General features: G+C 44.0%; 3 protein-coding genes across 10 annotated transcripts; 1 reads left to right on the top strand and 2 right to left on the bottom strand.

The window, feature by feature from the left end:
- Positions 1-422: 422 nt before the first annotated feature.
- MTRFR (mitochondrial translation release factor in rescue) lies at positions 423-3,111 on the top strand. The gene is made up of 2 exons (XM_062636760.1): positions 423-778; positions 1,309-3,111. Exons 1-2 carry the CDS (start codon positions 503-505, stop codon positions 1,519-1,521), a joined length of 489 nt encoding a protein of 162 aa, XP_062492744.1. The 5' UTR covers positions 423-502; the 3' UTR covers positions 1,522-3,111.
- Positions 2,650-17,634, bottom strand: CDK2AP1 (cyclin dependent kinase 2 associated protein 1). Of its 5 annotated transcripts, none has more exons than XM_062636756.1 (4): positions 17,247-17,634; positions 7,054-7,160; positions 6,099-6,225; positions 2,650-3,484 (listed from the first exon to the last, which is right to left on the bottom strand). In XM_062636756.1, the coding sequence occupies exons 1-4, from the start codon at positions 17,452-17,454 to the stop codon at positions 3,417-3,419; spliced, it is 510 nt and encodes a 169-aa protein (XP_062492740.1). In that variant the 5' UTR covers positions 17,455-17,634; the 3' UTR covers positions 2,650-3,416. The 5 variants fall into 5 exon arrangements, with proteins under 5 accessions (XP_062492740.1, XP_062492741.1, XP_062492743.1 ...); XM_062636757.1 differs by lacking the exon at positions 17,247-17,634 and adding an exon at positions 15,831-16,004; XM_062636759.1 differs by lacking the exon at positions 17,247-17,634 and adding an exon at positions 15,575-15,710.
- Positions 17,635-27,119: 9,485 nt separating this feature from the next.
- Positions 27,120-61,398, bottom strand: SBNO1 (strawberry notch homolog 1). 4 transcript variants are annotated; one of them, XM_062636752.1, is made up of 34 exons: positions 61,300-61,398; positions 60,288-60,564; positions 54,674-54,807; positions 53,909-54,013; positions 51,848-52,157; positions 50,593-50,637; positions 50,115-50,215; positions 49,101-49,197; positions 47,902-48,062; positions 46,757-46,890; positions 46,522-46,612; positions 45,451-45,612; positions 44,787-44,922; positions 44,604-44,709; positions 43,216-43,369; positions 41,847-42,029; positions 41,532-41,629; positions 40,742-40,893; positions 39,999-40,196; positions 39,539-39,709; positions 39,282-39,451; positions 38,294-38,425; positions 36,988-37,123; positions 36,469-36,581; positions 36,297-36,368; positions 35,726-35,825; positions 35,160-35,234; positions 34,782-34,928; positions 34,606-34,700; positions 34,307-34,399; positions 33,736-33,873; positions 33,179-33,255; positions 32,316-32,509; positions 27,120-30,853 (listed from the first exon to the last, which is right to left on the bottom strand). In XM_062636752.1, the coding sequence occupies exons 3-34, from the start codon at positions 54,803-54,805 to the stop codon at positions 30,711-30,713; spliced, it is 4,221 nt and encodes a 1,406-aa protein (XP_062492736.1). In that variant the 5' UTR covers positions 54,806-54,807; positions 60,288-60,564; positions 61,300-61,398; the 3' UTR covers positions 27,120-30,710. The 4 variants fall into 4 exon arrangements, with proteins under 4 accessions (XP_062492736.1, XP_062492735.1, XP_062492737.1 ...); XM_062636751.1 differs by lacking the exon at positions 60,288-60,564; XM_062636753.1 differs by lacking the exons at positions 50,593-50,637; positions 61,300-61,398 and having other exon boundaries at positions 60,288-60,434.

The following is a 61,398-nucleotide window of genomic DNA, read 5'->3' as shown; positions in this document are numbered from 1 at the left end:
CCCCTCACGGACTCCGCCCCCACCGCCCCCTCCCCTCAGGTCAAGCCCCGCCCCTACGCTCCCATTGGGCAGCTGTCCCTCGCGCTCCGGGATGTTGACAGCGCCGCCGCTTCCGATTGGATGGCTTTCCTGCCACTCATCAGAGAAAGGGGCGGGGTAATGGAGGTGGAGGTAAGGAGGCAGCGGCGGGGCTCGTAGGTGCGGGGAGGCGGCGGGGCTGGGGGGGCAGCGCCGCAGTGACAAGCCGTAGGTCCCGGCTCTGCTGACACCGTGCTGCTCGCGCTGTTACCGCGTGTGCGTGCGAGTAGCGTTAAAAGGCGGTTTAGTCAGGGGTATAAATGCATCGTCCTCCGTGGGCTTGCCTGTGGCACCGGTAACAAGCACCCGTGTATCCGCGTGGAAAAAGTGGGATCTAGATGTTAACACCGGATCCTCACGGTAAACTCTACTCCCCGCTTGTGTTCCAGGTTTTGTTCCAGAGAAGCCGCGTCCTCGTTTCTGCATGAATGTTCCAGGTTTATTTCATTTTGCATCCTTGCTGAGAGAAGTCCGAGCGCCAGGCTGGAGACCATGGATTCTGGGGCAGAAGCATTTCTCTCTACCCAGAGCACCCTTACTTCAGGCAGGAGGGAAGAAAAACTCTCTCAATCTCCTTGGACTAACTGAGGCAGAATTAGAAGAGCAGTTTGTGAGAGGTGATGGCCCAGGAGGCCAGGCCACAAATAAGACAAGCAACTGTGTTGTCTTGAAGCATGTTCCATCTGGGATTGTAGTGAAGGTAATTGGTTTATTCCATGAAGTCACAAATTGGCATCATGTCTTCCAAGTCTTCTTTAATATTAATGCATCATCACAGTGCAGATGTCAGGGAGGAAAAATTTTATGTAAAGAATCTCATCCAGAAGCAAGTTTTGGCTATCAGAGATACACTCTTTTGTTGTAGCTGCCTTTCAGTGGCAGCTCTCACATTCCTGTCCCTCTTGTGAGTTAGAATGTCTTCCTTAAGGTGATCAGATCCACTTTGCAGATTCTTTTTAAGCATTCCTCTTGCCTGGTTCTTGTGGATTAATACTTTGAAATTAATCTTTGCTTCCTTATCATAAGGAGGAGACATTAAGTTAAACTCAGAAACAGCTCTCCAGGGTAAAATAGGAACATTGAAGATTAATGCAAAAGCCAGTCTAACAAGTTACAGTAGCAAAAGAGGAGTTTCTTTACAGTAATGGCAGGAATGCATAGACTGAAAGGGAAAGCAGAAAGATAAAAGAGAGTAAGGTTCCAGTAAAAATATTTATTGTGTTTCTTCAGTGTCATCAAACAAGATCAGTGGAGAAGAATCGGAAGATAGCCAGAGGAATCCTGCAGGAAAAAGTTGACCTTTTCTATAAAGGTGAAGAAAGTGATGTTTTTAAAGAGAGGAGAGCATTGGAGAAGAAAAAGCAGGAGAAAAAAAGAAGAGCAAGGGAACATCTAGAAAGGAAAAAGCTTTTTAAAGAGATGCAACAACTGGATAAGAAATGAACTGTATGAAATACAGACTTGCCTCAGTAGGGTAAGGGGAACGTTTATCATTATACCTAAACCCGGGTTTCAAACTAACGGATGAAGTTAGTTTGATGTAGAGCTCCCTAAGCACTGTTGAAAGACCAAGTAGTGACCTTCCATTACTGTAAAACTGAGGTGATAAAAGCAGTTGTATTTCTGCTTCTGCCCGCCATCATCTCATTAATCACATTTAGCAATCAGTTTCCCTGCCAAGTTCAGAAGATGCTAAAGCAATCCTTGTTAAAAAGGAACTATAAACCTTCTACCATTGGTAATGGAGACCAAAAAGTGCAATAGATTTCTTTCTGCCTGGATGACACCTTATGATGCTTCATAGGAGTTCAAACACTTGGGAAGAACAAGCCTAAAACCAACACTCCCTCCTGCAAGTGAGTTGTGTTCTTCCAGTTCAAAGGTAAAATTGGATTACAGCTAAAGAACATGTCCTGGAAGCTGCCTCTCAAGGCAATGGAATCCAGTTCATCCAAGCAGTGAAGTAATTAACTTGGCCTCTTAATATACTGTATTTTCTGCAAGTATCCATAGCTCTATGTGTTAGATAGCCCAGACAGCCCAACGTCCTTAGGATTTAGATTGCATAATAAAGAATTACAGTCACTTATTACATTAAGCTCAGGCATCTGAGTATCTTCCCTCATTTCAGACAGTTTGCAATGTTCTGCAAATACAGCTGCATGCCCTTTGTTACTGTCACTGAAGGCACTAGTGAGGAATACTTTCCCATTTTAATCCCATTCACAACTCTAATTGCTTAACCGGAACTTCCCTTTCATTTCTGGACAGCACCTCCTCACTAGTTGCCACCAAGTTTTGGCCTTCAGCACTGAAACGAGAAAGCTTCAGGAAGCCAGGCCACAGTATGTGTTTTGAAAGGAGTGGAGACCACTGGCAACTGTAACCACCTTCCAACTGCATCCCACTGTGCCAGGGATGGAAACTCACCAGCAATTCAGGGCTGTTCCCTAATTCCCTCTGCTGTTCCTGAACCTCCTGCATGAAAGTTACATTTTTAGCTCTTGAGAGTTCTTGTTCATGGAGTATGAATCCAATTAAAGTGACTGTACAGAGTTTTAATACAAACTGTTAATGAAAATAAGCTTTATTACGTCAAGTAATAAATACATACAAAGATGCAAATAACAGTTTTAGTAATTTATCCAGAATTTTCTTTTTCTTCTTTTTTTTTTTTTTGGCAAACTTTAAACTGAAATCTCCAGCCTTAATGTAGAAATTAGCTTTCCAGGACCTTGTTATTATTTAATAGGTTTCCCTATTTTCCATATAACTCATGCACTTTAAATGGACTTCAAAGCACTAACAGTCATGCAAATGTTTATGCAAAACGAACAAAAAAGGGAAAGTAAGAGAAGGGGAAGGTTATTTCTAAGCAGGGTCTATGCTGTATGACAAAGTGTGACTTAGCAGACTACAGGGGACAGCATGCTATTCTGCATTCATTAAACAAAATCCTCAGAGCTTATGTCAGACTGTGGAAGACTGACAGTTTGGGGTTAAGTGAATACAGTCAAAGGAAAAAACCAAAAACCAGAATGAGACTGTGGCTGGATAAGAAGAGAACTGAAATAGAGCCTGGGAGAGAAAGAGCATTCCTCTGCATGCAGTTCAGTTTTCATGTTTTAGAAACATTTTGGAGGGAGTTTTAATGTCTTTACAAAATGCAAACCCTCAGGAAGTTGAAAAAATCCTTGTTTTGTCATTCTTAACTATACATTTTTGTAAGGGTGAAACAAGAAAGGCAGAACATTCAAAATAAAGGAATTTGTCTGAATGTTTCAAGAGTCAAAAGGAATAAATGTTATTTTTCTTCATTCAGAGATGGAATGAGTGGGCTAGGATCTTGCATTTCGTTCCGTCTCGGCCAGGCATTCCCGAACTAATCCTCTGGCATGGATAATGCCTGCAAAAGAATTGGACACGTTTTCAATCATCTCGTTCTGGTCACACTTGCAATGGCACTGCAGAGAAAGGTTGAGGTATTTCTGTCCTAAATTGCCAAGGCTGCTACTTCCCAAACATCAGCTGCTGCTTTCCCAGACTGACATTATAAATGGAAAAAGGGCTAAGCCAGGAATGAAAGCATGGCAAGATCTGCAGGTCTTCAGTGACAGGTATATCCTAATGTGCAGTGCAGGCCTGTTAAAAAGCAAAGACAGAAGGGAGGGAGGAACCACCTCGCCTACCTGTGAGTTGTTTTGCTACAGTGAAAAGTAAATACAAAGTTATCCTGGGAGTCATTTTAGCAAGCTCTGAGTCTTAATACCTTGGGACAGTTCTCTGAGAGGATGGACCTAATCCAAGCCCTCATAATACTGCTTAAACACAAGTTGTGTCTCTTGTAAGGAGGACTTTTTATGGTGTGTGCAAAAAGCTCCCTCCTAACACTGGCTCAGCTCCCAGTGTAAGTCATCACCACTTCACATGCTGCCACATCTACTCTCATCTGATAGACATAATGTGGAATTTTTCACTACAAGGCCTGTTGCCTTCAGTTCCAGCAATCTGGACCTCCATTCTTAATCCTGGAACTAAATCTAGATTCATGTTCACAGAGCTGCTGAAAGAACAGAGCCCGAGATGGATTTTAGAGATGAGAGACAAGACAGGTTTTTCTACTACAAATAAGGTTATCTTTTACTGACAGGACAAGATAGAAAGTGATTTCTCTGCTCAGTTATGTTCCTTAACAAGGTGGAGAAAGGACAATAACACAAGAGATGAAGCTTAAACTCTATTTAAAGATAATGGATTCTGTTTCTGGAAGGCTGCTATTCCATATCACAGCAACAGGCTTTACATGTAAGGAGTATTGACTTGGGACTTGACAGGCACAAGGCTTTGCAGAGGGTTAAACTGACACAGACAAGTAAAGCTGCATCCTGCAGCTGTGGGATGCAGAATTTGTGCATCAGACCTGGATCTGGTGGCAGGATGCCCAGTTTATGCAGCAGATCTATCCTGAATGATGAAGAACAGTGGGGAATTTGGCCAGTTTTAGAGGTCAGTAGTCTCTGTGCTTAGGAGCAGGTGGAGCTGGGGATGTGGCCAGGGAGGCTGCAGTCACATTGGGTTACCCTCAGTCACTTTCGCTCTCACACTTGCCCATGCTCCTTCAACCATCAGGCTCCCAAAATGGAAAGAGAGGTATGTCTGTGACCAAAAGATGGCAGCAAAAAGTATATATTTGGGATTCTTTGCAACACTGGCAAGTCACAGTGCCAGCACTGAACCTGAAACTCACCTCAGGCAGCAAACTGAATACTCACTATGAGCAGCAGCAAAACAACTTCTGACCAAACTGAGGATGTCTGCATCTCTCCCGGTCCCTCTCAGGTTGTCCCCATTAGCCTACTGCCATTCATGATCTATTAATACTGACTCAGGCAATGCAATAAAGAGACTCCAGCAACATTGATTTTAGCTGGGCCAGATTCCACTTACCACTCATCAGCAGACTTTATTGCATCCTTTCCCAGAACAGCTACTAGCCATTTTATTGCATGTCATGGCAGATATATTACTCTCCCATAATGGTTGAGCCTTAAATAAAGCTTCGTAGTCTTGGGTAAATGCAAGGGGGATTTGCAAGGTGGTGAAGTTAGTCTGCTACAGTAACATTCCCATTCTGGGTTGAAAGCATGAGCCAAACTCAGCACAAGGACCAAGGAAACAGTAATTACATTATGCTGGCAAAGGACAGGACTGCCAGCACAACTGTTGTCCATGGCCTTTCAGCGTAATTTCAGGAGCTGGGGCAGTGGAATGTCCCACTGCTCCTTCAGAAATATCCCTCTCACGTCCCCTGCAGAGGACAATGTCAAGCTGATGTCAGCAGAGGGGCATGCAGGGGTTTCTTTTACACTGCAAGGAAAGGGCATTTATTACCCCTTTCAGCTGACAAAGCAAACCTGGAAAGACCTATCAGCCAGCCCTAAAAGCTTCTATGTCCCTCCCTGGTGGGCTCTTAATGACATCCATTGACAACAGGTAACAGAGTGGAGGAACAAATGTGTATGTTTGACATCTCAGTCTGCACAGCCCTCCCTGGCAACCTTTTATTCCCTTTTTGTAGCTCTCTATCAGCCTTGGTGTGAAAATGCACTTTAGTAAAGGTTCCTGGGTCAAGTACATGGATGATGTGCATGAGGAGAAGTAAACAATGCTTGACCATGTATTCTAGAGACCAGAAAGGGAAAACTGAAGGGGCAAGTCAGTCACCAGCAACCTGAGAGCACGTATCCATTTGACACCCTATGGGTCTAAAAGATGGTTTGAAATACTAACTGAAACTCCCTTTGTGCACATGAAAGCTACTTTGTCACTGGTTTATCTATCAAATGCAGCACAACTGGAGTACCCCAAGGTTTCAGTTGCTCATTAATACACCCAGTTTAATGATGAGCTCAAAGCAGCTGTCTCCTTTCAAAAGGACCAGTTGTCAGGAAGCTGTACACAAGCCATCAGTGCTCCAAGTGTACGGGACATGATTCTTTTTGAAGAGATTTAAACATTACCTCTTTTTAGCCTTTCCATCGCGCTTTTACTCCCAGCGTATGTGGGTCTAATCTCTTTTCCTAGTTCTTCTATGATAGCTAGAAGTTCTGCATATTTGCTTTGTGGTACTTGGCTGCTGCTGGTCCCCTGTAATAGAAAATAGATTAATCTCAATCAAATACTGCTACAAACAGAACAATTACAATAAACAGCAACTGGGAACACAGGGAGAAATAGACCTTGAAGGCACTTTTTAAGACAGTAAAATTTCAGGTTTATTATAGAAACATCATTTGCTTTTTGTGGTTGCCACTACAGCTGGACACAGTGCTAAGTGCCCTTCAAAAATCAGGATCAAATGGGAGCATGCAGCTGCAAGAGAGGGACCTTGGGTGAAACCGGAGCTAAAACAGAACTAAACTGCAAGCTGGGAATTGCTTATTTAACTCTGGTTTTGCTTCTTCAGTGTTTAGGTGTACATTTTGTGGGGAAGGCAGGAGAGTGAGAAGCAGAAAAAGCAAAACTGCCTGCATCATAAGGGAAATCTTATGAAGACAAGAACATCTAATGGAAAGTTTACAGCTGGATTCCTGGAGCAGCCCACAGGACTGTGCGTGACACACACTTTATGGGACTAAGTTTTAGGGTATAAATTTACTGAAGAGAAACCTTACAGAAATAGTTATTTTTTAACAAATAAAATATGTTAGGAGCTCTTGTATCTCAACATAACTGAAGACATGTCTCACAGTGACTCAGATGGGATGGGACTAACAGTTAATTAGTAACCAATCTCACTCAGCACTCTGCTTAGTCTAATTTGATCCCAAGACATGTGTGATGAATCAGTGTGCCATTTGGGTTTGATTTCACATCTTGGTGGGAGGGAGGAACACCTCAGATTACAGGCCCCAATCCAGGCCAGTATGCAGGGTCAGTGATCCGATTAAAGAGAAACAACAAGCAGAGATGTACCTGCATCCCTTGTGTGTAGCCTAGAGATGGGGGCCCGTAGTCATTTATAAGCTGTCTGTATTGCGCAGATGTTGCCATACTTGTGGAGGGAGAGTGAATGCTCCCAGCTGGAGAGAGAAAAGAGGAAAAAACACCCTGTTATTATGTAAAGATTAATTAGTCTGTTACATTGGGACACATTTTAATCACTTTTTGCTAAAGCTGTGACCTCTCACCTCTGTCTGAGCTCACTAATGACATTTCACAGGCATGGTATTTGCTAGGAAGAGAATGGTTAAATTAATGCTTCTCTTATGTTTGCTGTACATTTGGAAACAGCACAGCCTGCAACATTATCAGTGCAAATTGTTTGCCTAAAAGTGAAACAGAGTGTAGCATGACAGGTTGTTCTGCCTAGACAAACTGTAAATATTAAGGAGCCCTATTTTGGCAGATATACATTCCACACAGATGAGTCTAATGTACTGTGCTATTTTTACTTTTTCACTGCAAGTTATCTGAAAGTAATTTTGCAACTCAAAGTGTCATCACATGGTCAATGCAAGTTACCCTCAGTACTATTTTCAGCCAACGCCAAAACTATTCATAGGGAACAGTCAGTTGAGGTAGATCAGATCTGCTGCTCATTGTATGACACTGGAGGCGAGGACTGCTACCTTTATTCCTCTTTGTGTGATATCAAACGTTTTTAGCCAGACAAATTGTGCTGTGTAAGAAAACCAAAGGGAAAATAACATCACCCTGGGTTATGGTTACTTTCTTTGAAGCTACAAAGGATTGTTTGGATCTACAGGGTTTTGAGTCAGCTGGGACTTCCAAAAACAGACTCTAGGGCAACCATTGATGAACTGCTCCAGAAATGAACCATCACAACACTTCTCCCCCTCACGCCACAACACTAAGTACTGGGGGCTGAAGAACAACCCTCAGATTTTTCTTAGGGGGCTTAATTACACTGCCCATTTCCCACCAGCGCTGGAGGACCTCCTGGCTATGTTCTAAGGGCATGTTACGCCATTCAACTTGTTTGCTCTTACAGCCAGAGTGCCCCTGCATCCACTGATGCTGCTGTCTTTGCCTGTAGGCACAGACACAGACTGCCTGCTGTCTGGAAAAATCTTCCCCCTTACAAACACTCCTTTGCTGAAAATTCCCAACTGTCTTTCCTATGAGGAACAGATCTCATTTACCAGCCTTCATTTAAATCTAAATTAAACCAATGCTAAAAGTCACTGGGGCTTAGAACGATGTAAATCTCTAGGCTTTGTTTTAAAGTTGCAAGTGATTTCATTCCTCTTCTCCCCTGCTGCAAAAACGGTGAGCCAGCAGTTACACTGCATAGAACAAGGCTGAACACAGTGGAAGTGTCTCTTGTCCTCGGTTGGGAAGTCTCTTTCCACTTCAGAACTGATCACTGGATATCATTGTGGTGGTGTCTCCATTACAAGAAGAGAGCATGTTCTTTATTTTTACTAGTTAACAGGATGTAAAATCCTAAGAAAGGCAAACTGAGCTGGTCACTAGGTCACCTCAAAAAGGCAAGATTTCTCTTTGTCTTTAGCTAAGCTGCTAAACCTTATGGCATTACAATCTGCATTTCTGGCCAGGTTTCCCATGGAGCCCACTGTCACATTTTGCTAAAGCACAGCAAAACACAGGAAAACTTAGCAACACACCCTTAGTTCTCCATTAGTTCTTCACATTGTTAGCTCAAACTGGTAAGATTTCTGTATGTAAACTCAGTATTTCAAGTCCAGATGACTGAGTTTCAACAGTTATCAAACATGACACAACAGCAAACCGCATCTTTCCTCCAAGGACTTCAAAATGCTTCAAAACCATTAATGAGCCCCTTGTGCTGCAAGGTAAGAAGCTTTAATTACCTCAATTAAGCAGAGAAAGACTAAAGTGATTTTTCCTCATGTACAATAAAACAAAAGGGCCATCCTGCAAAGACTTGTTCCTGAACTGTTGCTGCAAGCAGCCCCATAGGAGACCTGGGAGCTCCAAAGAGGTTCAGAATTTAGGCCAGGACTCTGACGACCAGGCTCAGGAATCCTGCCCTACCCACTGAGCAAACCTCAGCTGCAGCAAACCAACAACTTATCACCACTGTGTTGGTTAATGACAATATATTACAGACAGTTCAGTGATTGTTTCACATTATGTTGATTTAAGTGATTTCCCATGCTGGGTCTGTACAAAATAACACAGCAGGGTATGTCTAGGTAAGAAAAACCCTATTAGAAGGCAAAGCAATGCATCTAGGTGCTGACCAAGTAAGTTCCACAGGTGTGGAAGCCAACAACACACGCCTTTACAGTGGACAGTAGCTGGAAGCTTGGATCCAGCAGTGACTCAGTCAACACTGAATGACAAAAGCAAACAAGAACTTTCAGGAGGCAACCACGAGCAAGAACCTGCTGCTGCAGCACTGCTGCTGATGTGAATTAGCAGTAAGATGGGTAGAGTTCATCCCTTCAGCAGCCAGGGGTGCTGTATTGCCTGCTGTACCCGCCACATATGCAGAGCTGTGCTGCAGACACTAGAGGCCATCGCTGAGTACGGCATGCCCTGCCAAATGACAGATCGTGGTAACCATGGTGAGTTTACCCGTTTCTTTGCAGTCTGCATCAAAAATGTAATAAGACATAATGCCATGCGCCGACCACTTTATCAGCAGCAGCAGGCCCTGAGAACAAAGAAAAGGATTTGACTTGGCCATGGTACCAGCCTCCCTACACCCATGTCAGAAGTTGTGCCAGTCAAACTCAGCTGGGAGGGAGGGAAAAACAAAAAATCTTTGATTCCACCTCAATTTAAGATGATGCAATCATGAAAATGAAATTAATTGTGGGGGTATGAGTATCTCCGAGGGTAACGAACCTTGAGCTTTGTGACCTATCACTTTCTCTGTTAATACCACTGAGAAGCCCTGGCTGACTATTACTCAATTAACCCAAAATCCAGCTGCATGTCTGAGTATCCCGTATAGCTCAGATTCAAAAATCACAAAATAAAGATAGCCAGCTATTGCTATTATAGTGAGCAAGAAAAATTAGGCCAGGAAGTCTCACAGTCAATACCCAGTCAAAAAGCAGTGTGATGATTAGGTATTCACTAGAGAGAAAAAAAGAGGAGGGGGGGAGCTAAACTGAGGCTCTCTCACAGTGAAATGACAATGGAGACAAGACAGTTCAGAATTGACACAATTGAAAAGGGAGTGTGCTTGGTACTGAATTTAAGAGACATCCTGCATCACGTCCCAGATTGTCTTAGTGCTTGCTGCTGTTTAAAACCTCAATTAATAGACACACTTTCCTCCCTCCACTTCCCTAATTAAATGTACACAAACCCTTTTCTCTACCCATTTATTCTTGTGCCAACAATGCCTTTCATTTCTGCATTCAAACAGAAGACTGCCAGAAGCGTTTTCCCCCCACAAAAATATAGCTATTTTCTTGTTAATCAATATTAATCTGTATTAATTGGGTGGGAGGGTGTAACAATACAGAAAACAGAAATGAGATTTCTGTGTCAAAATCTCTTCCTTCCAGCAGTCTCTCTGAGCCCAAATTAACACCCTGGGAGACAAAGGATCTCACATCAATCTTTGTGTGCCTAAACTCCCACTGACCAGGAATCTTCTCATGAATTTCTGGTAGGTTTGTAGGGATCCCTTCAGGTCCTATGCTACTGTCTCCAAGCCTGAGCAATGATACCAGTTTGCTGATCTAAGTTTTAATTCTTAGTTCTCTTGCTGCTGCTTGCTGTAAAGGTACCTGAGAAGGCAGTTTGCCGCAGCAGGAGCAGAATAACAGGGCACACTCACCTGATCCACTCCCAGCAGATCCCATGGCTTCCACCCAGCTCAATTGCCCCATCTCTCTCACAAACAGCAAAGTAATAGTTACTTAACTCATCAAGTTACTCACATAGAACTGACTTAGACAAGCCAAGAGCCAACCTCAGTGGATACGTGTTTCTCTATACCCTGTACTTTCTAAAGTCCTGTAAAACTGTGTAAGTAAACTCCTGCCATTTTACAAACTCTTCCTACACATGAACATGACAGCATGTAAGAGACACCTATAGCCTGGAGTTCATCCAAGGTACATGGTGTAGTCTGTGGAATCCCACAGCTTCTTTCACAAAGTCTACCTTGTTTCACAGTCTCTTCACTCTGGGGTTGTCTGCAACATAAACCTTTTGCCATTTAGATGGCTAGTGGTCATCTCTTCTTTACATAGAGCCCAGTGCTGTTATTGCCTCTGCCACACAACTGGACGACACTCCTCATCTGCTTCAGATGATGGCACCTCGATTCTTGACAGCGTATGGTACAAGACAACCAGGCTGGAATATTTTAACTGAGAAGGATATAAATTTCTCTGTCCTAAACCAGACAACTCTGCAAAAGAACACCTGAGAAGCTGCTCTGCCAACACACATCATGAGGTATCTTCAAGCACAAGGGGAGAGGTAACATCTTCAACCAGCACAGCCATTTCAGCAGCGAGTACCTGAACACAGCCTGAATCACAGCTGCTGTGTTCTGGCTGACTACAAGAATATTGGATTCCTTAGCCCTCTATGCACTTCGGTTTAAGTTCAACAAGAACTCCCTGCCATGCATGGGATACCACATGCATGTCTACACAAGCAGATCTACTGCATAGCCACGCCACACATTACAGGAGCTGCCAACCCAGAGTGAAAACAGACAGCCCCCTTTTCCCCCAACCTTCCAATAAATGTTTTAATTTAAAATAACAGACGCTGTTCTCATTTGCACAAAACATTCCTTATAGCAGTGCCTGTGAAAGTTCTATTTTCACCCACTATTTCCCCCTTAAACAGCCCTTGTGCTAGAAACAGACCTTTCTTTGAATAAAACTATTTCCTTTTAAAAAAGTCCAGTGCATGCACACATAAATATGTTCTCAAGAACTAGGACATTCTTTATCTTAACAGCCAGAGGCCTTGCTGCTTTGATCTGTCACACTCTGGACTTTTCCTCTAGTATTCTCATTCTTTTTTATCTTTCCATGTGGATAACGGTCATTTCTTATGTCTCCTCTTCCTACCCCCCTGCCTTCCATATTAATCAGAAAACCAGAATACAGTCACATCCCCTTCTTTTCTAGCTTAAGACACAGGACCAGCAAGTTATTTGGCACAAGGAAAGGATACAAAGATAAAAGCATTTGGTACATGTACACCACACATAGCTGGGGTGCAAGGAGGTATGACCTCACATTAGTCTGGTCCCCCAGACCAAGCATCCATAGCATGGCTATGGTTCAAAACCATCCAACCTTTGATTTGGACCCTTGTGTTCTCATTAAAAGGGATGGAGCATCAACACTGCACAACCGGAACAGAGCTCCTAGTTTACTTTCATCCAAAAGGAACCAAGTTAGCATGAACCAAAACCACCCTGCACCTCAACCACCGTGTGATGGGTGGGAACAATGAGGAGACTTGCTGGCTGTGAAAACCAGCCCTTTGCTCTAAAGGCAAACACTCAGGTAGACAAAGCCAAGAATGCCAGTTTTCTAAACGTACAAACAAGTCCACCTGAAAATTGCTAATTCTGAAACACTCTCAATGTGGTTTTTTTTTTCCTAACTTCACATGGTCTTCAGGAGATCAGGGAAGCAACAAATTTCAGTTTGAACTGGAGGTGCTGGAGTCTATTTCCTAGAAATTATCTCCTCTGCTAAGGCACGAACACTTTGCTCTCTGTTCTGCCTACAAACAGTACTCTTTCCAGTACTCCCACTCCAAAAACAACCTCTCAATATGGACAACAACATCAAACACAAGCTGTCTCTGCAAAGGGCGACAAGCAAGCCTTTTGCTCATGCAAGTCTGCACTGCAGTCTTAATCACATAAGGAATGGCCTAGTGTGGTGGGTGTCATTTCTCAGGACTGACTGAAATGGGTCTCTCCAGTTGCAAGCTACAGCGCAGTCACAAAAACTATCTTCTTTTCACCTCTCCACTAGAATTTGCTCTTTTCATCAGAAAACTTGTGGTTGCTGGAGGTGTCTCAGGTGCACGCCAGCCCTGCTGGTCCTCACTAAGCAGCACCTGCTATACAGGTCACCAATTACTTACGCGATGCCGAGACACAGCTCCTTCCCCTGTCAGAGTCTGCTGGAATTTGTGTTTTCCAGATCCTACATACAACAGGTTCTAAGCTGGAACAGGATTTTGTCTTGAAACCTGACATTTCTGCAAGACTTAGAAGGAAACCAAAGGAAAATCCCAAGCTCTTTCTGATGGCTTCTGTATCTTAAAACAACTTTTCTCTCACCTGTGCATACTCTGACCAAAAGAGGAATACTGGTAAATATCCACAGAGCTAGAAACACATGGAAACAAGGAAACAAACTACAAACCAGTTCACAGCTGGTGTAAACCTCTCTGGTTCCACTTAAGTCAATGGAGATGATGCTCTACACCTCAGCGCAGCAGCTGGCCCTCTTACAGAGAAATAGTTAAACAGTATGAAACACAAGAAAGATGAGGAGGAAACAGTACTTGCAGGATTCAGTAAGATAAGCAAGAGAATACAAACAAATCAAAATGTGGCTGTTAGAAAGAGTAACAGAGGTTCCCCTGAGACGCTGCATGGTCAGGTGAGGCCGGGAAGCTAGAGCCACAGCATGACAGGTCATATCACAGAATCAAAGAAGGGTTTGGGTTGGAAAGGATCTTCAAGCTTATATAGTTCCAACCCCCAGTCACAGGCAGGGACACCTTCCACTCAACCAGGTTGCTCCAAGCCCTGTCCAGCCTGCCCTTGAACACTGCCAGGGATGGGGCAGCCACAGCTTCTCTGAGCACCCTGTGCCTCAGCACCCTCACAGGGAAGAACTTCTGCCTAAGACCTAAACCTGCTCTCTCCAGTTTAAAGCCGTCCCCCTAACAGAGGTAATGTCAGGTCCCCAACAGAGCACCTTTTTACTGACCAGACAAAGAAGGTGCTTGTGCAGGACATCAAACAGGGCTCCCCAAGCACACACAGTTTGGAACTGACACCATGGGATGCAATGCACAGGGACCCAATTCCCAGAGCACAGGCCCTCCATAAGGTGACTGATAATTTGGACAAAACTATAGACCAGGCTGCAGACACCCTAGGCCAAGTGCCACCCCCTCCCTGGGCAACGGGGAAGAGAAATAGGCACCAAATTCTGCTGTGACAACACGTTCTCCTTCCCTCACCCTGGTGTGAGGCAGAGGAGTCAGCACCCGGATGCTTCCAGCATCCTGAGTCACTTGCAGAGCAGCTTCATTTTCCTCACCCGCAGTCATCCCCAGAGCTGCCGACAACCCACAGAGGCTTCCTCCCTTACTTCCCTCCCCCCAAGACAGCTCCTCTCCCTCTGGACTTCAGTCCAGGCTTCTGAGCCCCCAAGACACGCTCCCATGTGAGAACAGAGGGCAGCCACCCATCAACCACAACTGCTACATCTCCCTGATCCACTTACTGACCACAGTTTAAACATGATTTTGCAGAGTGGCCACTCTCAGCCTAAACTTGAAAGGAGTTGGCTCTGCAGCAAGGACGCAGCTCCCGGAGCTGAGTCGACACTGCCTTTCCAAATTCTCCTGCACCACAAGCCCTGCACTGCAGGGAAGCAGCGTTACTTCCCAGAGGAAAATCCCTGTAAGATCCACAGCTGCCCAGAGCCCTCCTTTGGCCGAGACCAAAATATTCAGCATTCATACAGAGAGGTTTCTGCAGGGCTGATTTCAGGCCAAAAGGGACAGATTTCCTGTTTTTCCTCTCCTCTGCAGGATGGGGCGGGGGGGGAACCTTCACCCCAGGTTTGGAAGCAAACCTAGGATTTATCCTCATAGCTGGGAGAGCATTTAATTTAAGCACAATATAGAAGCAATCTCTTTCAATTCAGAATTAAGCTCCAGAAAGGAGGGGGCCATTTGCAGTCATATCACTCTGAATGCGATATGTGCAACTGCAAGGACTGCTTTGTCTAACTCCCTTGGCCTTAGGCCACGGTGCTGGCAATACCACTAGCTAGAGGAAGAGCTGGTGCGTGAGGATAATGGCAGAAGACAGGGAGGGAAGAGAGAGCCCATTTTGGATTCAGAGGAGGACGTTCTTTCATTGAAAAGATTCTGGGGGTGTTGAGGATGATCCGAACTCAGAAGAGAGGACAACTTAGACAGGAATAGTTCCAGCATGACAGCAAACTGCTGCTAACTTGCCATTACGGGGGGGGGGGGAAGGGAAGGAGGAAGGGGGGGGAGAGATAAAACTGCATGAAAGAATCTAAAGCGCTGATCGCAGCCGGAGCGTTAGAAAGCACACAGACACGGCAGCGAGAGGGCTCGAGACAGAAACTTCACTGCTCAGCTCGCATTGTGAGCGGCATGTCTGAGCCGGGATTCTGCAGCCCTCGCTCGAGGAGCAGCCAGACCCGGATTCCCCCCCCCCATAGCATGACCTAATCCCCACCCCTCACCCACCAGCGCAAAATACCACCTTTGTTTTCCCTGCGATTTTACGGCTGTTCCGGAGAGCAAGGCACAGGTTCTCGGGGGAGCCGGCAGGAGAACGCTTTGCCTTTGCTGGGCTTTGTTTTGTTTCTCTTTTTCCTCCGGTGACACTTCTGCTTTTTGTCAGGGATCCTTAGCACATCCCCTGCTTCCTGACCCCTTGCGCAGCGCAGCGCCCGGGCCCGCGGCACTCCCCACACGTAACCCAGGCACACCGAGCCTTCACACGCTCGCAGCCGCACCGAGCTCAGCGCCACGCAGGATCGCGGCGTCTGAGGCACAGGGACCTCGGTTCATCCACCAGCTGGCAACGGCTCCTTGCAGTAAAACAAGACCGCTGCTCCCCTGGTAGCTAAAGGTGCATCTTGTCGATCCCTTTCGCTCATCAATCTCCCTGGCTTACAACCACAAACGGCACCGTAAAAATCACCCGGGCACTCTTCCCTCCCTCCTCAGCCCGACTGCAAAACTTTCTCTTCTCAAAAGGGGGAAAAAAAAAAACAGAAAGGAAAGAAAAAAACCTGCCTGATTCCTGGCCGTGGATGCTCTGATGCCAAGCCTGCAGGCTGGGGCTGTGGGGAAGGGAGATGGAAGGGTTATTTTTGAAGTCGGAACCAACTTCTCCATTTTGGTTCTGGTTAATACCAGCCGACGCGCACGGATTTGCGAGATCCCTTCCAAATATCCCACAGCGAAGCCAATTGCTGCTGCGGCTTTGTTCAGGCTGCACCGATTCACACAGAGTCCCCGCCACGGAGACCCAATTGTACAGAAAACACCTCAGCACAAGGGAAAAAACACTCGCCTGCTGTTACCTTCGGGAATTAGGGAACGGAAAATAAAACGGGGGGGAATGTAGTAAAAAAAAAAGTTAATGCCATCAAGGAAACTTTTTAGTGAGAGAAGTTAGAAACATTCCTGTACAGATCCAAAGAAAATGAGTCGTTTTTAAAAGGGCTTTTGGAAGAAATAAAGACAAATTCCTGCTCCCCCCCTCCTCCCCCCCCAGCCTTCCAAAAATCACCAGGGAGCGCAGCGGGCTCGCCTGCCCCGACTGCTCCGCGGAGCCGGGAGACTCTGAGGGGGAAGCGGGGACCGAGGGTCCCCTTGAGGCGCTTGCGGGCCGCCCCATCGGCGGCGGCCGCGGGGCCGGGGTCCCTGGCGGCCGTTTCGCCTGAGGAGAGCGGCCCGGGGCGGCCCCTCCGCCTGAGGAGAGCGGCTGGGCGGCCGCACGCGTGAGGGGAAGCGAGGCGAGGCACGGCGCGGAGCGAGCGGCACTTGCGGCGTGCCGCCAGCAGCGGTCCTCGCTGAGGCGCCGGCGGAATATTCCTGATCCAGATCAATCAGCCGCCCCGGGGAGCCGAGCATGGAGGAAACCCGGCGGCCGGAGCCCCCGAGCGGCGGCGGTGGCGGCGGCAGCGAGCGGCCGGCTCCGCACCCCCGCGGACGAGCGGCGCGGTGCGGGGTAACGGCGCCGGGCGGGCGCTGGTTAATGGCGGCGCGGAGCCGGCGCGGAGCCGCTGCCCGGCCGTACCGGACTGGGCAAAAACTCGAGTCCGGGGCTTTTCCCCCTCCCTTTGCCCAGGTGCCGGTGCTGCACCGCGGGGCCCTGCCGCACGCCTCCCAAACTTACCACCCAGTTACCGGCGCGGACTTACCCGGGTTGAGGGGAGTCCCGGGGATGTGGGCGTTCAAGTTGGGCTTGTAAGACATTCCCAGAGACATGGCCAGCGGGAGGAGGAGAAGCGTCCTGAAATTCAGTGAAGCGTCTCCGTGTCTCCCAGACACTTTGGGTTGTTTACAGCAGTAGCAGCACCGGCAAATATGGCCGTCAGTTATATTGACACCCACAATGCAATATATCATCCATACATCATGAGGAGACGCCGATCCAAAAACTTTGGGGCAGACGAAGCAGCCACCCGCCGCGGCGGCCCGGCGCCCCGCGCACCTCGGCGCGGAGGGGGCGCGGAGGGGGCGCGGCGGCGGGGGGTGCCGCGGCCATCCCCTCACAGACAATGGAGCTCCCCTCAGGGACGCCGCCGTGAGAGGAGCCGGGCGGGGAGGGGAGAGGAGGGGAAGGGAAGAGAAGGGAAGGGAAGGGAAAGGAGGGCGGGCAGGCGGGGAGCCCGGCGGCGGAGGGGGCTGTTTTAATTGAACTTCGGAAAGTTTTGGCACAACTTCTCGTTTATAAACGGCTCTGCCCGCGGCACGGCACGGCCCGGGGCGGGGGGGGATCGCGGACGGCGGCCCCTGCCAGAGGGGAAGGGCTGGCGCGTCCCTCAGGGTGGCCCGAGTGTCGCCGCCTTCCCGCCTTCCCCCTCACCTCAGAGCCGCCGTTCACCTCCGGTTCGTTCCGCGTCTCCCCCCGCGTCGATTTCGATGTAAAATACCTGTTGATATTAGGGTAAAACGTGTTTTTTTTTATATCCTAGATGTCGCCAAGGAAAAAAAAAAACCTGGTGTTTTTATTTATTTATTTTTATTTCAAACCACCGTTTCTCTCCGCTTGGAGGGTGAAGGTTAATGTAGATCGCAGCTTCGGAGGGATTAAAAAACACCATACAAATCTCGTTGGTAATCAATTCATTTTCTGCTTGCAAGCATCAATAATCCCCCCTCTTCTTAACCCGAAAAAAATGCAAATTTACAGATTAAATTATGAATCTTTCCAGCCTGCATCTGCCACTTCAGAACTCGTCCTTTTCAATGCAAAGCACTCAGGCTCGCTCCTTCTGTCAGTTAATCCTCTATAATCGTTAAATTACCCGAGATTGATACCAGTGTAACTGCCTGGGACCTGCACAACCCCTTTCGGTGCACAGCTCAGCCCAAGACCCACAGGATGAGACCCACATGTGTGATCTTCCCACTGTGAGATGGGTGAGGTACTTGGTAGTTGTATTGCACATGCTAATTGATGTCTGTGCAAGGCAATCAACTGATCTTAATGCAGTGACAGCAAACACAGGGAGCCTGATCCTGCTCCGTGGAAGTCGGGGGTAAAGGGGCATGGATTTAAGCCCATAGGATCACTGTCATTGGGCTGCTCTGCAGAGGGAGGCAGGTAGCATCTCCATTGCAGACACACAGTGCAATTAGATGGTTTCCTCCACATAAAGGACAATTGGAAGCAGGGTGGGAGAAACGAGCCAGCCTTTGACACCCCCCCACTCCATCTCTTGCCCTAGCGACTGCATGAAGGAAACATCTCAAAATGATGTCTGGTACTGGATGAAATACCTGATTTTGTTCTGCTTTTGTGCTTTATTTCCAGTCCAAGTGCTATGGTGGCAAAGCCCAGTACAACAATCGCTCCACGTCCTGTCTGTTAAGCGAGGGGACCTGACAGCCCCAGGTATGGAATTACATGGTCAGTGACAGTATTTTCACACGGGTGCTTGAGGTTTTAACTGTGTCATTCATTTACTAAGGATTCCACTGGTAAAACCCCCAATTCCAGCACTGTGTGAGCAAGAACTCTGCTTCTCTAAAGCTTCCCTTCCACATTTGTAAGTGCATGCCTTTCTGTCTATCCCTGGGAGGCCAGTGAGGTCCTGCAGGAGAGGGCCGTACTGCCCTGGGAGGGGATTTTCCACTGCCTTGTTTACAGTCACAGCGAGTGAGTGCGAAATGGGAGTGTTTCAACCTCTCTGTGTTTAACACAGCTTTACACCAACTGCACACAACTCTGCTCAGAGCAACACGGTGAAGAACAAGATCCCCCATGTTCTGCTTGGGTTTTATAATGACAGCTTCAAAATACACAGTGTTCCTGGAAGGGGGGGTAGGGAAATGATTCTGTAAAGATGATCGTTTCTTCAGCACAAGAACCTCAATGACAACCTCACTGCCTGGCCTTGGGCGCTCTGTAAGCTTCAATTGACTGGACTACCTGCCCCCTAGGGTGTTCTGTGTGTGCTAGGCTTGGATAAGAGGTACCTCTGTGTTCTTCCTATCTCTGTGGATTCACTTGAGTTGTTCTGAACCAGGTGCGGCCACAAGAATAAAGCCACCATTGTGCTTGGGCCCTGGACTGTGCTCAGTGGGGTGAGCAGAGATTTGAGCTCCCTCGGAGGCACTGCCTGCAGTTTGAATGGGTTTTGTGTCACAAGCATGGCTTGCACTGCTGAGCGTTGTGTTCTGCACATGCAAACCTTGCATTCAATTTAACAGCTCCAGCCCCAGCAGCATGCAGGCTCCAGGCTGTTCAAGTCACAGGTCCGGGCTCTGCAGACCCATAGCACAGGCTTGTTTACTGAGGGCAAAAGCAGCTCTTAATCACCAAGTGGCCAGGTCATAGAGCAGGAAATGCAGCAGAGCCTTCATCACACATGAGCCTTCTCCACACTAAGAGATAACTTCAAAATCAATGTGTATGCTTATGGTTTCCAGCAAGGTCAGTAAGAGGTGCCTTTCTCTTCAGCCACCTGCAGACGTAGATGATGTATTTGCCCTGTACAGAACATCTTCTTGGATGTGTGAGATCTGCAACATCCACCCTGTTCCCCTCCTCTTTCCTTTCTGTTCCCTCTCCTCGTGCAACTTCCTCACCTCTGCTCCTCCAAAACCACTGCAAATACTCAATGTTTCCACAGAGCCTCCCATTCCCTGCTTAGCCAAAGCCCTGGTGGGTCTCAGAGAGGTTTTCCCTTCCCAAAAGTCGGCACAGATGGATGCCATACTCCAGCGAGGGTGTAAGGAATACACATGCAAAGTGTGTTGGAAGGCGCTGCTCTCCCCAGCAGAGCTGGGGGCCTTGGGCCATGCCTTAAGTCAAACTTGTTTGTCCCCTTTTATCTGGAAGTAAAGGAAAATGGCATCAGTGTCTGCAGAGCTGTGCATAACCCTCCTGCAGATTGCAGAATAGGCTTGTTCCTTATCATCTTGGATTAAATCAACAGTGAGAGGAATTAAAGGTGGCACAGCGAGACCCAGAGTTTTCCTGGCATCTTTTTGACATGTGTAAAGCATTACATTTGCGCATTCATTTCAATGTAATTAATTGTTGCCTGGCTTAATGAATTGGGTGACTTGGGGATGTGCTAAATATCCTTTACCCACCACAGAGACACATGGAGTAGCAAGGGGAAGTTTGTTCCTTTTTCTAGAGGGAGGTTATATCAAATACCCCACATTTCCAGGGGTCCCAACATCACATGTACAATAATCAGAGATGCATCTGCAGGTTTCTGAGGTCCAGTTTAATCTGCAGGTCTACAGACTACCCTCTCATGCTAAAATTAAGAGATAATCCAAAATGGAAGTGAGGAGTCTCTGATAGGCCTAGGCTGAAAATGAACCTTTTTAAGTCCTGAGCGAAGGCAGCTCAGCCTCTCTGAGGAGCACAAGTGAGGGAGGTGCATGTCAGCTCTGACAAACACCATTTCAAGAGGTACTTTGCAGAGCTGAGCACCTTTCTCACTGGGATCATAAGGAGCCAGCACCTACTCGTGCTTCCTTCCCTGGGCCCTGCTCCAGGGACACCTCACATGCTCCTGGGGCATTGGCACAGAGGAAAGATTGTGCATTTTATCCTTCTTGGCACCACTTGTGCTCCCTTCTTATCGCATTGCTACAGCTCCTGACATTCCTGTCTCTCCTCCCTATAACTGCTTCTTGATGAGGGTACAAGGTTTCCCCTCCTGCTCGTTTTGCTCCCTCGGTGTCCCTCCACCACCATCTTTTTGGCTGATGTTACTGCCCCAGCTCTCCAACATGCATTGGAAACACTGAGTCCTGAACAGAAACTGAACAGAAATTCCCCAGCTCTACTCTGTTGCCTTTTCTCCTCACACCTCAAACTCCCCCTGGAAGCTCTGGATTGCTCCCCCCTTCCCAGGAAACATCCCTCTGCACCCTGTGCAAGGGGGCTGCGGTACAGCGTGCAGGAGGCAGAAGCAGCAGCTGTGAGCCAAGCCCCAGCGCCTGGCCCACATCAGCCTTGCAGTGATTTCAGATGGAAGTTTGGATGCTTATTCCTGATGGGCTCTCCCCTTAAATTCTCCCAGAGAAACTTTTTTCCCAGCCTAGCCCTGCTTCCCACTTTGAGATGGTTCCTCCCAGGCCAGATGCCGTATTATCTGGAGTGACTTTCCCTCCCAGCCTTGTTTTCCTCCTACTCCTGAGTCCTTTGTCTGGCTGCCAAGTGGAACAGCCCTGCCAGGCAGACAGCTGCTCAGCATCGCCACGCGGGTGCTGCCCTATGGGCTGAGGAGCCGATTCCAGGCTCATTCCATCTTTGAGGGGGACGTTCTGCCTTGGAAATGGCGTGTACCACAAGGAGGGAAAGCATCTAGCACCTGTAAAGCTGTCCAAAGAGACCCGGAATGTTTAAGAGAAAGAGGCCCAAATGCTACTCTCGGTTTACCTTCGAGATAGCGTGAGCAGCAAGCCTGCTCTCTCCTGCTCCGGCTGGAGGTCTCCCTGGAGGACCACCGAGCGCGAATGAGAAGTTTCCAAGACCTCAGCCACAAAAGCACAGGCCTGGAATCTCTCTAATGAGAGTTTTCCTCTCTGCAGTTTGCCAGGCAAACAGGCACCAGGCACCAATATCAAAACCAGCCTGGATTCCAATGAAAACCAGCAAAGAAAATAAGAGCAGAAGGGAAACAGCTTCATTTTGCTGGTTAAGAACAGACAAATCAAGCTACCGAGCGCCCCTCAGCCAGCAGGACAGCTCTGCCGAGCACGGGGTGAAGCCGGGAGCTTGGGATAAGGGGCTTCTCCTTCCTCCCTCTCGCTCGCAGGGGTGGATTATCGCATTATCCCCACATTGCAGGGCTGCCCTGCATCGTCTTTCCAGACAAACGAGTGCTCCACCCTGCCCGATCCCTTCAGTTTGCCTGCAAGGACTCTCCCTCTTGCCCTGCGGGCTGGACTCCTGCTTCCCTCCCACTCCGGAGCCCTTGAAGGCCGTGCCAAGGAGGGCGGCCCATGCACAGTGAGCTGGCACGGCTGCGCCCAGCCCTGCCGCTGGCTCCGGGCAGGGGATACCCCACCCTTTGGCTGGGGCAGAGAATTGCTTTGATCCCAGCCCTGTCTGGGAAAGCTCCTGGGCCTGCTCTGTGTCCAGGGGCAGAGGAATGGCAGCAGAGCCGAGGAATCACAGCAGAGCCGAGTGCTGGCTCCAGTGAAGAGCTTTCCTTGACACACACACAGGCTCAGATGCCCTCATCAAATCGTGTCCATGCCATATGGCGTTTCATTTTGGAGGGGCACATGGGGGTAAAGCCTCACAGAAAACCTTCCAAGTGCAAACCAAGTGTCACCAGAGCAGCGGCATACCCCTGGAACAAATAATGGAGAGGCACAAACAACCCTGTCCCTCACAGCCTCATTGCGACACCAGCTGTGAAGCCTGGTGGGAGCATCCCTAATTGGTTTGTTACTGGTCATTTAGGCAAAGGAAGTGGAGGAGAGAGTGGAAGCGAAGCGCAGGGCTGGAAAATGGAAATGACTGTGAGGGAAGGAATGTGGAGCTTCACACCAATGGGGTGGGGGTGGGTGTGGGAGAAGAGCACAGGGCAGGGAGAAGGAGGAGACAAGAGGGTAAATGGCAGTGACACAGCAGCACAGACTGGCAGAGAGCAGGGCATGACACAGGCAGCTCCTCCGTGGTCTCTGGTCAGGCAACACTGACACTGCTGGGCACGGGCACGGTGCTTCCTTCCCTCACCCAGGGCAGAGGTTTCGCTCTCCCAGGGGACAGGGAGATGCTCAAAGCATCAGGGCTTGGAAAATGCTATTTTTGGGCAGCCAAATAATCAGTCTCTGAATGTCCACCTGAAGGGTGACAGCAGGAGCCTACTGCCCTGTAGTACTCCTATGGACCCCGACTTCACCTCCTACAAAAGCAAAGTGGGGAGACCGCAGGGTCCCCCCCAAGTCTCTATGGAGCAGACACACTGTGGGTTTCCCCCCATGGAGACGGTGGCCAGCCAGCTGCTCTGATGGACTCTGCTTGGAGGCTCCGTGTGTGCACACAAAGGGAGGGACAATCCGGATGTGGAGGATTTCCAGCCCTGGCAGATGCTGGTCACAGGAGATAATATCCTCTGTAACTGAAACTGCAGTCTTGAGGCAATGGAACGCAGCACGTCTGAGGCAGAGCCAAACGCAGAGCCCCAAGGCCTGAAGCATGGTTCTCCTGCCCAAGAGGGCTTTCAGGAGGCCAGGACATGGCATCCTCCCTGGAGCACATGGGGCTGGGGCATGCCTTGCTCTTGCTGGGGACGAAACACCAGTGTTCTGCTTGAATCCACCCTAGGAAGCAGCAAAGGGGCAGTGGGACACATGTGGCCCTTGCAGCCCTGAGCTGAGGACTGAGGGCTCCCCACAAAAGGGGCAGGAGCTGTCACCAGGAGCATCCCAGTCCCGAGCTCTGCCTGCTCCTAGAGCCCAGTTCTCTGCCGTGGAGAGGGTAATGCTGGGGATGGTGTGTGGTGCACAGCCACAGGCTCAGAGCTTTGCTGTTCCATTGCTTATGTCTGTGTTTTTATTCACTCCAAGAAACTTGAGGGGAGATCTTACCCAGGACTAATTAAATCACTTGCACCCTGGTTTATGTTGTAACTCCTGTCTCTCTGGCTGAGCTGATACAGATCAGTTTCATGCCCTGTGTGTTTTGCAGGCGCAGTCAATTCATCCACCTTATAAATGTGGAAGGAAGGAACATATAAACCAGACCTGGACTTCCAAAAGCAGCTCCTGAGCTGCCTCGCTGGTGTTTTTAAGGTATATTATTTACAGGTTGGACAGGAGCCAACCAAAACCTCTGAAGACGTCTCTCCCTTACTCACAGAACAAAGTCTAGTGCTTTATGAAAATGAATAATTAAATGCTGAGGTTTGGGCATCTCCATTTAGTGCTGAGAACTTGGCATCCTCCCTGCTCCAGATCTGGGGAAAACGAGAATGAGAGTCAATAGAAAATGATTTACAAAAATAAGATGAGATTAGTCTGTTTATCCCAAACTAACTCTGTGGATAAAGGGAAGAGATTTGCATGCTCTGCATGAACTGTGAAGCAGTTGATGCTTTCCAATCTTGATACAGTTTTTAATATAAACTCTCCTCCCTTTTTCAAGCTCATCTCAATTGGCATTTGGAGACCATCACGGATCTGCTCTTTACCAGCAAAGCCAGTTTAATCAACCAGTCACAGTAACCACGGTAAGTGCCAGCTATTTAAGAGAATTGAAAGATGCTTGGGTTATTACAACATGACTTCTACCAGGGTGAAGGACCCTCAAATGGAGCAACAATGAGGATGTTTAATGTATGCAGAAGTCTTGCTGGAAGGCATTCCAGTATAAACAGCAGGGGTAAATGCTACAGCAGAAATTAAAAGGGAAAAATACCCAAGGTAGTTGTTGATTTATTTTACATTTCTTTTACCCTCAAAAAGCCCTCAGTGCAGAACTGGTTGTGTCCCCAGTTTGTCCTTGGTGAGAGTATAAATCCTTCTGAATATCGCTGTAATATTTTAGTGCTGGGCACTCAAAGTTCTGCCACTTGGTGGGAGCACAGTTGGCACACACCAGCACTGTCTGCGCCCAGGGACACCCAGTGCAGTCCCACACTGGAGAACAAAGGCTTTAAGGTTGGCAAAGGGTTGTGATTTGGGCTGGCAATAAAAAGGACACACACAATTCATCTTAAATGTTACACAGCTTTGGAATTCTGGCCTGTTGAACTGTTAAAGGCGGGGGCTAAAGAAGCCCTAAAAGCCAAATCCTACTTTACAATAGAGCGTATCCTTTGCTCAGAGGAAGCCTCACAGCAATAGGTGTTGCGGGGATGGGGCACAGCCCCTCCACAGCATCACTGGGAGATGCTGAGGCAGTGAACACCCGCCTCAAAGTCCAGCAGCAGTGGGACTCTATGTTAGCGACTGAAAAAGGAAACAAATGACCTGGCATATAAGGACATTATGTGCCTGCAGTGAACCTGGCACATTCCTGGCCATCCTCTCCAAATCAGGAAGCAGATACATAAATATATACGTATGGAATCAGGAATGCCAGTAGAAATGTCTCCTTACCCTTCCCAGTGCAAATCAAGTACAGAACCGCTCTTCCATAGGTATCCTGTCTCTAATATTAAAGTTATGCCCTAAGTTCAAGAACACAAACCAAACTTAGATGTTGCAAATAAAAATAGAACAGAGGTTGATGCAGGTGTTTAAGCACCACAGGACTCCTATAAACAAAGATGTTGCTTAAATCAAAATCTTTAAGTGAAAGACTCTATATATGAAATTTGGCTTCAGCTTAAACCTGTCCAGTTCCTGTTCTTGAATCTTACACCTGCCTCAAGCTTCAGTTACTCATCTCAACCCATTAAGAAACAGCAAAGTACATCAAGTAAATTCTTGCTTTTTATTTAGCACTCTTTAGCATAAGCTTTTAGGGACAATCTGCCCTCAGCTGTAAGAGCTGTGGCTGAGCAACTCCAGCATTTCCAGTATTTCCTTCCCTCCATGTTAAAAAGAATTGGTGCTTTCCAAGCTCACTGCCCAGCCTGAACAGCAGCAGATGAGGCCAACACTGCCTGCAGTGGGGTGTCCACCACTGAGGTCTCCCAAACCTCATTCCGCACTCGGGCATGGTCGTGGTACTTTACTCCTTCTGCCAACCCCGTCCATCTCTGCCATGAGAGCCCATGACAGGGAACCCCACATGGCACTGACAGAACACCGCCGTTGCTCTCCACATTCATTGCTCAGGTTTGCACTGACCACAGAAGCTACCAGAAGCCTTGGGTGCCAGGTGCAGCTGGACGCTTCTTGCTGTGACTCTCCCATCTATAGACTTCACCAACCACTTAATTCAGGGAATAACTCTATGGACACAGACCTTCCCAGGGAGAGGGGAAGGGCAAAACCTGTGTGACAACACAGCTTAGGGACTAAGGCAGTGCAAGAGATTCCTCGTTAGTCTCTAAGTCCAATACAAATAGGTATGTTTATATCTGACAATTCAGAATATGCTCCATTGCTTCAAGGGTAAGAAAGTTCCAACTGCTGCCATTTTGCACATTTGGACCTTATTCCCCAGGGAATACTCAACCACAGACATGTCCTCCCTACTCTCGAATCGCCACCTTTCCAGGGGGGTTTCCAGCGGGAGTTAACGTTTAATACGGATGTAGCAATCATACTTTTAAATGTTAGGAGAGCGGGCAGGTCCTGTTGTTGATGCATTTAGTCCTAGAACTTATATAGTAGGGGCTCACTGAACACCCCACTGGAGATACTAAGTGGGAGAAATGGAAATGGATTTTAGGATTAAAGCTCAATACCTGAAAAGACTAAAGAAAAATGACATGTTTCTAATAGAGGCACAGGAAGTGGATGCTCCGGTCACTGAAGGACATCAGGAATCCATTTCTCTCAGGAAAATGCATTATACACTAAAAATACATCCTAAACCCACATTGCATCAAAGGGCGATGGGAGACAGACAACTGAGAGCTGGGGGAAAAAAGATGACAACGTGTAACATCCACAATGCACGCACACAGCCCTCGGAAGGTTTATATATGCTCTATATGTATTTCCAAGTACACACAAAGTGCCTGTTTGGCAGGTTGAGAAAATAGGAATACATCTTGGGAAGGTCATGAAGGAAAAACAAACACAAAAGGAAACCAAGAGTTATTTACATTCAACAATTCAGTAGCCTTTAACATCTCTATATACATACATACTCTCCCGATATATGTACAGACTGCGACGGCATCTGAATGAAGCTTGTTCCAAACGCAACAGAAAGATACAACCCCCCCCCTTGGTAATTCACTTGACAAATGTTTACAGGTTGCAGAGCTTTTCTTCATTTACAAAGGCAATACTGCACGCTGACAACTCCGAGTCCTTACAAGAGGTGTGTTCCCAATGCACTGCACGGAGATGGGGAAAACAAACTGAAAACTTGCTGCGCAGAGAGCGGTTTAATGGGCTGTAATTGCAGTTCCTGTGCCAGACACAGCTCAGGTATGAAACGATTTAAGAAGTCAAAGTTTAGCTGCTGTCAAGGGACAGCTTCAAAGAGAAAACGCCGAATTTTATCCCTTCAGCTCCCAAGTTAACTCCATTCTGCACCTTCCCCTCCTACAGCACAGTTCCAAAACTCAACGCAGTACAGAAATTACTACTGGTTTACATTTAGCTTTGCCCCTGTTAGGACACATCTACACTTTCTAAGTCCATTTCAGGTGGTGATTTGTACAAAGCAGATCAATGGCCCACAAGAAGGAAGTAGAGAGACCATAATTTGCATGATGTGACAGTCAAGTCTCTCCTCTTTCCTCCCTCTGAGGATGTTTGTCTTCTGAGCAATGCTGCAGGATACTGCAGAGCTGTTCCTTATCCCATCCCCAGTGCTATTTATATCCCTTTTCTCCCCCAAGCTTTATCAGAGCTCACATGAGGAACAAACGACTACCCAGAAACCACACCCCAACCACCAAGCAGGAATTTTCAAGAGGAAAAATGTTTCTGTAGCTTGAAGGCTCTTTTCTGTTTGATGTTAACCTTTAAGTTGTTAGAACACTCCAGAGCTGTGGGTGCAGCTGTGTTAGTAACTGAATGACAAAGCCAACGCATGGATGGTGGCAAATAGCACAGAGCAGGCAAAGGAGAGGAAGTAAGGGAAGAGAGCTCTGGAATGGGAATAGTTCTTAAGGATCCTCTTAAGTGCTGTTGGGTTTTTCCCTCTAGGGGACACTAGTCCATGGGGTTTTAAGTGGGTGTGAACAAAGAGCATGTGCTATCAACACCCAGAGCAGTGTGGCTTGATTATCCATACAGGATATCCCACTCACTGCTCATCCCAACAACCAAAGTTAGTACAACAAGCTGGAAGAGCACTGAGGAACTGAAGTGTATTTAAATAATGACTTATTTAAAACCAACACAACACTGTTTGTGAACCTACCACTTCTAGAGCCATCTCACTGAGGATTAGGACCTAAATGTTATGTTACCATCTCAGACAGGGAAAGTTTCTACACCAAATAGTAATAATTAGAGAGATAGCGAAGCACACACAGAGCTTGCCATTACTGGCACTCTCTGCTGCAACACCAATCTGTCAACATCCCATCACTCTTCCTGGACTGGATGCCAAATACACCCAGTGGTGGGTATGAAACCCACGAGTGTCCTCCCCCACACCCTCTCTGTGTCTGGGTTTTCCAGGGCACAGTCAGCTCCTACTGGCCTTACAGCACTCAGGCAAGCTTCCCCTCCCTACTGCAAGCTTAAAACCCTCCTGAACACCTATTGCCTGCAGTGCAAGCACTGTACAGAGGTGGAGCAGGTGCTACAGCAACGAGGAACATGCTGATTTATTCTAGATCTGTATTTAGTGAGCAGCATGTGCCGAGATTCATCCCCTCCAGCACTCCAGGCTGGAAGCTGAGGAAAGCAGGCAGACCCTCTGCAACAGCACCCTTTGGTGCCAGCCCAGGCAGCATTAACAGAACCTCAAGTGCAGTAATTCACCTAAGGGACTCACTTCAGCCTGAAGCTGTGGAACTTCTGGCTCCCTTCTTCCCTCTTCACGACCCTCGAATCTGGCTCACCCTTACCCAAGTGACATACCCTACCTCTATGGTGGATGTGCTGCTCTGTCAGGGGAGCCTCACTTAAAGCATGCATCCAGGTTTAAGCAGAGTTGACTTCTTGCCTCATTAATGAGTTCAGCTGAGACATTAGGGCTGCGAGACAGAAGCCTGGTTCAAGCAGACTGGAACATGCCAAGTCCTGTCAAATTCCAATTGTACAGACTTGTTAGTTCTTTTTGGCATACAGCGATTGCCTAAACAAGACTCCACTTCTTGTTAGTACAATAACTTTTATTTGACATCTACAAGATCATTATCTTGTAGGGTTTTTTTTTGGACAGGTTTATACAATCTCAATTTTTCAATAGTGCAACCTGTGCAAGCAAGAAATGACAAACATTGTCCTTCACTTTCTTATAAACATCTACTATTATAGGCAAAACAAAACTTACCCATATTATAGATAAGTGACTATTCACATTTGTACATTACAATTTCTTTTAAACAGCTCCAGATAAACTCTACAATGTCTTACAACATATTAAACAGTATTCAAGTTACTGGGTAACAGAAACAGCACATACAGCGGAACCCTCAAGTGTTTCCCATTCTCTAATTTACAGCTCAAGTAGGTTTCATCTTACAAGTGACAAATTAAATTACGTTAATGAAGTAAAAAAGAGAAGATTGTGTGCGAGATGGAAGTGAATTTGCACTTCAGTTTCTGTAACCACCTCGGAGTCAGGAAATGCTTCAATTGAAGGAAAAGAGGCATCCAGCCGCCTTTGCAGTACACAGGAGGAATACCATTAATACATTAAAAAGGAACTAAGTTTAATTTAAGATGTTTTATCACAAAAAAGAACATGTTGTAGACTCAAATATATAACCCCCAGGAGAGAACCAGAAAAAATGCCACACCTGGGTAGAAACACTATAAAAATGCAATAACCAATGCTGTACAACTAAGATTGTGTTTCTCTCCGAATTCCTGTCTTGTGTGTTCATCCTGTCCATGCCCGTTTCCAAAGACATGCACTGTCAAACAGAAACTGGGAAGGAACCTGAATGCATGATGTGCAACTTCTAGGTTTCATGCTTTTAGAAACTTATAAATTGAAGAGAAAAAACCCAATATATATTTTTCTATATATATACTCAATACATGCATTCAAGGATATCTCCCACAGCAATGGCATTGATGCACTGCGTTAAACCCTGAGCACTGTATGACAAAAATAAAGCCTGCTTGGGGATTTTCAAGCATTTTCAAACAAATTGTGGTTTTGTAGCTTAAAAGGCCAAAAGTAAAAGCAAACAGGAAGCACTACAGAGAGCATAAGGAAAGACAGATGCACCACCATAAACAACTGCTGGCTTTCAGTTCTACCAACCTTTTAAGATCTCTTTATTCCCAAAGTATTTGAGAGCACACAACTGAACTGAAAAATTTATATTTCTTTGGAATCTGTCCCTGATTTTTATGCAAGTGATATGCTTTTACAGCCTTTTCCTCAAAACACCAAAGTCAACACCTGTAGTTTGTCCTCTTTATGCATTGTTGAAATTGGTGATGCTCTGTGGGTGATGCTGCTGCCAGATCTGCTGCTGTTGTACTGCAAGCTGCTGCGACTGGTCTGACGTCGACAGGAGGTTTACAAGGGGCGATACACAATTTGCAGGAATGATCAGACCTGGAAACAGCAACAGATTAAGTGTTTTGTGAGCATGCAAACAGTTGGTTCATTAAAACCTCAGGCTGACGATTCCACCACTTCATTTGTGCAATGTCACCAGTGAGTTCCCAACGTCTGATCAAGCACACCTACAAGTTCTGCTCCTCAATAATTATCTTCACAAGTCACTTGATCCTTCAGGTCACACAGCATAGAAACAAGTTGCCGTTTTGCCCCTGAAGACAGAGCTTCCTCTTACATCACTTGCTGCCACATAAAATGACAAGTCAGCTCTTTTTGCTTTCCTGTCTCTCAGGAGTTACACCACCATGAAAGTTTAAATAGGAAGTACCTATTTTCAGCATAGAATCATAGAATAGTTAGGGTTGGAAAGGACCTTAAGATCATCCAGTTCCAACCCCACTGCCATGGGCAGGGACACCTCACACTAAACCATGGCACCCAAGGCCCTGTCCCACCTGGCCTTGAACACTGCCAGGGATGGAGCATTCACAGCCTCCCTGGGCAACCCATTCCAGTGCCTCACCACCCTCACAGGAAAGGATTTCCTCCTTATATCCAATCTAAACTTCCCCTGTTTCAGTTTGAACCCATTACCCCTTGTCCTATCACTACAGTCCCTAATGAAGAGTCCCTCCCCAGCATCCCTATAGGCCCCCTTCAGATACTGGAAGGCTGCTATGAGGTCTCCACGCAGCCTTCTCTTCTCTAGGCTGAACAGCCCCAACTTCCTCAGCCTGTCTTCATACAGGAGGTGCTCCAGCCCCTGATCATCCTCGTGGCCTTTCTCTGGACTTAGAAAACTGCTGGAGCAGGAGCTGCCATGATGCTGCACATCCACTTAAGTCCACATTTAAACAAGTAGGGATGTTTCAGCCTCCGAGGTACCCGCTGTGAGGGCTTCACTAAGAGGTTCAGCAATGAGACCAAGACAGAATCACCCTGAAGTCACCCTAAACTATTCATTAAATGTGACTTTCAGTAGCTCAAAACACAAGAAAAAAACCCAACATTTTAAGGGCTTACTGTTCTTTGCCAGGAGTGGGGGGCGGGGGAGCGGAGCCCTCATGGTTTCAAAGGTGGCTTGGCTGGAATAGACTAAATATGACATTTTTGATCCTAGTAAATCAGAAGAACTGGGAGAATAAGTGTTTGGGTGCTTTTCTTCCCCTTTGGAACAACTTCCTCCTTCTTTAACCTGACTGAAAACAGTGTTTATACTACAAATATAAATATCAACAGCAGTGCTTCTGCCCCTCCCCAACATACACACTTGAGGTGCCTTTTGTGGCGTAAGCATAGAATAGTTAGGGTTGGAAAGGACCTTACGATCATCCAGTTTCCAACCCCCCTGCCATCTTTATAAGGGTCTCCTACTTGACTCTCAACACGGAGCAACCTGTAAGTTACAACTACTTTCTACTCCAAGATGGAAATAAAGCCCAGACAAGCCACTTACCTACAATCCTCTGCCCATCTTCTGTTCTTAGACGAACGATTTGCATTTTCACATTGGTACCACTCACAGAGGCTAGAACGCCTTCTACTTTTGTCCAGACGCTCAATACTGAACCACACAGGACGTAGTAAGTCCGACAGCGGAGTCCCACTTCACAAACTAATCCCAAGCCTGCCTTCTTACAATTGCCTCTCCTACAGCAGAGAGGAAAATAAGCTTTCAAAAGAATTCTGCAAACAGAAACCATCCAATTCCCTTCAGAATGAGACTTCAAGTTATTTAACGCGTATTCGGAGTTGAGCAAAGGCTGCAAGTTCACACTGAGGGAAGGATACTTTATCTACAGCATGCCTCTAATGGTAAAGCTCTGAGAATTTGAGACCACGTCTTCAAAGCGTACAGACAAGTGCTATGAAACTAAGGTCTGATCAGTATGTTTCAGAAACTCCAATATTAACCTGAAACTTCTACCCGTTACATGCTGCTCCTCAGGAATTAAGACATCAGCTGCTAAGTTCAGACACACGAGAGGCAGCACAAGAGCAGCTGTTTCTGACACACAGCTCATCTCCATAGGAAGTATAAATATTTCCTCCCCAGATAACATCTGAACTATCCTACCACAATAATACAGCACAAGCCAATTTCATGATACTTCCACTGGAATGCTAATGTATAAATCACACTCATCTAATACATATAATTAGGACCCTAAGGGCAAGCGCAAAGCTTCATGTTCCACTCAAAGGTGGAGTCACTTGACTGGTCATAGGACAAGAAACACAAGATTTCACATGAGTAATAGAAGGACAGAAGTAGTTTAAGTGAACAGTTTAAGTACCTGTGTGCATACAAATACTAACCAGTAAGCATGAGTGCAGGTATCCGCAGAAGAGTTGTACTGCTCCAACCAGTGTGGCAGAGCATCTTCAGAAGGAACCTGGAAAAGTCATTCAAAGGGGGAATCACAATGACGTAAAACACACCAAGACTTAGACAGAACAAAAACACGCACATAAAATTGTGTAAATGTCAAGGTATCTTTGCCACCCCTAGTAATGCATTAGAGTATTTAAAACATCAGCTGAAGATTCAGATTCGTTGCTTAAAACACACTGTACATAGCTGCTTATTTAAGAGCATGTTTGTACACCTTACATAGAAGTAAGACTTTTCCCCTTACTAGACCCTAACCCCCCCATTTTCCATTACTACACCACACATTATTTATATTCAGAATGCTTCAGATATAGGAATGCAGAAACCACATAAATCTGCTTGAAAAGACCCATTTACAAGCTCCACTTTGGAAAAATAAGCCCTGTTTTTGACTTGCCAGAAGGATACATAAAAAACAGAAAAAGTCCTTATATTTCTTTTCAACCTTTAAGTTGAAAACCAACATAACTTTAATGGTTACCTTCTTATATTTCTTTTTCAGGTCTGCACATGTTTCGAGTTTGAGTTGTTTCCCAGTATTTGGTCTGTATACTAAAAAAAGCTTCTTTTTAGGATTCACTTCTTTTACTAGGATAGCAGTTTTCTTGTTATTTCTTATCTGGAAAGAAAAAAAACAACTTTAACATGCTGACAGTATCTGCCTTAAGTGATTCTATATTGTGCTCTTCAGAGTAATAGCACGTGTCTGCGTGCTCAGTAAGACAATAATAAGGACACCTTTAGAAGACAATACCACTAAATCTACATTAGCCTCACAACTCTTCCTTGCAGTGAAGGCATCTGGTTTCTTTATGCAGGTTTAAGTAGGAGCTATTAATTTGGGCTCACAGTCCCATCAGAAAACACCCTGAGCAGCTAAAAAGGAATGCTTTATAATGAGTGTTGGAAACAAACTTAACATGAATTCTAATGTAACAGTGAAAGCATTCTGCAGAGCTGAGCAATAATTAATTTGAAGAGAAGACAGTGTATTGGGTTAGCCCCCAGAAACCTTCTCTAAACATAATCCAAGAGAAACAGAAGAATCTTACCTGTAGTGATAAATAAAATCCATCATCTGGACCCGTCTGTTCTGCCCAGATCTTAGTTGCTTCATCCCAAGACATTCCTCTCTCCACACTGATCTATAGAAGAAAGCCAAGCAGAGGGATCTGAATAGGAACAGACTTTGGAACAGTCACAGACACAGGAATTAAAGAACCATAGAACCATATATTGCTCAGTGAAAGGCCAGGAACCTCCCCTCTCTTAGCCAAGTGCCACGTTTTAAAAACTCTATTGGCAAGCAAATGTTATTAGTTCCTACAAAGACGACAGGGATTTAACTTACTGTGTACAGTTCTACATGTCCAGAGGTAGAATATCCGGGAGTTAAAAACTTCTTAACTTCTGCCTTTCTCACCTTCTCATCCCCAGAGCCCAAATCTTAAAAGGAAAGGACAGAGTTATTCCATTTCTCTGCTCTTACTGAAGCACAGAAGAGTACTGATAAACTGATTTACTCACCCAAGATGCCCATATCGTATCTTCCATTCTTTTTAGCATTTTGAATAACTGCACTTAACGTGTCAGAAAAGTACTGGAATAAAGCATTCTGCTGATGGACTTCCATGCCAAGAATTCTGTTCAGAAACTTCCCTATATTGTTATAATCTTAAAAAAAAATAAGAAATACACATATTAGGGCAGCAAGCTCTCCGTCAGTATTCAAAGTCTTAAAGAGGAATTAAATCCATTTGTTCAAAAAGGAGGAAAACGTTCTGAAGTTTTCCCAAAAAGTCGCTTTTTAGATAGTTACAGCTTCAATTCTATCGCTGGGAAGGCACTGTCGTGATACACGATATTCCTAGCAGCACTCCAAAGATCCATTAAGCACACAAATACCTTTATCAAGCGTTAGTATTCCAGATCTGTCTTCTACATTTATCAAGCCTACGCCAATCAATCCCTGACGGACATCTAGGAAAAGAAAGATGTTAAATCACAGCTGCTTTGCCATCTAAGGGTACAGAAGTGAAGGGACTGCCTGGTTAGCAACCTGGTTTCAGGATCTAAGTCCAAAACTTCTGACACCCCTCAAAACCATTACATGCAATTTCTACCCAATACACCAATAAGCAAGACAGAGCTTTACTTCTGCCCTTCCAGGAAGCACAGGCAGGGAAAAGTACTAATGGCCCTGTATATGAGGCCACAAAACAAGATACTGCAATAGATAATGGGAAAGTGAAGTTAAACTGCCTTTAACACTCCAGCCAAACAGATACAGAATATCCCTTACACTGAGAGCTCATACATCTTGTTTCATACATGACTTCAATATTCAAGCAACACATGTAGGAATAACATCCAGTGAGAGCCTACCTGGGCCAGCTGATCTCTAGAATGATTTGCATTTCTGCATACTGGAGATCAAAAGGGAGCAATTATACCCAGTTAATTATAGTTACCTTTGAAGAAGTCTCCAGGAAAATCAGGAGGAGGTGAGACCATTGGCGAGTCCAAGTTCACAATGGATTTCATAACAATCTCTAAGGCATTTCTGCCATACTGCATAAGAAAAAGAGAGTTGTTCTAACAACCTGACCCAGTGTTTGTGCCTCAGCCCCAAGCACACACGGTTTAACAAGTATTTGTAATTCACAATGTTGCTTTCACTGCAGCAGCAAAGGAACTGGTTATTATAGCTCGCCCGTTTTAAACTCCACTCTATAAACAGCCCAATCTTCATTTGTAATTAGAACTGCTAAATTAATCTTTGAGTTGTGACTGAAAGGACACAGACCATTTACTTAAGTCTTGGATTGTTAATACAGAAATGTACACACATTTGTGTTCCATTCCTCTGCAAACAGAGCTAAGAATGCTTACTGCTATGCCAGAAAGAGGCCTCCTATCAAGAAAGTAATACAGTTAAAGTAAAACACTTCACAGGAGATGAAAGGAATCCCTCCTCAACAGGTCATTTGTGATGTGTGGAATAACTCAGCATGAACTTTCAGACTGAAGAAGAACCATCACCTTGTTGTCAAAATTGAATCTGCTGAGGTCTCGAGTTTCTGTAGCCCGTCTGTCCCCATGGGTGAGGGCTCCCTGTAAAGACACATCTTTGTTATTAAATCAAGTATTAAGAAAAGGAAACCCAAGTTCTGTTTTCTCTAATGAAGGATCAGATTTCTTGAAACAATCTTACCAAACTCTCCAGTCTTTTTGCAACGATAGATGCAAATCTCTGCTCTCCTGCCAACTCGGAAATGAGGAACACGTACTCTGGAGCAGTCACTTGGTTGGATCGGTGAGTTCTTCCTGGATAATTAAGTAGAAGCACACACATTAGTGAGAAATTCCACTTCACTGCGTATTTCCAATGAACTATGAATTGTGAGGAGCAAAGAAAAAAGCCAGAACTTAATCCCACTGAAAATCAGTTTCTGCTGTAATACAGCCAACAGCAGGTTGTACAGGAACGCTCTACAGTTGTGTCAGCTTTCATAGAGACACCTGATACCTAACAAAACCCTGAGCTGCAGTGCAAGTCTGTTTGCTAAGTTTCTTTTAAAGCTTTCAAGTCCATCAGCTACGACTGTAAAGCTGATGCTGTTCATGGGTAAAGGAGAGTGGAAGGGTCCTTAAGTCAATCTTATTTTCTATGATTTAGCACTGAATTCAGCTACTGAGTTTGCCAGGAAAGGAGACAAAAAAGGTCATTTACCAAACTGCTGTATTGCCCGATCTGCGCTCCACGGCAATTCCAGAGTCATGTGAACCCTCCGTCTCTGATTCTTAGCTCTGCGGTCTGCTTGCAGCGATATACCAGAGCTGGCAGCCTCCGAGATGATGGCAATGTTCTTTTGTCAAGAAAGGAGTTGTTAATTAGCAATAAATGCAAAAAAAAAAAAAATCAAGCTTCAGTTTCCCATGTCTAAAATATGTAATTGTACAATCACTACTAACACAGGTCTGGAATGGTTTCACTGTTATTTGGACTTCCTATTGCAAGAAGGGGGAGGAGAGAAGCCTGGTTCCCTTTATCCGTTCAAAATGCTAACAAATTTGAGTGAAAGGAGTGGTTTTCACTTTACTTTTCAGGAACACCTTTCTGTGCAAACGAAGGCCGCATGCTGCAGTCCTGCCATTCCAAAGGGCAAGTCCCTCTGATGCTGGCTTGCACTTCAGAAGGAAAAGGGGAGGGACACAGGGAGCTTTGCTCTGAAAGCAAGCAACACACCACACAAAATGTTGCTGCTGACACTATAAATAACTTCTAATAACTGAACACATTTGCCTTGAAAGAATGCACAGGTTTGGACTGCGCACAAGTCGCAGGAACACGAGTATTCACTCTGAATTGTAAAACCAGCCCGTATCATGCAACAGCTACATTTACTTGATTTGCCCTCTTGTGGTAGCATATCCCAAATGAACCACAGGAAAGGTTTGTGGTTTCCCCCCCTCCTTCAGTTCTACCATTATTCCAGTCAGTATTTCCTTTCAGAGTGCAATTCAAAGGACAAAAGCTGTCCCTCTTCCCAGCATTACTTCTCAATCCTTGTTAAATTAAGCAGCCTCCATGTCTGCCCCCAGCCCCTCCCTGAAAGCTTTCTCATATCACGTCAATCAGTGGTTTTCCCCACTTCTCAGTTTCACTATTTCCTCCTGGAAGCAGAGGTACACAGTACTCCAGGTAAAGGAATCACAAAAATGTGGATGGTTTACCTGCTTCTTAAACATAGGCTGTTTAACAAGACCAGCTTAAAGCTTTCAGTTTGGTACATGTGCACACACCTCAAGCACAGGCTTCTGTGGCCACCCAAACTACAGCCTGGCCATGCTGCAGCCATGTATTAGCACTACTCAATGTACTGATTGAAAGGCAAAATACACAACAGTGAACAGAAAATGCTTTCTAGTACTTAAGGGTACCAAAAGAAAAATCACTGCGGGATAACGGTGGAACCAAAACTTGAATAACTTAATCAGTGTCACTACAGCATCTGGCAAGGTTTTTTAAGGATTACCTTATCTCCATCCATGAACCTCTGCTTCTCTGTGATGTTCAGAATCTCAACAGGCACATCAAGTTCAGACCTCGACTCATAAGATATGCTGCCATCATCGTTGCTCACAACTCTCCCTTTGCGGCCCGTCATCTTTACAAAGAAAAGGGAACACAAGCTTGTTATGGCCACACCAAAATTATTACATGACCAAAAACTTCAAAAATGATGCTACTGATTCACAGACCAACCTTAAAATAGATTCATTTTCTCCAAGTGCAAAACTGCATTAGAGAGCCTCAATTATTTTTGGTTGATGGCATTACCTGCTTTATGGAACATTTATTTAAAGGTAACTCAGGGAATCAAAAGTTTAAAGCATATCTATGTAGAAATTATATAGCAGTATACACTGCTGTCTGTAAGGGATTCACCAAGAGTGCTAAGAAACTAAACCAACAGCTGAGATTGTCATTGATTTTAACAGGGTCTTTTAAATCACAGTGACATTTCTACATGATAGGCAGCTTACTAAAGACATGTTTCTAAAGTTATTGAGAAAGATAGTAATTCATAAGGCTTTTCACTAACACAGTTTTATTATACAGGTTCTTAATCTTCATTGCCTAGGAAGATGAACTAAAGCTGCCTTCCATGTTATAAACATCAGCTTCAAACTGGCTACAACTAGAGATATACACTACTCTAAAGCAAAGCAGCTAGTATGATTTACCCAAGTAGAAACTGTCACTCTCAGAAATAACCTGTTAACCTCTTCAGAGCTCTTCTCTGTATTCTAATACAATCTTCAAGTTTCTCTTTACTTCGGATGCATTCAAAGCAACCTATACCTAGTCCTGTGAGATTACTAAAACTGATAAACAAGTTCTCTTTAATAGATATGTAGCACACATGAAACCTTGAAGGAGGATTTACTGCAGCCAAATAATGTATGCCTGGCTGTAGAAAGCAAAACACCAAGTTTTTCTGCATGTGAACACCAGCCTACCTCGGCAACGTTTTCAGGACCACCCAGTTCATCTATAAGCTCATCCAGTGTGTTTGGTGGAAGATCTTCAGCCAGCTTTTCCAGTTTATCAAGCAGTTCTTTTTTCATTTGCTGAGCCCTTTCGACAGCATCCTGACTTGTTACAAAGCTGCTGTTTGTGTTACTGTTGGCTGGAATTTTAAGAGAGACTCTTTAACAGTTAGAAATGTCACTGCCTAACTGCTAAGAGAATCAATGTCAGAGAAACTTATTCTTACCTGACGTGTTGGTACTAGAGGTGGTGGTACCAACGGTGGAAGTGAAACAGCTAGGTCGTTTTGATCCGAGACCAGAAGCTAGTAAGGCACTTTGAATAGAATCTGGGTCTATGCTTTTCTTCTTTTTCTTGTCTTTATTCTTTTTATGCTCTTTTCTAATTAACCAGGGATCTAAAGTTAAATAAAGTTATTTTTGAGAAGTTGTACCTTTACAGGAAAAAAAATCATCCTTTCCTTTGAAAAAGCCCATTCTCATTACAGAAGTCAGAACTCCAGTGTGTAAAATCCACTTACAAAAGATGCAAATCACCATTCTAGTACCAATTCCAGTCTCATTAGACTTAAACTACGTGCTTATCAAGCACTTGGTTTCGGCTCATTGAAATGGTTAGGCAAGATTTTATGCTTACTATCTGCAAGTACAGCTACTTGCTTGATGAGACACTTAAAACTGTCTTACCATCTTCATCATCTTCACTGGATTCATCTCTGAACGGGTTGAAGTCATCATCATCTCCAGAACTCAAAAACCTGGAGCTCTCATTGTCACTTTCTTCATTGTCTGAAGCATCAGACTCACTTTCACTCTCATCAGAGCTGCTACCTGCAAGGCCACCTGTTTTGCGAGCTTTTTTTGCTTCTCTGCTTATTTCTTCACCTAGTTCCATCGTCATCCCAGAAGAAAAGTTCAGTTAGTTTAGACCTTTTAGCTTATTTTTGAGACTTGTTTTACCAACACTGCAAACACACTAGAAAAATATTCACCTTCTGAAACCAGAAATGTTTCAAAGAATCTAAGATTTAAGACCTCTCTTTTTATTACCACCTACTTTTCAGTAAGAACATACATCAGTTTGGGAAGGGAGGTGGTTCGGGCATTCCTTTAGGAAGCCTCAAAGAAAGTGAACATTTGTGTAACTTCATCAGAAAGCGGTCTGACACATGCAAATCGTTTGGGGACAAAGTCCCATACTAGATCAACCCAATTCTGAGCAAAGAAGTAACCAGAATTTACAGGTTATAATGCTTCAGAGAGGTTTAAAACAATCTATTAATGGAAGTTTCTTGTAGCAGACTTGCAATACATGCTCTTTCATGAATGATTATACCCATATTTGCACTCCCATATTTTTCCCAGAGTTCACTCTTGGGCAGCTCTAAAATTGCCATTTTCTGGCATTAGTGTAGGAACTTCAGCATTACCTTTCCGTTTCTTTATTTTGTTCTCCTTACAAGGGCTGTCTCTGGGTGAATTGTTATTACTTTGAGCAGTCAAGTCAATTCCCAACAAGCTAAACAGCTTCTTCCTGTCAGGAGCTGGAAAGTGCTTTTCAATAAGAGACTGGAATACTCCTCTGTGTAAGAAAAAAAGGATCCTTCAGTCAAATTTGCATTTACTTAAAGTAGAAACCAGTAAAATGTCACAGCTTGCTTGGCTTCTCTGAAGAATTATTCCTTGTGAATGCTATTACACAAGGAGGCTGTACAATTATCACCCATATTGCTGTCTCTGTCACCTTAAAAGTAGGAGACATTTATTCTACAGCACTGTTACTTATAGCTTGCTGAATAAGCTTTTGGTATCAAGTGGTATTGCTACTGCCATTTTTTTATTGCTTCAAGTTTAAATGACAGATTCAGCAAGGTGGTCTCAGGATTGGATCTGGCTCATCTGACAGAAGAGGGAAGACATGACTGTAACTCATTTTGCAGTGTACACTTGGCAAGCCTTCCCCTCCTCCCAGTTTGAGTAGAACAGGACCAGCTGTTTACACCTGAGAACACCGTTTCAGAATGTCAGCAGAACCAGGAACTAACCAATGGTTCCACTTGAGCAATACTGTCAGATCTATGTACAGCAGCTTAAGAACTTCGGTACTAAAGGTACCCCCAAGTTTCTGTGCACTGGTGCATGTTTTATACATGAAAGGACAAACACTAAACTGGATTAAGGTTAGTTTTGTAAAGAACAGTTCTAAGACTTCAGGCTTACTTTGCTGTAGAAACAAAGTCATTCAGTTCACCACCACCTTCCTCCAAAGCTTCTAATGTTCTTGCTTCTCCTGTTGACTGCAGGCCAATAACAACACACTGAAGGACAAGTGAACACAAGACATTGTTAATAAGATCACTCACTTGTAAGTTTATTTTTGCTTGAATTTCTGCTCACTAAATAGCTTCAATACCACAGAGTACAAAACCATGCTACTCTGTCTACTACTGTGTCTGAAGATACTTTATTAAAAACAAAACCCCAACAGCTTTACATTTAACAAAGGTATTTAAATATAGGCCTTGATCAACTTACCTTCCCATTCTTGATTTCTTCCCGAGCCAGCTGCACCACCCTCTTTACTTTAGATGCTATGCAAAGGTACTTGAAGAACCTCTGGTGAGCTGACCAAAACTGACCCCACATGGACTTCTTCATTCGTTGTTCGGCATCAATAAGGTCGGCTGCTTGCTGAAACCTCTCTCTAGCACTGACCCACTGAGGAAGAAAATGTTAATGGCTTTGCATGTCACATTTCAAGGCTACACAGGTCCACTGTTCAATAGCCAAATAAAGACAGGAGTTTAAAGTTACAATGCTATGGGACTGAAAGACAAGGAAACTCAGAATACATCAAACAAAGCTCACAAAAAACATAGCTAAGCTTAGTAGATTCAGAAGATAATTACTCTCATAATGAAAAGCAGACACATTTACATTGCTAACACTGCAAACATACACAGTATTTCCTAATTATCCAGTTTCTCCATGAATACATTCCAGTTAAGGAAGCAAAGAACAGTGCCCATAATTAAGCATAAAGCAAGAGCCCAAGAAGAGAAAAACCCCACTGCCTTCGTTTCTACAACACTGTGTTATAGCAATTGTTTCCAGATTAGGTAAAGTAAGCCTTGGACACAAGCTTAGCAATTCTTCTAAACAACATCCATAAGAACGTGCTGTTTTAAAGCTGTTATATACCTGTCAAAGATAAAGTTTTATTCTGGTAGCCATACAACATGAATTAAGTTATGCTTAAGCACCTCTTAAGCAGGTAAAGACCCTGCTTATTTTAACCTTTGTCCAAGGAATAATTATTTTTATTCTATGTCTATGAATGGGCACTCCAGAGAAAGACATTCTGCTTAGCATATGGGTAAAACTATTAAAGAACAACATGAAAACATAACCTGCAGGTGAGCAAACATTAAAAGGGAATCAAAGCTTCAATGCTTTAGATTTGATCTGCCACGTGATTAAAACTATCACCCTGCACTGTTTAACTACAAGCACCACTCCACCATACCACTGCAATGAAGAAGAGCATACAGCCTGTCTAACCTTTTGCAGCTTGTTCTCAGCTCAGTTGCATAAAGGGGGGAGGACTGTAGCACAAAAATACAACTAATATGCAAGCAGCCTTATCATAGGCTGCAATGACCAAACTCTGAAGTACTACTAGAAGGCAGTGGATTTGGTACATACTGGAAGATGCAGCTTTCATAACTCAGGACAAGAATTAACAGCTTTTGCCAAGTCTTGAATGGAGAAACCTTTACACTGAGACAAGAAGATGCCATGCCTATCTCACAAAAGGCTGTTTCAGGAGCAATCAAGTTTAAACCAAGTAACTTCAACCTCTCAGAACGCGATACAGAAAGCAAATTCAAAAGAGTATGCTTACCAGTTTCACAGATTTATTGTACATTTTAACATATTCCTGTGAAAGCAGAACTTCATCAATTTTGAAAGTTACACCTGAAAAACTCAACTGTCTTGCTATGTACATTCCTCTCAGCTTCATATCCATAGCAACTATTTCCATGGCACCAACACCTCTAAAATAAAGGAATAAATTAAGTCAATATTAGAATTGTCAAGAGCAAGGATTTAAAAAAAACAAAACAAAACCACAAACCAAAATTACTGAAGTGCTTTAGAAGAAAACAGCATGCTTACAAATGTGAAAGAACATGTTCCAAAATCATTAGTACTGCTTTGTTAAACACATCCAGTCAGGGAGACTTGAAATTTAGCCTTCACGTAAAACTATATCCCTGCCTTGTGATTATTAAGTGTATCCCAAGAAGTATAAACACTCAGTAGTTACTTTTCCCCCAGCATGCATTAGGAGACAGTACCTTAAACTGCAATTGGATAGTTTTGTTGGTCCAAATATACGTATGTAACAAAATCTGGCATTACAATTCTATAAACTCCAGTGAAGACTTAAAATAATAAACTGTATTAAGTTATTCAGATTTATGGTGGTATGAAAATAATTAAGCTAGTAGGTAACTTAAATCCTCTTCAACAGCAACACACCTTCAGCAGTACCTTGAGAGCACAAAGTCAACTGCAGAGCTAACTTACAAGCTTGGGCCTGTATTTTCATTATTGCTCATTTAATACGTGCTCAGTAATGAAGTGGAGACTACACTTGCACAGCCTAGAAAAGTCATGCACCATGTAGATGCTACACAAGAAGATGCATACTAAGCTCTACTGCAGCATTCTGAAGCGTTTAAAGTTCTTTTTAAGTAGGCAAAACACAATATATTAAGATGCTCACCTACAAAAGAATGTAGCAGCTGCATTTTCTATTGCCCTCTCACATTTAGTTCTTTTAATAAGCTCTGAAATACAAAGCACCTTGCAACAGCATGCATAATCTTCCTGAACTAAGTTCTTATGCCAGAAAACATAAGAGCAAGACTTCTTCCTGTTCAACTGCCTAAGCTGAATGCATAAGCATTAGAGGGCTTCCACATATAGTGAAACATCAACTGAGCATACTCAGTACATACAATGTGATTCACGGTGTAACACCCACATTTTAAGAGGGCTATTTTCCCAGCAAGCCTCTAAAGATCTCAAACTTTTCTAAGTGCACGAGAAACACCCCATTTTTCACTACATAACATAAATTGATTCTAGCTTCTAAATCTAGCAGAAATGCAAAGTTATTACGTGACAGGACAAGTTTGTAGAGGACTAGGGGTGAGTGAAGACAAAGAAACTGGAAAGCATAGTCACCATATGTGTTCTTGCTATAGCTCTTTGAAACATTACCTTCTTTCAACAGCCTGAATAAAATCACTGAATTCCCTAAAAGGAGTTCCTTCACCCCATATTCCAAGACGGTTCATATATGCCATATTTCTTGGCTCAGATGCACCTAGAAGAAGAACACACTCAGTACCGGTGCCATTAAAAGCATACAGAGACATTAAATGCAAACCAAGTAGTACATACCTGTGGCACTGGCATAAACAACCCTGGCTTTCGGAAGTTTATTCTGAAGTTCCAATACAGCCAGACCTGTTTTTGTTGGTTTGGAGGAACCAACAGGACACAGATTCTTTGCTTTATGACACTCATCGAATACAATCTGAACTGTAATTAAGGAAAACACTTGGTCCCACAGCTAAACCAGAAATATGGTAATCACAGGAGGTGGCAGCAGTAAATGATAAACTCAGAAAGATGTTGGTCATATTTTTCACTAAATGCCTTGGGAAAAATATTTAGCTAGGAAGTACTTAAGAGCATAATTACCAACACCTGAGTTCTTTAAGATGTGGTCAATACTCAGAATTACAAGAGCTCACTGGAGAAAATTTCAGTCTAAGCTTAAAGTTCTTAAATATCACACTTGTATTTCATGTGCTCTTTATAGAGAAAGCAGAAGCTTCACTCTTGGATCAGAGTTGCATGGCAAGAACACGATGGTAGTAGATTTGGCACGAGGTTTGTAAAGCTTCAAGTCTAATGTCAGAGCATGCACACGATCAATTACTGTCAGGAACAAAGAATACCACTTAAAAATACCAGCAAATAGAAGTATAAGAGTATCTTTAGGGATGGGAGCTTAAAAAGCAATTTAGTTACAATCAACTGAACTCCAGATAAAGGATACGACTCCATCAAAGTCTTCACCGCACCAGTGCAGAAGCTGCTTTAATCTGGTTTTGTATTTACCACCAGACTGACTTTCACCAATAAGAGAAGAGTAGGTAGCAAAGATGACCCCTTTCTTCACACTTCCATTATGTTTGGAAGAAATTTTCCCATACTTGAACTGCAATAAAAAGATAAGAAATAACAGGAATTATTCAGAAGAGATCCTACCTACTACGTGATTAAGGATGCTGGTGGTCTTAACAGAAAGGTGTGTACACTTTGAACCACTTGTATCCCTACATCATGATGATGGCTTGGCTGGCATATGGTGATGTGGTTAATGGGTTATGTAGGGCTTTACTTAAATACGTACTTATGGAAGACTAGATCTGAGGCCTCAAAAAGATTAACAGCCACATTCTTTGACTACATGGTGTCCTTAAATACAATTAAGATTTTAGTTTCAATGCATGCTTCAGAGCTAATAGGTCAAGTGTATTTATAGCTACTACCATAAATGACTATTTATAAAGCTTTTTAGTATTTTAGAAATTAAGACTTCACAAAGCAAAAGTGTTAACTTAAACCAAACTTTAAGTTCAGTAAATTCAACCAGTAATCACGCCTCACAGTTTAAGTGGCTAATCCTGAGAAGAGTCCCCAAAAATAACTGCACATGCCACTGCTGCTTTAATAAGTTACCGAGGAAGCCTATTATTCAAGTATTACACACAAAATGTAATACATATAAAATGTGTGCTGGGAGACAGAAAGGAAAAAATGCAAATGCTACATAGTCTAAAGATTTAAAGAATACTTCAGAAAATACTAGGAATAGCAACAGTGGCTTCAACAGTATTTTAAAAAACACATGCTAAAACTTAATCCTACAATAGTGCCTATTTACATGATTAACTTCAAGCACTGTTTGGTTCTTCACAAGATTAAAGCCTGTCAAACAAGACCTACACAGCAAATGTATTGAAATTAGTACATTCTTGCTCTTAGAACAGTCAACATGCACAACTCGTCACACAAGCGTACCTAAAGTTTTGCCTCAACTGTACATAGTAAAAAGTTTCCACACCTTGTTTAATGAATGAACCAATATGTTTTTTGCTCCAATATCTCTCAAATCTCTTTCAGCATCGTATTTCAGATCATTTGACACGCTAAACCTGAAGATAGAAAACAAAGCGTATATTCTGTAAGTTACAGCAGTTGTTCAGAAAGCACTTGCTACATGTCAGAAGTCAGATTACACTGACTTTAAGTACTATAGTCACTACAGTGTCTGCTCTGACAAATCCTGACACACTTACCAGACTGCTCTTTTTCTGCCTAACAAGTAATTTTCATAGATTATTCCAGCTATGGTCCTTCCTTTTCCTACACCAGCACCATCACCTATCAAGAATCCAGCTCTGTCTCCATTGGGCAGGAATGTTTCATGTTGCTGTAGGAGAAAAGAACAAAAAACTTGTACCCATTCTCCAGAACACATCACTGTGGATTGTCAGAAATAGGCAGACAATAGAAACATCCTATTGGATGAGACCAGTGGTCCACCCAGCCAAGAGCCTCCTGACAGCAGAAAGAAGGGATTTTATCTCGGGAGAGCGTATGAGCTTATGGACTGCTTTATGTGATCCATTATTCCCCTTAGCACCTACAACTGCTGTAAAATTGCTGTATACATCTGTAATTCTTTTAGTGTCTACTACTACACTGAGTGCCTTTTTTTAACCCACTCATATGCCCCTCCACAGCCTTTTGTGGCACCAAAACCCAGACATCCACTGTCTATGTAAAGATGTATTCTTCTGTCAATTTTAAAATCAATTTCCTAGCAGTTTCCCCAAGTTCTGCTGTTCTTGTTCTGTGGGATTCCACTGCCTTCTTGGTTATATAAAACTAGATTTCATGCCTCTTAATTTTTCTCCTCTCTAGATCAAAGTGCCCCAGCCTCATTAGTGTCTTCTCATGAGGTGACTTATTCCCTCCTGTGACCATTTTAGCTGTCTTCTAACTTCACCACCTTCCTCCCAGACACAGTGCTGCAAGCACAACTTCTCATGCGGGCCCACTGAAGTTTAACACAGCAGTAAAGTAACACCCAATCTTGTTCTCCATGCCCATCCCAGTGATACCAGTGTTGACTTTCCTAACCTGCTGCTACTGCAGCCATTAAGTTATTTCAGAGAAATAAAAGTAACGACTAAGAGGTCCTTCCTGAGTTTTAAGGCAGTCTGAGATCAGCATCATGGAAGTGGCTTAGACAAAGCTTTTCTAGGTGTATTACCTCACATTTATCTGAAGCTTACCTGATGCCTTCTAATACAACTCAAACCTTTAAGCTCTTCTTACTTTATCTCCTTATAAAACTGACATAGCTGCACTTGTCAGAGAACAGTTTTTCTTCTTAAATTCTATGTTAGCTTTTAAGCTGTACAAATGTCTCCCATACCTGGGCTGCGTAAGTGATTGCTTCAAGCTGCAGAGCTGACAACCAGCCACTATCAATTGTTTCTTCTGATATTGATGTCTGGTACCACACATCGGGAGGAGTTACGCTGGATAACGAGCTGGTTTCCACTACTGGGTCAGGGTGACGTAGACCAATTTTTACTGGTTGAAAAGAGGAAAGAAGGGAGAAGATGAAAACTGGTATTATATTTACCAAAACAAATTACAACTGTCTGTTGCAAAGGCAAGAACCACCACATTTTGGTGCAACAGTTTGTCAACAGTTAAGCTGCATCACACAGAGGAGTTCTCAAACCTGAATCTGAAGAACTGCTATCTTAAATTTGTTTCTACTTTCACCAACTTCCCCCAAGTTTTATGAAATCAGGTAAAATTCAGTTAACAGAAAATTAAAGTATTTGTGTATGTGACATATTTGAGAAGAAATGGTCTGAACCTTGCCTTCTGAAAAGGCCAGAGGCAGCCTCAAGATGCCAGAATCACAAAAGCAATATTCTTCACACTATTTATATAGCGCTGGTTTTAAGCGGTATGAGAAAAGATTTAGACCAGACATGGTTTAATTGCTGACAGAGCTCACCAGTGACAATAAAAATTAACCATTTAGCTACAAACTCCATGCAGTTTTTTGCCTTGCTTTTACTGTAGGTCAGCCATGTACCCAGGAAACAAGGTAACAGCTTTTTGTCACTGATTACAATAAAAGGGGAGGAAAAATAAAGAGATGGCCATTAACAGCAGTAAAATATTCACTTTTTTGTTTTAAACAGCTCTAAAGTCAGTCAGGAACAATGCAGGAAGAATGTGCTTAGGGTGGTGTTACACCAGAAAACTCAAACTAGATTCTTAAGTGACCACTTAATCCCTTTGCAAAATTTCCTCTGCTGAGGCACAAACCATCTTTACATAGGTAAAGAAAGAGCTCACAAGTCATGTTTCTGAAACAAGTACTGCTCCAAGATACGCTAAAGAACACCTTTTCTATTAAAGAAATCTGCATTCCTTCCAAAACAAAGCACTATAAAAATCTAGGAAAACCCACAACAAATTCAGGTCATTTTCATTTCATTCAGATATTAATCTATCTGGTTTTTGGTGCTAGTAACTACAGAAGAGTTAGCAACAAATTAGCTCACAAAACATTTCAGCCTTTTGACGTAAAAAAACATGAGGTCATACGTTTTATTGGCATATACTCGGCGTAAGTTTCTGCATGGCCCATTTCTTCTTCATCTTCTTCCTCGGGTTCCTCCTCTTCTTTTACTGCTGGCACTTTCTACAACAGAGAAATACCTGCATTAGTCAAACAGCACATGGCTCATACTCTATATTCTGGGAATTAACATACGAAATGAGCACAAACTTGCACTTGAATGTTTTAACCCACGTACTTTGTGAACCAGTGAGCAGCTGGGAAAACTACAGACCCAACTGTAGATACTACACTCTGAACAACCCTTTGAAGACACACAGGCAGAGAACTTCCTTTCCTTTACAAGGGGAGGAAAGTATTCCAAACTCACATAAGCAGAGTGAAAAGAAACACTTCTTACAGCATATTAAATCTGAACTGACTTAAAGAAAACTGCCTTGAAAACACCAATAGTTAATGGCCAAAACCCAACTTTCAAGTGCTCCCATTCTACATTCATTACGCAACTTCACAACTTCAGGGAATAGTTACAATAACCACAGTTCTATCCAGTACTCTGAAATCTGAGTGTTACCCATTTCATATTATCACCTTGATCAGTAAGTTTGTATTTTAAAGTATTCATGCTCAAATTACATCTTAAACTGACCAGGTCAGCCATGCTAGAGAAAGTCTTCTGACTTCCTCATTTCTAGTTACATGAATAGGGGTATTTTAAAAGAGAATGTCTTAAACCACAAAGTGATATATGCTTATCAGCTTGCATTGAGCACACCCTTTATCCACAAAATGAGGTTCTGTTAAGGACAGTAACTTCTTGGAATTGTCATTTATTATACAGATAGTCAGCTCTACACAGCTGTTAGTTTTAATCATTTAACCAAGTATTCATCCAGTGGAGAAACTTACCTTATGAACAAACAGATGCACTCAGCAACTTCACCACAGAAAAGGCAGATATGAGTAACTACCAAAATTAGTCATAGGGGTTGTGGTCAGTAAAATATACATTTGGCAAATTAACTATTTGTACTACTTACCATAGTAGGGGAAAAACTTCTCATTTTAATATCATTTATCCATATTCTTGCTACCTCTTTTGTGGAAGCCTCCTTCTTCACGGCACCATTGCTTAGATCAGCTACAAAAGAAAAGCTGCGTTTTATAGGAACTGCCTCCAAACATTGACTCCAATTCACATTCTTCTCTATTAATAAACAATAAGAGGAATTTAAAACATCTATTGTGTTCTTAAAGCATCAGTGTGCTACTATTTTTGTCCAGATTAAAAAGTATCTCGGCAAGGAGATAAATCCTGTTTCTTTGACTGAAGAAGCTTCCCATGCAATACCACTGCATCCAACAGCGACATTGGGACCAGTTGTGTTAGTTTCAATACTGAAATAATTCTGACCTTGACCAAATCTATACAAAACACTTAGAAATACTCCATCTTGTGAGCCTTCGAAGTTTCATAACAAACCAGAAAGTCCAGTGTTTCAACAGAAATGAGATTACCTGATCGAGTGGCATTTACCACCTCAGGACAAACTACAATTATATCTGTAAAACAAAAAAATCAACACTTTGGACTCAGTTGTTTAAAGTTTATAGCAGGATCCTTCAAGAAGACAATTTATTAACTTCCCAGTCCTCTGTCACATTTGGAAGCATCTGGCAACAGGGCTTATACAGAACTGAAACAATTTACACAAGGGTAGATGTAAAACATTGAGAGCAGCTGTCAAATTTCCATCACATTGAGAGTCAATGCATGTAATAAACTTAGCATAATTGTCCCTAACAAACAATTAAGACAACTGCACAAATAAAGTTCCCCTCAAAGAAGCTGCATAATTTAACTTCTTAAAATTTTACAATCTAGAACTCCTGCTGCCTGAATTATGTGAAAAGACCATGGTGCCTTCCAAGAGCTCATCTGCCCTTGAAATTTCTACATGCATTTGGGGTTTTGTAACCACAAAGAAATATCCAGAAACACAAGGACACAAAGAATAGAAATGCAGTTCTAGAAGTTGCATGCCTCCTTTTCACTTAATACAGAAGCTACAGATTCAACTACTTTCTGCAGCTGTGCCACTACAACAGCTACTGTGCTGTTACCTACTACTTATTGCTCCTGTGAGTTTTCATTAAGCACCAAGGGGTAAGTCAGCCCTATAAAACCTTCTCCCCCTCCTCTTCCTCACTCCTTCACCCCCCACCCCAGCTTCAGTTGGGGTCTCAATTTTGCCAATCATGCAATGGAGGCACATCCTTCTTTTTGTTTCGGTCCTAACAGACAGCTTCATCTACTGCATGCTCTATCTGCATATGGAAAAATAGGTTACTTCCAATCCCGCCTATAAGATCAGTATATCTTAGAGAGAGTGGAAAAAAGTACTAATTTGTCATAGTTCCACAGCAACTATCCAGTAGAACAGAAAGTGATGTAGACTCAAGATAGCTACATCAACTTCAGTAATGTTCACAAATTAATTTTACCAATTTGCCAACTGCAGTCTAAAAATGTAAATCTTCCTCATTCCTTACAGTAAATCAAGAGCTTAGTTATTTTTAAAAGCCTTTCTGTATTACTTCGCCCTGAATGCTAACAGTATTCCAGTTAGAACAGAATTTATCAGGTTTTCTGGATCATTTAATTTTACTGTGATATTCTACTCCTCAATGAAAATACAAGATGTGCAAAGACCTTCACATTCTGTTATTTCACCGTTTGTCCAAAAAAATATGAATTAAAAGGAAAACTCACTTGCTGCAGTTGCTACTGGCTGGGCAATATTAGGAGGTGGCTTCAACTTCATGAGTTCATTAAGACTATTGTTCTTTAGCAGATCTTTCAGCTGAATCTGGTCCTTTGAAGGTGCAGTGGTCAAGGCATTGCGAACTGCTGGTGCTGCAACCGAGGGACGAGTAGTTGTGCTGGTCTGAATGATTTTTGCTACAGTGATAGTCTGCCTTGTAGTTGTAACAGGTGTTGTTTTTGTCATCACTAGCGTAGTCCCCAAAGTTGGAAGCTGATTTATTTGATTCAGCACAAAGGTTGTGGTGGATGGTGGTTGCTAGCAACAAAAAACAACAGGGAAATTTTCAGAAGACAGTGAAAAAGAGCAGACTTTAGTAGCCCTTCATCGAGAGGACAAGGAGTCACCAGTTTTTAAAACACTTGTAATAAGAAATGTCTTCACATAACATGCTGAAGATGTTACAAGTAATTATCTTGTGGTGCAACAGTTTGAGCAAGAAGTGTCTATCAATACACTGCCATATGTGGTTTTGCACGTTTCGCACATTTTAAAGGAAATATAAAATAGGATGAAGGATTCATTGTCTAGGTACAAGACATGACTACTGCAGGTACAGGGACCCTATGCTGAGAGTTTCAAATACATACACTACCTGCACAATTGCTAAGCTTTCACAGTCTCAGTACAAGCAGAATTGAGATGATGGCTAACTGCCACTTTACAGTCCCACCTCTCTCATTACATTTTACTAATACACTGTATTGGGTTTATGTGGCAAGGTTAGGTTGCAGGGGTGGCTCCTGTGAGAAGATGCCAGAAGCCTCCCCCACATCCAATAGAGCCAGTTTCAGCCTTCTGTAAAATGAACCCACAGCTGGTCAAGGCTGAACCCATCATAGCTAGTACAGTGTTTTGGCTTTAGTGTGAGAACATGCTGATAAGACACCCATGTTTTAGTTGTTGCTGAGCAGTGCTTATCCCCATCAAGGACTTTTCAATCTCTCATGCCCTACCAGTGAGGAGGTGCAGGAAGAAGCCAAGAGGGAACAGCGACCTGACCCAAACTAGCCAGAGGGGTATTTCATACCATAGCTTGTCATGCTTGGTATAGAAACTGGGGGGAGTTACCCAGAAGGGACCGATTGCTGCTCAGGCCAGACATCGGTGGGTGCTGAGCAATTGTATTGTGCATCACTTGCGTTTATTGGGTTTTTTGACTTTTCCCTCTTAGTTTTATATTCTATCCCCCTGTTATTTCACTTATTATTAGTAGTAGTAGTAGTATATAGCTCTTTAGTTATTAAACTGTCATCTCAACCCATGGGATTTACATTCTTTTGGTTCTCCTCCCCACCCTGCCCAGAAGGAAGAAGGGGGGTTGTGAGTGAGCGGCTGCGTGGTGCTCAGTTATCAGCTGGGTCTAAGCCACAGCACATATTTAAGAAGGGAGGAAGAACCACAGTGCAATCAACAACTGGGAGAAGAGTGAGAGTATGCAAGAAAACTGCAGGCTCCACTGTCAATGAGGAAGGAGAAAAGGAGGTGCTCCAGGCTGTCCACCTGCAGCTCATGGAGGGCCCCATGCCAGAGCAGATGCACATCCTTCAGGCACATCATGACCCTATGGAGAGGGGCAGGTTTTCTGGCAGGAAATGGAGGGACCCACATTGGAACAGTCTGTTCCTGAAGGACTGTGCGCCATGGGAAGGGCCCACAATGAGGCAGTTTGTGGAGAACTGCAGTCTGGGAGAATGATCCATGTTGGAAAAGTTTGTGAAGGACCTGCTGCAGCAGGAAATGAGCATGAGGAGCAAGCAGCAGCAGAGACAGAGCTCTCATTATCCTACTCCAGTGATAACTGGCAATGAATTTTTGATTTTTCCAAGTCAAGTCTGTTTTGACTGTGACACTAACTGCTGATCTCCCTGTCCTTACCTCAGCCCACAAGTCTTGCATCATTTTTCCCCCATCCAGCTGAGGACGGGGGAGCGAAAGAGCACCTGACGTCCCACCAAGGTTAACCCACCACAATAACACATGTAAAACCTTGAAGTACCAGTCCTTACCCGAACATTTAATAAGGCTGGAGTCGATACAGTCTCTGGTTCTTGCTTCACAGCAGCTGTGGCCTCAGTCTCCAAGCCTAGTTCTAAAGCACTAAGTGGCACTGACTGCAGAGGAAAGAAAGTAAGCATCAGGAAACTTTAATATTAGCAGGGAAAAAAAAACTTAAGAGTAAATATCCACCCACAGAACAGGGAAGTTCTCAACTGTGCCCATTAACAAAGGCTTCACTGAAAATAAAGATCAGCAAGAGGTCAAATTCACATCCAGAGAAGTTAAACGTACAACACTTTGTTAGTTAACTGCTGTAAAAATGTAATTAGTTTTGTAATATCACTGTTAAGCGTACTGCTGCTCCCACTCTGTGGCTGAAACAGTCAATTATGAAATAACCGAGTGCTGTCATGGAGCTTAAACACTGTATTGTATTACACTTTTTTCACACATTTCATAAGAGAGCAGTTAGACTCCAGTGATGTTAGAGTTCTCCATGGCTACATGACAGCAGGCCACCCTTTAAGGCTCAGAAGTTAAGTATATTTATGTTTATACTGACGTAAACAGTGCACTTCAGATTGCTTTTTTCGTATAAAAGTTTAAAATTAATTAACAAGTCATTTCCCAACCTCAGTACTATGAAGCAAGAAGTTTATGAAAACTCCACATTCATTAACTATTTGCCATGGATACTCCCTCCAGCCCCCCCCCCAGTATATCAGGTAGAAGCTCTTCGGTCCTATAGCTAACACCTATGTTCTTGTTTTAACCTGCTGAACAGCTGGAGTTGGTGCTGGAGTTGCAAGAACCATGTCCGGAGAGTCGATATCAAACAGGTCATTTGGACTGATTCCACTCTCACTCAAAGCAGCAAGCAACAGATCTTGTCCTGGCTCCACCATCTCTAAAAGAATTAGAACCACAAATACCAGTTACATTTCGTTCTGACTTTGTGCACACACACATACTCACAATTGAGGTTCCCCTTCCTGCATTTAAGGGCGTACACGATGTGCTCTCCTGTACATGCAGTTTCACTTTCCAGATTTGTTCTGGCTCTTTTGTTCATTTGGAGATTTTCCCTCTACTTTGTTTTTTAAATCTTTTCAATATACCCACCATATTCAGAAGCAGGAAGAATTAAACAGTTTACTGCAGAAGATGCTATCATACCCATAAACTTAAAAAGAAAAAATAAACCTTTTCTGGTCTTTGCTGCACCACGCTTTTGAGCCTTACAAGAACTACAAGAGGCAGAAACGATGAGACTGTATTATGCTAATGCCAGAGTCTTTGTCAGTGAAACACACTGCACGAGGGAAGCACAATTAAAACTCATTTAGTTTATCTTGTAACAACAAGTTAGTGATAAAAAGCTTATAAGGAAAGCTTTTCTTTCTTGCTTGCCATTGCATTAGGTAGTAATTCATTCATATGAGAAATTTTGTTTTGCATAGTGGAAAGAACCAATGTTCCATTATTGTAGTATGTTAACTACATATTAAATAGGACACGAACGTCAGGTCACAGACTCCTTTATGTGTAGGACGAGCAAAATTAACTTCAAAAGCTATTCTAGACAGTGTAAAACCTTGTTAAAAAAGCCAAATACTCTGTTTTCAGATTAAGACAGAACATATTTTGCTTCCTTGAGAAGGAAGTCCATTTGTGTTAGTACCAAGACAAAAATTACATGAGACCACATAACTTGAGCTGTTGCTTACATATTCTATACCTCAATAGAGATTTATTTCCCTTCTCCTCTACACCCCCTGTAGCATCCACTGGTAACAAAACACCAAAACGTAACAAAGATGAACACCTATTCTAGAGGAGGCAAGAGGACAAAAATATTTATTGGCACTTTAGATACACTCATTCACAGGCTCCAAATCAGCATTCACTTGCTTGTCCTCCTTTACATGTACAGCTAAGCCACATTCAGCTGCTTGGTCACACACATAATTCATTACAAGAATTACCTGTTCTGCCAAATGTGCTAAGTTAAGCCTCAGGCACATAATTCTTATTCTTCCTAGTTTTAGTCTGTGCAATAGTAGGGAGAAACCTTCTTTCAGTGGACTAATACCAAAATGGTGGCACCACAATTGTAGCAGTGGATGTAAGGTACTGAGACAAGGGGAAGATGTATTTTGAAGCATCAAAAGATTGCACTACCCAGAAGAATAGCGAAGCAACAAGCAGTAACTGGTGGGACTGCTACTGGCCACACGCAATCCCACTGAACACCGCTTGCTGTGTCAAAACTAGATTCTACTTTTTTAAAGGCATTTGAGGTGATCACGTAATTACAAACCAGACCATTCTGCCAATTTATCAGACACAGAAGATATTAAGAAATAAAGACATCTAGCAGATTTAATTAACATGGCAGCTCCTTCAAAGCATGTCACCTCCCACTAGTCTACCTCCTAGAACCTTGAATGGGTCATAAAAAATGAGTAAGAACAGACTGTCAGCTCTACCTTGCAGAAAGATTAAGTGCCTCATCTCAAACCAAGGGGATCTCACATATATATTAATTCTGTAGGATAAATCCTTAATTTTCAGACTGAAATGTTAACAGCAAGGCTCATAGCTAAGTTTAAAAGCTTACAGCATTGTTTGCTGATTAGGAACAGGTGAGTTTAGAAAGATTAAGACTGCAAATGGAGTTTTAGCTCATCAGTACTTTTGGTGTTAGGAACTTCAGAGCATTCAGATTAATTTGTCCACAAAAGGTGAATTAAGACGGGTTACCCCTTCAAAACAGCAGCTCCAAAACACTTCACGTTCATAACCCTACAGTGTCCATTTGGGAAGGGGGCATGAGCACTCTTCCATACAGTGCAACACCTTTGCTCTACATGGTCAAATAAACAAGCCTGTCCAAATGTACCAGGGAAAAAATGCCAGTTACGAAGTGTTTTAGTCTGTATGCAGTTTTGATGACACCAGCTCTAAGAGAAGATATGATTAAAACTTGGTTGAGAGATAAGCGGCTCTACTGAATAAAGGCATGGAAAGACAAAATTTGGGGTGCTTACTTAAAAGAGAGCTAGCACCAAAAAAAATTACTCAAGCTAACTTCTAGCCTACCCTTGCAATATGTGAAGGCCTTCCTATGAAGTTGAGACTCGAAACAAAACCAAGGCTAGAAAAAACCACACCAACAGCACACAAAAACACATCCTCCCTAACCATCCTAAAACAGTGCCACAACCCAACAACTGTGTTTCAAGTTTAACATCGCTATGATAGTACTGAACTCCATGTTTTTAACCTTTAAAACCACCACGGATAGCCTGAGATTGTTTCACCAAGCTCAGAAAAAAAGTATTTGTAGCAGTAATAATTTAATTGCTCATTTCAGCTTTCATGAGGTACTGAGTGACAGAAATTAGTGTAGGAATTCCTACAATTCCAGAATGAGTATCTTCAGATTAGAAGCATCCCTTTCCTAGCATGGCTCTCTTCATGTAAGAAATCCCCCAGCTGCATCTCTCACACTAACCCCAAATTTAACAGTCTTAAAGCTTAGCAATTGTTAACAATCCAGCAAAAAGCAAGTAGAACAGCAGCAATAGTTTATTTGTGTCAGACAGTCTGGACAATGGAAGTTTGACTAGTTTCACTTATTTTGTTTCTGTACACTAGGAACAAAGCTGCATTGTTTGAAACTGGAACAAAAGGAATTCGGGACTTCTAGAATTTTTACATTATAAGTCACTGAATACTTCATACCAATTTTAGGCTTTGTGAAACTTCCAAGCCCCACGGCTGCCTATCCCCAATTTTCATGCAGTAAGGAAATTCAATGCGGAGAAATAAGTAAATACAGGCAAAGCTGCACTGTGATAGGTCAGTTTATTTTTTGTGACATATGCTAGTCAAGCCTAAAGCGTTATCAAGCTGAAACAGCTCCATAATCTTACAAGGTAGGAGGCTCCTCAGTTAACACAAGTGAAAGCGACTTTATCAAGCTCTGCAGCTCAGCTTTGGCAATACTATATAAGGACCTGTTTGCCACATCTTTAAAATCTCCAAAGAAATTACTTATAAAAAAGTTGTGAATATTACAAGCTGTTCCCTAAGCATTTCACCAATCCAAGGACTGTTGTGAGCATGCAGAATCTTGCAGATAAGGTTGTCTATGTTTAGTCGGGCTGCCCAATGTCACTGAGCAAGATTCCACCTGTTAGATACAGCTAACAAAAAATATATATTTCTAGAATTCCAGCAGTAGCAATATTTCAGTTTCTTTTGTATCAATCATATAAACTGCTGCCATTTCAAGAAGGGCTATCACAATGCATCAAGCATTTCTATAAGGTGCTCTTCTGCTGCAGAATATAGCCTAAAACTTTGATAAAGACAGCTTTGCTACCACTGCACGTTATGTAAATAACTTCTGATTTAAAGACACAAAACCAAAATGCCATGTTTAATAGTATGTCATGTATCCATGCCAACCTGACTCTCTCCCTCCCTCCATTTTAGCTTTGGTACAAAGAAGGAAAAAACAAAACAAAAAGGGATTCTAAAGCACATGCTAAGCAACCCACCCTCCATTTCCCCCAAGGAAAATAATGGCAGAATCCTAAACAATGAAAAAGCTTTTGCTTTTTAGGGGTGAGAGTTACATGTTGTAACACTGTATACCTAATGTGCTTATCTAAAACTCATCATCAACTCTAACATCACAGCTTAGCTCAAATCAATCACAATCAACCAGGCACAGCTATTTCCAAACCCTTTGGACATCTGGCCTCTGTGGCACACCCAACGTGCAAATGTGGGTTTAAATGGGACCAATGCAGTTTGGCAATTCCTGTTTCCCCTTTTACTGGGAGGGATTTTCCCACTGGCTTTCTGAGGGATACATGTCACTTGAACTACACTGGAAGCCACTTAAAATACCACACAAATACTGAAGTTGTAGAGAAAAGACAGGTATGACCCCACCAGCTTTCTGCCTGAACCACAAGCTACTATTAACCTAAAAAATTCCCCATCTACATTCACAGCCTCTCACAACAGAGGTGTAAGGGCTGCTAACCCCTAATCCCACACAACAGGATTCTCTGGATATCCAGATGGGTTCTGCTCATCTTGCAGCTTTTGGCTCCAGAAGGCAACCTAGGAAACAATAAAATAGGAAAAAAGCCAACCCATTCCCTTCTGGTCCTTTCCAAGTCACCATCCAACCACAGAGTAAGGCACTAATGACTGAACTCACCCATCCTTACAGGCCTTACCCTCAAGCCTAATAGTTAACATGGCATTTGAATGTACAAAGTTTACTTTTGATACACAAAACCCTGTAAAACACACAACAGTTTTGCACACGCTGGCCACCTCTCTGAAGTCATCACGTGTAAGGACACGAGGTCGTTCAGGATGCTGCAGGACTCAGCTCTGCCTCAAAGCTCTCTTACAACTATTCTATGAAATTCACAGTGGTCAGGATATACAGATTGAAAATGGGAAATTGAGAAGCTTTTAAAATGTGAAATGTAATGATCTGGCTAAAAATCAGCCTTCAGACTAAATGGCTGGAGGTCAAAATTTATGCTATAGTGAAGGCTTTTATGAAATAAAACCCAGAAGAGGCAGCAGCCGTATCTGAGCACTTTTACCCTCCCTCGATTTTGGCCTGGGAGTCACTTCTAGGTGTATCTCGAGGAACAAGAAACACATTAACCATACTTGCTGCCCACTTCAATAGCTTCTCAAGTAGCTGTTGTTCAGTTCTGACATCAAAGAATTTGTCTGGATAACAAGACAAACTGCCCGCATTTTAAAGACTATAATGGCATTCAGAAGTAACATATCACGCCAGTTAAGATCTAGGAAACCAGTTCAAATGTCATGCTGTTACACCACTTCTGCCCTAGCAAATTATTTGCTTTACATCATCAACTATGGCTTTTCAATTTAAGGGGGGCAAAAAAGCTTGCAAAACATTCATGCATGTATTTAATTAATTTTAATCCAGAAGCAACCTACACACTCTATAAAGCAAATCAGTGCATCACTGAGTTAATTCTTAACTCCAGAGCAAGTAATGGGGAAAAAAAAAGTAATTATAAGAATTATTAGCTTGAATAAACAACACAATCTGAAGTTATCTAATTCATCAATTCAACCTTTTTAAGCATTTAAACGATTGGCCTGATCTTTAGCAGATATCAAACATCTAAAACCAGCCTACGAATACCTACTAGAAAGTCCAAGAGTTGTAATTTATACCCCCAAAGACAGTGTGGAACCTGCTCAGCTAAAAATAACAATGGAACAACCGATAAAAAGACAGACAGAAACCCCACAAGGCCTCTTCCCCTTCAGACTGTAAGGGCATTTTTATGTTAAACAATTACTCACCCTAGCAACCTCTGTTTGAGGTGCGCTCGTTAAGAATCACTGGACTTTGAGGCCGGGTCTGTCGCTGCGGCTTTCAGCCCCACCGGGAGCTGCGGGGCTCCGGCCGGGCGCGCCAGCCCCGCGGGAAGGCAGCGGGAGGGTCCCGGTTCCCGGCCTCGCCACCTTCCCCACCAACACGTGTTACCGACATAAACTTCCGGGTTGGGCGAGAATTGGCTGCGTAATTGTGTCCCATGCGCGACTTTTTGTTTTCAACCCTTCATCTCTTTAAAGATCCCTTTAACAACGCTGGGATCCCGGAGAAGGGCGATGGGGTTGAGGCTCACGGCAGCCTTTAGAGCCAGTCCAGCACCATAAATCACCCCCCCCCCACACACACACACACACGCACCCCGCCTCGTTTCACCAGAGCGGCTCCATTTCAAACGTTAACAATTACCCCCGCCGCTGAAAGCCCGCACAAAGGCGAGCGCCGCGGACCCGGCGGGGAGACGCCGCCGTCCCGATGCCATTTTACCCGAGCAGGGCGGGGGAGCCAGCCCAGCCCCACCGCCGCCCCCCACCCCCGCGCCGCCAGCCGCTACCGAAACGCGTCCCCACAGCCAAGGGGGCTCCGCCGCCCGCCCAGGCGGCCCCACCGCTCCCCACACGGCCTCGGGCACAAAGTTTATCCGACTCGCAAGCAAGCGACGGCCCAGCCGGGCCAGCGGCTCCTTCCCCCGCCTCGCCGCGCCGCACCGGGCCCACCGGGGACCCCCGGCGGGGGCGGCCGTGCGGCCCGCCCCAGCGTGAGGGGCCAAGAGAGACGCGGAGCCCACGGCCGACACGGCGGCTTCCCCTTCCCGCAGCACCCCCCTCACACACACACACACACCGCGGGGCTCGGTGCGCAGCGGCGTCTGAGGAGAGAGAACCCCCGGGGGCGCCGCAGCGAACCCGCCGCGCAGGGAGCGGCCTGAGGCGGCCGAGCAGCCCCGCAGCCAAGCGGCAGGGCGGAGCAGCACTCACTCACTCTCTCTCGGTCGCTCCCGGTCCTCCCGCGGCCGCTCCTAGAAGTGTCCGCCGCTGGCGCCGCCGCCCGCCGCTCTCTAACTCACGGCCGCCATCTTTG

This window comes from Pezoporus occidentalis, unplaced genomic scaffold (assembly GCF_034315485.1).
Source record: "Pezoporus occidentalis ecotype Australia unplaced genomic scaffold, CSIRO_AGI_Poc_V1 ctg492, whole genome shotgun sequence".
Taxonomy (NCBI): domain Eukaryota; kingdom Metazoa; phylum Chordata; class Aves; order Psittaciformes; family Psittacidae; genus Pezoporus; species Pezoporus occidentalis.
The sequence above is the reverse complement of the archived record's forward strand: the minus strand, read 5'-3'. Positions and strand labels throughout refer to the sequence as shown.

Coding starts and splice junctions, on each gene's coding strand:
- MTRFR (XM_062636760.1), top strand. CDS start 503: ATGAATGTTCCAGGTTTATTTCATTTTGCATCCTTGCTGAGAGAAGTC. Junction 779..1,308: donor CATCTGGGATTGTAGTGAAG/GTAATTGGTTTA, acceptor GTGTTTCTTCAG/TGTCATCAAACAAGATCAGT.
- CDK2AP1 (XM_062636756.1), bottom strand. CDS start 17,454: ATGATATATTGCATTGTGGGTGTCAATATAACTGACGGCCATATTTGC. Junction 7,161..17,246: donor CGGGACTCCCCTCAACCCGG/GTAAGTCCGCGC, acceptor TTCTCTCTCCAG/CTGGGAGCATTCACTCTCCC. Junction 6,226..7,053: donor GCTACACACAAGGGATGCAG/GTACATCTCTGC, acceptor TTTCTATTACAG/GGGACCAGCAGCAGCCAAGT.
- SBNO1 (XM_062636752.1), bottom strand. CDS start 54,805: ATGGTGGAGCCAGGACAAGATCTGTTGCTTGCTGCTTTGAGTGAGAGT. Junction 50,216..50,592: donor GGTAAATGCCACTCGATCAG/GTAATCTCATTT, acceptor TTTCTTTTGTAG/CTGATCTAAGCAATGGTGCC. Junction 46,891..47,901: donor CAATCACTTACGCAGCCCAG/GTATGGGAGACA, acceptor TTTCTCCTACAG/CAACATGAAACATTCCTGCC.